This window comes from Leptosomus discolor, chromosome 5 (genome assembly GCF_034619465.1).
Source record: "Leptosomus discolor isolate bLepDis1 chromosome 5, bLepDis1.hap2, whole genome shotgun sequence".
Lineage (NCBI taxonomy): Eukaryota > Metazoa > Chordata > Aves > Leptosomiformes > Leptosomidae > Leptosomus > Leptosomus discolor.
The window spans coordinates 69,414,119-69,470,993 of record NC_141395.1 but is presented as its reverse complement, the minus strand read 5'-3'; the positions used below and the strand labels follow the sequence as shown (position 1 = coordinate 69,470,993).

Here is a 56,875-nt window from a genome sequence, read left to right as displayed (position 1 = left end):
TTGAAGGTTTACCGGAGAAAAAAATACTGTAAACCACTTTTTGCCTTTATCTGTGGTTGTGGTCTCACCTAATAGTACATGCTCAACTTTCATATTTACCATTTCTAAGCCTAATGGTTCTGCTTTGTTATTGGTTTGTTTCCCTATGTATAATGGAAGTATTGCTTTAGGGGGTAAAATGAAAGAAGCAGTTGAAAGGCCATAAAAAAAAGAAATTTGCAGGCTATTAATAGAGAAAGACCTGTTTTTAGGATTCCTTTTCACCTGAGTTGGGAGTTTAATCAAGCATCTAAAATGCTGTCTTGGCCAAGTAGTACCTTCCTTGACAGTGTTAACTCCAATTGATTGAGTGATTGTGGGGAGGAGGGGACGTTTGTTTGTTAGCACATCTTTCCTTGTGACAAGGAAAAAAGGGACTCATAACAATGGAGGGAGTAAGGCTGCTGGAATTTCCAAGCTCAGAAGGGTTTTATCTCATGTAACTTTCTTGTAGGAGTTCGGTGCCAGCGTAACCATGCAGCTTTAAAACAGGTAGGTTCATGCTGTTGTGTTACAGTGTCTTGCAGGACAGAAGGTCGAGACAGAGGCTGTCAAGAAAAGGCTGTACGTAATGTTTGGTTACTGAGCTCTTTGGGTTTTTCCTTGGCTTGGACTATCTCTGCTTGGCATCCAGGAGGATTGCCAAATTGGGATTTTTTTTTTTCTGTTCCATGATCTTTGTGCTGTTTAAAGAGATGACAGGGAAGAATGCTCTCATCACATGGAACTAGGCTTCTGAATTTCCCATTAGCTTGGGTTTCATGATTACCCACTTGTGATGCTAGCTGCAAGCTCAGCAAACCAGTTCAGGTATGTGGCTGACAGATGGAGGCAAGAGGCTGCATCAGTTCTTGAAGGTAACTTTAGTAAGGTCTTTAAAACTTTAGCTTTTTTTTTTAGGATGCCAGCTCCCATGGTAGCAGGCTTTATATAATTTAGCAGACTTTATATAATTTAATTAGCTGTAACAATTTAATGATTATTTACTGATTTTTTACTATTGAAAGCCTTGGGAAATGAATGTCTGGAAAGAGAGATCATCTGATCTGGAAAAAAAAAAAAAGCTGATTTCCATATTAATACAGATGGTGGTCAAAATCTGCAAGAATTAAGAGGAATTATCATTTTAGCATAAAGCGGTAAACCTAGAAATAAAGTTGAGAGGAAAAAAGAAAAAAAAAAGGAGGGAAGAAGCAGACAAAATTGGAAAAAAAAGCTGAAATAGATTTCTTATGGTTATTCCATATGTATAAGCGTATACCATTTCAGATACAACTCAATCTGTTACATATGTACAAATTCATAAATGAATGCTGTATGTATGCTTATTTCATCTGCCCTTAGTAATGAATCAGATCCAGTTGGTGATGGGTCCCAAAATGAACTGTAATGACCAATACAGTTGTTCTCTGCCAGATGATACAGACAGATTATTTTGCTCTAGAGATGCTATACAGATATATATCCTATTACATACATGCTAGCCCTATGTTGGTAATTGTTCACAACGGCTTGTAGTGATTGGACAAGGAGTAATGGTTTTAAGCTAGAAAAGGGTAGATTTAGGTTGACATTAGGAAAACGTTCTTTAATATGAGGGTGGTGGATCACTGGAACAGGTTGCCCAGCGTGGTACTGGAAGCCCCATCCCTGGAGATGTGCAAGGTCAGGCTTGATGGGGCTCTGAGCAACCTGACCTAGTTAGAGATGTCCCTGCTTGTTGTAGGGGCTTGGACTAGATGGCCTTTAGAAGTACCTTCCAACCCAATACATTCTATATTCTATGATAATTCTTACTCGCTTCATTCTGTACCTCCCCAGTCTTTCCCAAACCCACCTGCTCCAGCATTAGCCTGTAACAGACAAGTTAGAAATTTAATTATTTCTATAGTCACAGATTACATTAAGGTTTTAGAATTTTGTTGTATTTGTTTAAAGCTTTTGAATTTTATCTTGCTCAGCATGGTGCATTCTGTGTAAAAGGATGTTCCTCACCAGAACTAGAATGACTCATCTCACAGAATGGTACAAGTTGGAAGGGACCTCTGGAGATCATCTGGTTCAACTCCCCCGCCAAAGCAGGTCAGCCTAGAGCAGGTCACACAGGAACACGTCCAGGCGGGTTTTGAGTATCGCCAGAGAAGGAGACTCCACAACCTCCCTGGGCAGCCTGTTCCAGTGCTCTGCCACCCTCAGAGGGAAGAAGCTCCTCCTCATGTTCAAGCAGAACTTCCTGTGCTCCAGTTTGTGCCCGTTGCCCCTTGTCCTGTCACTGGGCACTGCTGAAAAGAGCCTGGCCCCATCCTCCTGACACTCCCTCTTGAGATATTGGTAAGTGTTGATAAGGTCCCTTCTCAGCCTTCTCCAGGCTAAAGGGCCCCAGGTCTCTCAGCCTTTCATCATAGGAGATGCTCCAGCCCCCTCATCATCTTCCTAGCCCTCCGCTGGACTCTCTCCAGTAGCTCCCTGTCCCTCTTGGACTGGGGGGGCCCAGAACTGGACACAGCACTCCAGATGTGGCCTCACCGGGGCAGAGCAGAGGGGGAGGAGAACCTCCCTCGACCTGCTGACCACACTCTTCTTCATGCACCCATGTCTTTTTTAGTGATTACCAGATGTTGTAGGTATATACAAATGTTGGGGAATACCTGATTCACTTGGTAATAACAAAAGGCATTTTAAGAATAAAAAGGGAGTGTTACAGCCCCTCACCTCTCACGATGAGACTAGGTTCACAGAGAATCTTGGATGTCACGTTGTATCCTCAAATTGCCAGGTGCTAGGCTTTCAGGGGAAGTCGCAGCCCTGAATTAAGCAGCGGGTTCCTTTTTCCGTGCATGAGAACTGGCACCTCAGACTCACAAGAGACAACACGCTGCACAGAGCGCTGCCTACACACATTCACCCTGACACTGCCGTTTCCTGTATCTACCTGTACCCGCGATACACAGGAAATGCCTATTTTATGAATATACCGGAATAAACCAGGACTTCCCTGGGAGCTGTGTTCCCAGCTCCCTAGTATTATCAGACTTCAGTGACCTCATCTGGTACCAGAAGTGAATACACTATTTTTTTTACTTAACTAGCCTTTGGGATTTAGGTCCTAAAGGAAAAAATGGATATTCTATCAATGGCAGTGGTACTCATGTGTTGGAATTTAGTACCTGAATCTCCCCTGTAACAGTAGTTCCAAACTACGGAATAACCATCACTTACCATAGGTAAATTCCAGGGACAGAGACTTATAAGAAATTCAGGTTAATGAGGAGAATGTATCAAATGTCAGCATTAAAACAGAAATATAATTTTAAAGTTTACTATAGTCCCACTGTTGCCTGATAACAACTTCATGAGGTTTCAGCAATAGTATCTCTTGGAACATTGCTTTCTGAAAGGAAAAAAAAAAAATCAAAAATCACATCATTTTATTAATTGAACAAGTTAATCCTGTATTTTTCTCTTTCACACACAGCAAACATCAAAAGACAAAGGTTTTTCTGTAGTGCAATATAAAGTATTTATTACAATATTTACAATATTACATGGTAGGTAAGCTATGAAATATTGTAGCAGAACCCACCTATATTTAAAATGCTTTTCTACTTTATTTTAATGAAAATAAGTCATAATTGATTACATTCATTTACCCCAGAAGAGTCAGAGAAGTTAGTGGAAATGAAGGGCTCTACGATTATCTGTGAAGAGTTTACTCTTAGTCTTCAGAGAACAGCTACCTGTTCTGCTCAAAACCAAAATGCATTTAGGCAGTGCACTTAAAACTCCTAAAGAAGCATGGAATCACAGAATGGTTTGGGTTGGAAGGGACCTTCAAAGATCTTCTAGTCCCACCCTCCTGCCATCGGCAGGGACACCTTCTGCTAGATTAGGCTGCTCCAAGCCCCATCCAACCTGGCCTTCAGCACTGCCAGGGAGGGGGCAGCCACAGCTGCTCTGGGCAACCCTGGTCCAGTGTCTCACCACTCTTACTGTAAAAGCTTTCTCCCTTATGTCCAGTCTAACCCTACCCTCTTTCAGGTTAAACCATTGCCCCTCGTTCTGTCACTACAGGCCTTGGTAAAAAGTCTCTCTCTGTCCTCCTTATTAGGCCCCTTTCAGCATTGAAAGGCTACAATAAGGTCTCCCTGGAGCCTTCTCTTCTCCATGCTGAACAACCCCAGCTCTCTCAGCCTTTCTTCACAGCAGAGGTGTTCTCGCCCTTGGACCATTTTCCCGACCCTGCTCTGGACCTACCCTAACTGCTCCGTGTCTGTCTTGTACTGGGAACCCCAGAGCTGGACGCAGTGCTCCAGGTAGGGTCTCACCAGAGTGGAGCAGAGGGAGAGAATCCCCTCCCTTGACCTGCTGGCCACGGTGCTCGGGATGCAGCCCAGGATACGCTTGGCTTTCTGGGCTGCAAGCACACATTGCCATCTCATGTCCAATTTCTCATCCACCAGAACCCCCAAGTCCTTCTCCGCAGGGCTGCTCTCAATCCCATCATCCCCCTGTCTGTGTTGATACTGGGGGTTGCCCCAACCTGGGTGCAGGACCTGCACTTGGCCTTGTTGAGCCTCATGAGCTTCACATGGGCCCTGAATAGTCTAAACACATCTAAATACATTCAAGTATCGGAATACTGCAGTTTTCTGTAATTTCTTGCAATAATTCAAACAAGGAATATGAATTGACAGTATTCATTGTTCTCACAGTATGGGAGCAAATAGTGGTGTGCCCTTGTCTGGTAAGACTGGAAGGCAAAGGGATTAGATTCTCTTTCCTGTTGGTTTGTCCACAGGAAAGGAGCACCTTATTCCATGCAGTGAATAAAGTGTTTCCCTTTGGCTGGGGCAACTGTCAAATGCCTGTTATATTTTGTTCTCACTCACTGTTATGGCTCAGTTAGGGGACTGATGAGAAGAGCTGTACTTCACCTGGTTAGAACACTTCCATATTCACTGCTCATGTTGTTGGGAGGACTTTGATATTGGAAGACTCTGCAGTGCAGATTTGCGTATGGTTCCATAGGCCTGGGAGTAACTACCCATCGATGCTTTCGGATCACCAGCAGCTCCCGTATTTGCAGTAATCTGGAACATCTTTTTACTGGACTTCAGAAGGGGTCGAACATCTTTGCTGTGAAAGTGAGTATTTCTTGGATTCTGTGTGAGAAGGAAAAGCCAAGATACATTAGTAACCTGTAATCAACTTCCTAAAATACAAATTTTGTTTCAGCTGAGCAGTAGGACAGATCGTGAATGTTACATGAATAATAAACAAAACAGACTGTTTTGTAAGATCAAGAAAAGGCTGGTGAGAATGATGTGAGGGAGAAGGGCTTAAGAATGCGTGTATCAAGAATGAGCTAGTGGCACTGGAGTGAGATACAACAAAGTAATCCTGCACTGGAGCAAAAGTCCAACGGCCTGTTTGGCTAGTATCTTGTTTTCAATAGCAGTGAATGCTTTAAACATATATACAAAAGGTAGAGCATCATCATCATTCCCCTGTATATCCTTCTGGCTTCTGCCAATCAAATGGCTTGGTGACTTTCTCAGTTGGAAGCTGCATGTGGAAACTGTGTGTATCAGCCCCTGCGGTGAAAAGTTAACGATACATTAATACATTGCAGTACGTAACACATGAGAAAACATTTGTGCCTGCAGTTCAAGAGGAGAGCCGTTTCACTAGAGCTTCGGCTTTGTGAACCTCTGTAGTTAACTGAAAGGTGAGAGTTTCCATGCACTACTCTGGCACTGGCTGCTGTCACCTCAGCCATTACAGCAGTCTTTCCTGGTCAAATGTCTGAGAACAAAATGTTTATGAGCCTGACAAGATATTGAAAATTAATGCAGACTGAACACAGAGCAAACTGGAATGTCAGAACTTTTCAGCTCCTGCTGAGGCTGAATGAGAAAGATGGAAAAGTCAACAGTCACTTAACGTAAGATCAGCCACAATGCCGATGACCTTCTCCTGCAATATCCTATCTCTGACACTAGTCAGTATTAGCCTTTCGGGGAACAAATGTAAGCACAGGGCATATGTAGGGTGATCTTCTCCCTATTACGCTCTTCCAGTAACACAAAGGTGGTCACAGTTACCTAAAGATTCTTAAAAATGCATTGTTCATATGTACATCTGCACATGCAGCAATCTCCACAATCTCATCTGAAACCTTCATGTTCAGCAACAGCAATCCATTAGGATGATTCCAAAGGTAGTGCAAATCCTCCAGCTAAATTTGGAATACCCAACAGTCTCAATGTGGTTAAAAAAGAATTTGCTACCTACTTTGGACAGGCCAAGCCATCGCTGAAGACAATGTAAAAGCAACTGATCTGTGATTCTCAAAGGGAGCTTTTGGTGCTGCTGACAATCTGAACAATGCAGTAATCTGAAATAGTGTTCAAATCCTCACTTGTCTGAAGTGATAAAATTGAAAGTAGAATGGAGTCCAAAATTAGCCTGAACTCTAGAAAAAGGGCAGTGGAAAAAAAGTCATATATCTCAGCACATCTCAGAAGACATGGTAAAAACTCAAGATGGGAAAAAGAAGTGGAGGCAGAGAATCTGCAGAGATACTTTTACTTTTTTATTGCAGTTAGCTGACATATATGATACATTATAATTAATCTTTGTGAAAAAAAAAATACTGCTAATGAGGTAGAGATCTAGATTTACAAAAGGGCTGTGTTACTTCATGTTCTCTGAAGTACCTAATTCCCGTACTTACAGTCACTCACAGAACTCCTGCATAAACCTATAGGCACCAAAATACCCTTGCTGCTCAAGTCACAGGTGATAGGGTTTTCTGAAGGACTGTGGTTAGAGAAAGTTAGTTTTTATAAACCCAGACTAGCTGAAGATCAGAATTACATATGCTGGAGATGTAAGGTTTAAGTCACACCTGTGCCCTTAGCACTTCCTGGTGATTACTAAAGATGGTCTTCCTCTCAATGCTCTGTCTCATGCACAGAACTTAACTCAGGGTTGTAAACGTCATTAGTAGACAAATCACCTGAAATGTAGGTATTGCAACACTGAAGACTGCAATATGCAAGTTCCTGTATGAATCTACCCCATCTTAGAGGCAAGTTATGTCTAGTTATTTCTGCTACCAGCAGAAACTCTTCAGTTAGCACACTCCTCAGCTCTCCAGTAAAGGGAACATACTCTATATAAGCCCAGCTGCCTTGTCAAACTACGTTACTGGTACCATTTGACTGACACTACATACAAGCAATGAAAATGCAGTGTATAGATTTGTCATAAGTAATTTTAACTGATTAAAATTTATTCGTTTAGTCACTCACAGAGCAGTGTGCTTCACCTCTCATTTAAGTATCTTTACAAGTTGCAAATTAAGATATTTTTTGTCTATATCATTTTGGTCCATGAAAAGTTCTGGCTTTTTTTTTTTTCCAGTAGGACTGCTACTCACACTATAAAGGTTCTGTACACTTGTAGGAGGTAGCTGAGCGTTTGCATTTGCCCATGTGATTTGTCTCCCCAGTTTCCTATTGTTGGAGACTCTGGCCTGTTGAGAAGGTGGTGCAGAACAGTTCCTGACCACAGCACCAGAATTTGCATTACCTGCAGAAGAAAATACACGAGACAAAGTAGGAAAGTCATGAGGACAGAGAACACACTGACTGAGGCAGGGACAGAACATAAAAACTGTCAGCCCCTGCCACCTTGCTTCATCTCACAAACAGAACAAAAATATTCAGAATAAAATTAGCACGTAGTAGCAAACTAAACCAGTTCAAAAGGGCATGGGAAAAGAGAACAGCAGTAGAGAAGCAAAGAGAAAACAGAACAGAACATAGAGTCAAGAATGAGGCAAGAAAGAGCTGAAGAGAATGTCATGCACTCAAAACTCATTCAACAGTGTTTTGTTCTTATGTCATTTCCCTCCTGCACTTTCACCCTTTTATTTTGCCATGTAAATTCCCCTTATTTCTTCTTCCCCCACTCAATCTCTCTTATTTCTTCCCTATAATAATTCCTCATGGTGGATTACATCCCACTGTAGGAGGGCAGTACCTACTTGGAACAGCAGTGTGTGTTATGGGATTGTATATCACATTGATCTTTGAGCTCTGACATAAAGCTCTTGCTATATCTTCACTCTGGCTGGACACTTCTGGCTGGACACTAGTTGTAGTTCCAGCATGCACATGAGAAGATTTTAGAAGAGGCGGTGTTTGTTCTCTCTGGCCTTTCCTGGTACGTAAAGTCACAGAACTGGAATTTGGAAGAAGTGGCCTGGATTCAGACTGACTTAGCTGAATGTTTTCTCTCCGCACTTGCTCCTTTGGATGGCTATTTAATTTCTTTTCAAGGATCATCTGCAGAAAAGAGGAGTTGGTTAGATGTAGCATGGCTACATAGCAGAGCAGAGGAACAAAACATAGAAACAAAGAGAAATGCTTGCAAATACCTGCAATTTATTTCACAGGCTAGGTTACAAGTACAATTTTAAAATTAATTTAGGGTTGGAAAGAAAGAATACGCTGAAGCATTAAGAAAAATGATTGGGTCAACAGGCAATTTCAGTATATCCTGAGGCAGAACGCCACTAAATAAAATGAGCATTAGCCTTGGAAAAGACAGAATCTGTATGCCTAAAAGGTTAACACTAGGTTGTTTCTTAACATCCCTTTCTAGAATTTTGCAAAGCTGATTTTTTAATGTTCAAAGCAACATTAATTCCAGTTAGTTCATAATTATTTCTCATCTACCTCTACATATTATTATGCAGCAACAGAATTCTTGCCAAGATTTTTGGGTCTTGGTGCAGACAACCTGCTCTCAACTTCCTGTACTCACAGTTGCTACAAATTTGACACGCTATCAGTAAGATTATTCAAAACTATTCACTTGTTTCTTAGCCTTCTACCTAGATTATCTGTGACTAATCTATTGACATTTAGAATATCCTTTCTGCATGTGCTCAGTATTCACTTTACTAATTCATCTGCTCATGACTCCTAACACTCTACCACAGTAGAGTTTATTAATTTCATTCTATTAAAGATCTTAAAAGAAATTTTTCTTTCTTAGATTTTAATTGCTGTTACTAGAAGCAGTAACACTTTTCTTCTCTCTCTCTGGGAAGGTGGACACCCTTATCCATCTTTCTCCATCTTGGATTTTCTGATCTCTAAGCTTCCTTTTCAATCTTCTCTTCCCACTATCATTCTTTCCAATGCTTGTTTTACTACATTTACATTCCAACTCCTGCTCTTCTCACCATCTTCCAGTTCTTTTGCCTCATAATATGGCACTTACAGAATTTCTTCACTGTAAAAAGAAAAAAAACACAGCAAAACTAAGCCAAAACTGATTTCTCCTCCTGAAGTGTTGCTTTACATCCACTTTTGCTGCTCTTCATATTTCATTGTTAGAGCATTCATGCCAGCTAACTGCCCCCTACAGTCTCAACACCACCATCCAGATGAGTTCAGTGTCTCTTACAGTTAGTTCTTACTTATGTTTATCTTTGTTCTTCTTTTACTTCTTTAGACATTACTCGAATGTTCAAGAATGGTTTGGGTTGGAAGGGACCTTCAAAGATCTTCTAGTCCCACCCTCCTGCCATGGGCAGGGACACCTTCTGCTAGATTAGGCTGCTCCAAGCCCCATCCAACCTGGCCTTCAGCACTGCCAGGGAGGGGGCAGCCACAGCTGCTCTGGGCAACCCTGGTCCAGTGTCTCACCACTCTTACTGTAAAAGCTTTCTCCCTTATGTCCAGTCTAACCCTACCCTCTTTCAGGTTAAACCATTGCCCCCTGTTCTGTCACTACAGGCCTTGGTAAAAAGTCTCTCTCTGTCCTCCTTATTAGGCCCCTTTCAGCATAGGGACAAATAAGGTCTCCCTGGAGCCTTCTCTTCTCCATGCTGAACAACCCCAGCTCTCTCAGCCTTTCTTCACAGCAGAGGTGTTCTCGCCCTTGGACCATTTTTCCCTGTCTGTCTTGTACTGGGGACCCCAGAGCTGGATGCAGTGCTCCAGGTGGGTTCTCACCAGAGTGGAGCAGAGGGAGAGAATCCCCTCCCTCGACCTGCTGGCCACAGTGCTCAGGATGCAGCCCAGGATACGCTTGGCTTTCTGGGCTGCAAGCGCACATTGCCATCTCATGTCCAATTTCTCATCCACCAGAACCCCCAAGTCCTTCTCCGCAGGGCTGCTCTCAATCCCATCATCCCCCTGTCTGTGTTGATACTGGGGGTTGCCCCGACCTGGGTGCAGGACCTGCACTTGGCCTTGTTGAGCCTCATGAGGTTCACATGGGCTTACTTCTTGAGCTCGTCCAGGTCCCTCCTGTCTCTCGGGAGTGTCAACCACACCACTCAGCTTGGTGTCATCTGCAGACTTTTTGAGGGGGCACTTGATCCCACTGTCTACAAGGAAAGTGCAGCTTTTTATTTTCGTTTTGATCTTACTGCATATACCAAATGGCATCAAAAGTACTATCTTCCCTTTTTCCTGTTCAACTACAGATTCTGCATCAGCTTTTTTTAATTTATTTGCTTGATTATTGCACCATTTCATGATTTTTCAAGTACTACTACTTCCCCACATTAATGCATTCAAAATATGGCTCCTGAAACATTACTGTCCTTTAGTATTAGCATATCAGCTACACTGATCCTTCACTTGCTCTTCCTCCTCTGCTAATTCTGAAATCTGATAGTTCTGTGTGTGTGGTGCAGCATGCAATGGCACTTGACTACGCTCCAGCAGAAAACCTGCACACCCACAGTGGAGCTCAGAAAGACAATGGCAGGATAGGGAGCCCAAATGATACTCTGCCGAGCTACTCCCTGGCTCTCACAGAAGCCATCAGCCCATCAGAGGCCCATCTTGCTCAGCCACAGAAGGGAGCAGGATGAGGCTGCCAGTGCTGTCTGTGTGAGTGCTCCGAGTGCCTGTTTGTGATCCCTGTGGCCAGCTGTGTATATACACAGTGAGAACGTGTTTTCTGTGTGCGTGTGCCTACTGAGAACATGTCTTCAGCCTTACTACTGGTTGGAGCTGGGGGCACGGAGTGACAGCAGCCTTGCCTCTCTTGGACTGTTGTATCCAGCATGATATATTTTCCTCTAACAGAGTCTCTCAGACATCTTGCTTTACAGACTTTTCCCAGGGGGAATCTAGATTTAAAGACCTCAAAAATTATGACAGTATGGAACTGACTGATAAGAAACACCAAGATGTAACTGCAAGAATGTATGGAAAGCCTAGGGGAATGGAAATAGAAGAAAAAGACAGAATTCATTAAAGTGTGTTCAAGAATGGCAGGTTACCTGGAGGATTAGGATTTTGGAAAATAGGATAAGAGAAAGTACCTCATATAATTTATTTCGATATTCTGCCACAGACAGCTGGATATCATCACCTAAAGGAAGAATCACATCATAATCCAGACAGGGCTCCCTGGCAGGACAGTGAAACCTGAGAAGATGATAACACATAATGTAATTCACCAAGACTAAAAACAGCACCACAAATTAATGTAAAGGTAAAAAGGATTGTTAACATCATCTAGTGCGACCTCTACTGTAAATAGGGTTAGAGAAAATTAAGAACTAGCTTTGTCTATTTTTTAGTATCATGCGTATAAAGAAAACTTGTGCCAAGAGCAGGTCTGTAACACCTCAGAAGACATCAGGGGAAACTGCACATTGGTATTACTCTCACCTTTTCACATAAGGATGCTGCAGAGCTTCCTCTGCTGTAAGTCGTTTAGCAGGGTTAAATACTAAAAGTTTCTTCAGAAGATCCAAGGCAGGCAATGGAGTAGAGGATGGTAAAATCTCCTCAAATGTTACTCGTTGCCTAAAAGTCAGAAAACAATGACATAAGCTCCCAGTGTCTAATTCACAGTGAAGGCATGAATTACAGTTCTGGGAATCACATCAAGGCGACACCTGTCTCCAGAGTTCACTCACAAACAGCGTGTCATAATCCTGGAACACTCTAAAATATAGGCCCGTGAGTATGGTAGAGTCTTTTACCACTCTGATTAGGTTCGAATGCCTCCCTCTTAGCACTAGGAACCTACATGAAGTGCCTAACTAGCAAGTCAAGTCTTTCTCTTGTTTCAGTGGAAAGAGTGAGAGAGATCAGACAGTACCAGACACAAGGGAATACCAAGTTTTCTTTTAAAACTTTACACCCCTTCCCTAGAGGTACGTGAAACTGCACAGAGCAGAAATCATTTCCACTGGTGAACACTGGAAGGTGAACTTCAGGGGAACTTTTTGTCAACATCATACAGTAGATCATTAACTTCTGAGACATACCGAACATACAAGGCTTACCGGGAACTCATGCGGTTAATAACTGAGGCCCTGTAATCTGATTGCATAGCCAAAATATCTGCAAGAATGAAAAGATACTGTTAATGCCAAGATTAGGACTACCAGAGCTACACAGTTTATAAAGGAAAGCAAGTATTTGATATTAACACAGAAAATTATCCTAATAAAACTCTATGGAAGGAAGATGGAATATTTACTTGCAAATTTTCTAAGCTGATTTTCTCAATTCCTATCCATTCTATCATAGATTTCATAAACTTGCACTCTTATACCCACATACGCAGAAGCACCAAGGTATCTGAGGCCAGACCATCCGGCCAGGATCACTTGTGCGGGACACAGAGAACAAGGGATACCAGCTATCTCCTCATCATGTCTGCTGGGGTTCTTTTTGATTGGTGACAATGAACTTTTTTCTGAACATATCTGTCATACTCTCAAAGAGTCAACGGTTGCTATGGAATGTGGTTTTACTTCAGAATCTTGCTTCTTTGGTCTCCATAAATCCTAGGCGAAGTTGCTGCTCATAGGTTTGTTTTCCTTGTTCGCAATAATGTTTTGAACAAGCGCCTGTTTTCACTTGTTTGGGATAAAGAAAAAGAAATTTGGTCCATAATATGCTGCAACCTTGCAGCCATTGTCCTGTGGTATGGACACAGCACCTTCTGCTAATGAGTCATTTGTCCTGTGGTCTTGCCTTAAAGTGCAGACCTTCTGGTTATGGCATTATCAACATATTCCTCAGTTGTATTCCTGAGAATGGAATAGCATTTTTTGTTATTAGTGATGGCTACTCTAACTCCTGCTTTGGTGTTTTCGCGCACACATTTCCATTATATTTAATTCACAGCAACCAAATCTCTAATAAAAACTATAAATAACTTCAAGCTTGAATGGAATTCTCCAAAACTGTGATGTCCTTAAACTGAAGCTAGTTATTTTTCTAAAAACTACTTGCTAGCTCAGTTAGAAGATATCAACATGTTGTAAACGTCCCTAAAGTCTATGGGCTATTAGAGTGGAGCTCATAGAAGACAATCATCATCATCATCATCATAATCATCCCTTTTGCATTTAACATATATTTGCTCCATCTTTCCCTTCTCCATTTAAGACTTCCAGACCAGAAAGTCCAATTTTTACTTCTACTATGCAAGTCCCACTGAAGTATGATACTCTGTTTTAAACTGTGTTATCCTCTTATAAATCCCAAAAATGTTTTGAAGGCCTGGTTCTTGTTTTTCGTCTCATCAAGGATGGGCTTATTCTCCTCTAACACTAACATTTCACAATTAAGTCTTTAATTTCCTTGGAAAGGTGTTAGAACAACTCACAAGAGATACCTTCTTCCCTGATCCACCTAGGCTGCTTTCTTTCACTCTTTTAATCTCTTCTTTAAATACCTTTCCGTCTAGAAAAGTCTTACCTTCTGGGGATGGGGCAGGAATGACCCTCAAGATCTGCTCTATTTGATTCACAGTTGATGTTCCAGGAAAAAGAGGTTTCCCAAGTAGCAGCTCTCCCAGAATACAGCCAATGCTCCACATGTCTACACCTTTAGTGTAACTACAAATAAGAATGGAACAGAGTTAGAACTAAATCAAGCAAGTATTTTTCTGTACCTGGTATTCACATCATCTACATCAGCTTATTTTGCTAGAAAAACAAGCTATTCAAGGAGTCATATGAATGCTTACAGGTTTTAACTATAAAGTGAATGAGATTCAGGAATCATGACACTGGAAAGCATAAAACAGAATGCAGATTTATCCCACTAAAAGTCTATTCTAGGAAATCATAAAAGGAAAGCGTGTCCAGAGGAGGGCAACAAAGCTGGTGAAGGGCCTAGAGCACAAGTCTTATGAGGAGCAGCTGAGGGAACTGGGCTTGTTTAGCCTGGAGAAGAGGAGGCTGAGGCTCCAGAGACCTTATCGCTCTCTACCTGAAAGGAGGGTGTAGCGAGGTCAGTCTTTGCTCCCAAGTAACAAGCAATAGGACGAGAGGAAACGGCCTCAAGTTGTGCCAGGGGAGGTTTGGGAAAAATTTCTTCACCAAAAGGGTTGTCAAGCACTGGAACAGGCTGCCCAGGGAAGTGGTGGAGTCCCCACCCTGGGAGGTGTTTAAAAGACATGCAGATGTGGCACTATAGGGCATGGTTTAGTGGTGGCCTTGGTAGTGTTGGGTTAACGGTTGGACTTGATGATCTTAAAAGGTTTCCAACCTAAATGATTCTATGAACTATATTAAAGGTAAATGTCAGGACAAGGTAATACACACTTTTCATATGGCCAACAGCGATGATACGGGTTGCTGTTTGGAAACAACTGACTTTTCAGAGCCTAATGTATCCAGAAAGTAGTTAAAATTACTTAAGCAAAGTTAATGCTAAACAATGGGTAAATGACAGTTTGAAAAACATCCACTTTTCAGATTTGGGATACTAACCCAACCTATACTTATTTTATTTTCTGATCAATAAGATTTTGTATATTCAAGTCAAAAAAAGGATTAAGCCACACTAATAGGCAGCTGATTTAACATTTGATTACAGAATACTTTCTGAAGGTCTTTCAAAAAAACCTCTCGTTAAATTTGGAAAAGAGGACTAAGATACTCAACCAAATTTTGTAAAGATGCAGATTTAAGGGGAGAAAGAGTAAATATAGTGGGAGAAAGGATGACAAACAGATGAGCTGATAATGTATGTAAATGGACAATCTAAGAAGGCAGGAAGGAAATGTACATAATGCATATTGAGAAAACAGACTGCTGACATGACATTGAATCTGGTGACATCTAAAATGAAAAGATTTAAGACGTTTAGACAATAAATTTTCCCAGTGGTGAAGAAATTACAATATCCCATCCCTTCGCTCATATTAAGTGGTTACCTCCGAGAGGAAAGTAAGATCTCGGGTGCTCGGTACCAGCGTGTTGCCACATATTCTGTTAGGGCAGGGTTGCCTTGGTCCTCATTCATCTGACATAAAGAACGGGCCAGCCCAAAATCACAAAGTTTAACAAAGCAGTCTGCATCCAGCAAGATATTTGAAGGCTGAATTGAACAAAGGCAAATTAATGAGCTTTTTAATGGCAGAAGATTATTATCAAGGTTCTTTTACTAGTCTCATTCTTTTTATACTTTGCCATTTAGTGTTTAACAGAAAACTTGAGTGAAGGATAAAGACTTTGACTGAAATATACCTTCTGATCTCTGTGAATAACATTTCCTGAGTGGATGAATTTAGTTGCCTTCAGGAGTTGGTAGAGAATGTAACACTTGTGGATATCTTTCAGCAAATTCCCCTTCTTAATCACAGCATGTAAATCTGTCTCTGTAATATATTACATCAGTAATATATTTACATCAATAAGATTACCAAGTTGTAAATATAAGCTCCTCAAAGCAAGGCCAAAATAGACCATTGTCCAAGCTGTATTCTTTCAAGTGCATCCTCAACAGAAGTTAACACTGTAATTACTAATAGTACTGCAACCTCTCTGTAGTATCAGTTTGACTTGCAGCTCATGCTACAGTAACCATTCCATTATTGCATACTTTTGTCATAATAAAATTGCACATAGTCTCTTTCACATGCAACTCTTCTGCCTTTACAAGCTTTCTAATTTGTTGCTCACTGCCATCTTTCCTCCACCTCAGCCAAACAGTTCTCATATAATTATTACTCCCTTTACAGTTTCACTCCTATTCCCATCTAATCGCAACCAATATATATAAAAAAACTCTTGTACTGCTCCTACTTATATGTCTACTACATGAATATTCATGTAAATCATCAACACACTACTATCAAAGTAGGGAACAAAGATAACTCGTAAGAGGGGCTATATTTAAATGGCCGATGCAATGCTAAGTCTCACCCATGGACTCGAAGATGAGGTAAATGTCCTTGTCGTTCTGAGCTCGGATAACATCAAGCAGCTTGATGATATTTGGATGTTCTCCAAATTCCTGCAGAGGGAAGAGATCCAACTGTCAAAATCAAGTGTCTTGCTTGTAAATCATAAAAAAGGACAATAACCTTTTTCATTTTGTATTATTGTCTAAATCAAACATTAACATGCTATTTCCTTCATTATGCTTCTATTGAAATAAATAAAAAAAGGAATTAAGCTTGCTCCACAGTATGAAACCAGCCAGTTAATCTACAAAAAAACAACCAACAAACCAACCAACCAACCCTCTGTTGTCTAAGACATTTGTTCTAAAAATCCCTCCATACCATTGTGAATAAAATGCTGTCAACTTTACGCACCTCATATTTCCTACTGAATGCAAAGAATTATTCTGGCAGTGACAACAGAACAAAGTTGCCATCAACATTCATTCTTAAAAAAACCCCATCCAACCAGAAAGTGTCCGTTTGAGGGTAGGCTGATACACTCTACAGGCTGCATTGACTGAATTGACTGTAACAGGAGACGACAGACAGCATACAAAGATAAACCTAAATACAGGTATCTTAAACTGGAGCTGAATTCTATCCTCCTGTTTGCAGACTGACAATACTGTCAAGATCGTTTACTTCACGCACAGTCTTAACAACTTTTATTTCCTAAAACTAACACTTCTGCACAGCCAGGGACACTGCGAACACTTCAGAATATGCCAACATTTTCATGAACTATGCCGAGTATAAAATTATAAATAGCTGCACCATAAAACCTATGCTTATATCTAAAATACATACATTATTTTTCTGTTATTTGAAGCAGTAATATAAACTCTTTATTTCCATCACAAATGCAGTTATAAACAGTATAAAAAAATAATCACCTCCAGCAATCTTACAACAGCATCATCTTCCTAGACTCTAAGGCCAAGAAAAAAAAATGGTTCTAATGCACAACATCTAGAAAAATCCACAAACCACCCCACTCACCTGCAGCAACCCATGAAAATACACTTACAAAAAAGCAATATACAGACAGGCCATCAAATACCCTTGCATTCATTCTGAGGACAAAAAGGTTTTACCCAAAAGAGATTTCTAGAGATGCAGATCAGTCTTGACAATGTTACTGGAGAACTGTTTAAGAACTTACTTCACACTGAAGGAGAACCCCACTGTCTTGCTCTGGAACTGTTAATGGGAAATTATGAAAGAGTTTCAATCTATACTAAAAAAATCCTACCTTGAAAAAAAATCTTGTCAGAGCCAGTCCTACTTATCTTTGCTTAAAGAACAATGTTCTCACTAAAGTAATTACCAAAAATGACATTCTAAAATGTGGCCCAAAATGCACCAAATAGATCTACAACTCCACTGAAGAATAAATATAAAACCTGCAAGCAGCATAATGACCAGCATACTACGAATTACCCAGAATAGAATCATCAAAATGCCCAGATTCTAGATCAACACTTCTCAATTACAATAAACTTCATCCAGTCCATCAAATGCCTTTATAATAAACATACAGATTAAACTAAGCAATCATTACGCACAGGAAGGAATTTGCACAGAGAAGCAAATTAAGACAAACATCCAGTTACCAATGAAAGAATATTTCTTACAGCCTTCCCTTTTTGATCTCTCAGTCCTGAACCTCAAGAAAGAGCTATAAAATACCTTCAAAAATAGGAGAGGGAAACTAAAATTCTTAAGTCTGTTGAGCACCAAAAGCCACAAAAGTAAGGGCATAATGGCACATTAACCTCCCTCCCCCAAAATGAATCATTCCTTCCTTCAGGAGAAATACCCTTCTTTTTCTTCTCCTCCACCCATCTACTCCAGAAGTGCGATACTTTCAGAGATGATCTAACTTACAGGTAATTAACATCTAATGAATTGTTCTCATATGTTTTCAGCTCTTAAGTTTGCAGCTTCTATTTTAGGCTTAAAGAGTGATTAAAAAGTAAAAAACCTCATCTCTTTCCTACTTAAACTTGACAGTCTCAGGACACACCTCTTCCTATAAGCCCTGCCTTGCTTGTGTCCTTAGAAAAATCATAGTTATTACAACATTATCACTATTCCAAAACATTGATGTTTCTACATGATAAGTCTGTGAAGGAATGGACAGATAATTTTAATGCCATTGTCACTGATAAGGTAATTAGGCATAGTGTGTGGTCAGTTATATGAAAACAAGAGCAGCCTTAATTAATTCTATACAGAACTTCCCTTTTAGTTTGGCTTTGATTATTTCAAGTGGTCAAGTTGCTTTCCACGTGATGGCAGAAAAAAATTTTGGCATGTAAATCTCTTCCACACCCCAGCCCCAGCTCTGAATCATGGCATTTAAATTTTAAGAAAAACACTTTCTGTCCACAAAGAAGTTAGAAGTGACAGAAAGCACAAGTCAGTATGAGATCCTAGAGCAGACATACTGCTAAAAGTGGTGAAAGGACAGGGCATGTCTCAAAGGAAAAATAAGACCAGCTCTCCATTTCATTCAGGTGTTTTTGCCCCATCACGATAAGACCGTTTGGCAAGCTGGTGCAGAGAAGAAATGAATAACATTGTCGACACTGATAATTGCCTTGTGAAAAATAATGGGAGGAAAATATGTGAACAACATCAGAGACAATTAAAAATCAGAGAGGAGGGAGGAAAAATGGACGTTACCTGCAGGAACATAATCTCTCGAAATGTCCTCTAGAAATAAACAAAAATAGAGTTTATTATCACCTCAACAGAATGACAGAACAGAGTATGGATTTCCAATGAGAGGGTTAAATCCATTCTAATCTCTAAAGCAGAGGAAACCTTTACATGGTAGACAGGCTAGGAAAAACCCAGTTGCTCACACAGTGCTCTCTGTGCTTAGACACCACAGCACAACAACATATGGGAGAATCAATTGTGCCTGCCTATGAAGGCACTTTTCCTCAGGGACAGCAAACAGTATTTTGTAGATGCCGTGAAATACAAAGCTTGACATTTGTAGCTCCTTTTTATCCTAATATAGCTGTAGACTGTATTATTACATGCATAATTGTCAAATAACTAACATCGTTCAGAGACATAAATCCTGAAAATATCTATGAACTCCCACCACATCTTTCAGGATATGATAGAACAATGATTTCTCACCTGAGCATCTGTTCTGTTCCTGAAAGCATCAAAAATCTTTTTAACAGCAACTATTTCTCCTGTTCTGCGATCAATTGCTTTCCATACAATGCCATAAGCCTGGGGAGAAAAAAAGGACAAATGAGCAGTGTACTCTTAAGCAGAGACCCCCAGTGTGGAAGTAGAATGTACTTAACAGAGGGACTGAAAGAAGAGGTAGTTACCAGCTACCTAGAAGAAAGAGAGACTAGGCCAAAGAGCAATACTTAGTGGAGTCAAGGATGAAGAACATGTATACTGAGTCCAAACGAAGGTCCACAAGGTCAAGCATCCTGGCCCCCAAAGCAGCCAACAGCAGACGTACATGCTTATGAAGTTCAGCAAGGTCAAGCGCAAGGTCCTCCACCTGGGTCGGAGCAACCCCCAGTATCAATACAGACTGGGGAGAGGAACGGATTGAGAGCAGCCCTGTGGAGAGAGAAGGACTGGGGGTACTGGGGGATGAAAAGCTGGACATGAGCCACAAACGTGCACTTGCAGCCCAGAAAGCCAAGTGTATCCTGGGCTGCATCCCAAGAAGCAGGCCAGCAGGTCGAGGGAGGGGATTCTCCCCCTCTACTTCACTCTGGTGAGACCCGACCTGGAGCACTGTGTCCAGCTGCAGGGTCCCCACTAAAAGAAAGACACGGACCAGCAGGCCATGAAAATGGTTGGGGTTGTTCAGCCTGGAGAAGAAAAGGCTCCAGGGAGACCCCATTGTGGCCTCTGAAGACTTAAAGGGGGCTTATAAGAAAGATAGAGACAGATTTTTTTTTTTCTGAGGCCTGTAGGGAGAGTATCACAGAATCATTTAGGTTGCAAAAGACCTTTAAGATCATCGAGTCCAACCGTAACCCAGCACTGCCAAGTCCACCACTAAATCATGTTCTTCAGCAGCACATCTACATGTCTTTTAAATACCTCCAGGAATGGTGACGCAACCACTTCCCTGGGCAGCCTGTTACAAAGCTTGACAACCCTTTTGGTGAAGAAATTTTTCTTAATGTCCAATCTAAACCTCCCCTGGCGCAACTTGAGGCCGTTTCCTCTTGTCCTATCGCTTGTTACTTGGGGAAAAAAAGAAAAGAGACATCCCAATTGCCAACAGTGTAGTATTACAGCACTTATCTGAGATACTTATAGTCCAACTGTTTGTACTTCCTCATGCACGGCAGAGGATCTGCCCCCATACTGCAGGACCACAACGTCATTATTAGAGTATTTAAGCATGAAAATCACTCAATATTACATATTGCAGCTGTTTTACTTTGTATGTGTATTCAAACATTAACTGGGCATTTCTGAGTAAGAAATGACCCCATCGTGCAGATGTAAGGCATCTCCTAGAATGTGGAAAGTTAAGATTCAAATCTATGACCTAAAAATACAAAAACTGGATGTGTACCACAACGGAGGCGGAGTAGTCACCATTTGCAAGTATCACAGTCATCCAGAACAGGGAAAACTCAGGCAGAAGTTTCTGTTCCCTTAGTAGACATCACAGCTTTTAATCAAAATAAATAAATAAAAAATTAAACCAGAACAGTTTGAATTCCCTCACTGCACGGGAACAGCTTATCTCCCTTGCTGCTGCACTTCTCTACTTTCTTTTTTGGGCAGTCCCCACCTGTTCTGGGGACTCCAACAGCCTTTTAAGTGCCCAGGGAAGTACATCAGCTGTGTACTTACACAATCCACACAGAACTTTCTGCATGCAAGAGGCAGAAAACGCAGGTATTTGGGACACTGGAACCACCTGAGTTAAGAGCTCGGCTAGTAGTTTTGGTAACGTCAGTGACGCTTAGATGATGGACCTGAAGCCACTAAAATCCTTGAAAGACCTGAATGTATGTAGTTATGTTTGTGAAAGTCTCCAAATAGAACTCTTAAACAATTTGATACTTCAGGTAAAAGAATAATATCATTCTGTTCGAAGAACCTAGCATGTTAAAAGATGTAGTGACTGGGAAGAGTGGCTGGAAAGCTGCCCAGCAGAAAAGGACCTGGGGTTGGTGGTCGACAGCCGGCTGGACAAGAGCCAGCAGCGTGCCCAGGTGGCCCAGAGGCTAATAGCATCTTGGCTCATATTAGAAACAGTGTGGTCAGCAGGACCAGAGAAGCAGTCGTGCCCCTGTACTCGGCACTGGTGAGGCTGCACCTCATATACCGTGTGCGGTTTTGGGGTCCCTCACTACAAGGCATTGAGGTGCTGGAGCACGAAGACAAGGGAATGAAGCTGGTGAAGGGTCTGAGGTCTTACGGGGAGTGTCTGAGGGAACTAGAGTTTAGCCTTGAAAAAGAGAAGGCTGAGGGGAGACTTTGTCACCCTTTACAACTGCCTGAAAGGAGGGTGCAGCAAGGTGGGGTCAGTCTTTGCTCCCAAGTAACAAGTGACAGGATGAGAGGAAATGGCCTCAAGTTGTGCCAGGGGAGGTTTAGATTGGACATTGGGAAAAATTTCTTCACCAGAAGAAGAAACCTTCACTGTCAGGCACTAGAACAGGCTGCCCAGGGAAGTGGTTGAGTCCTCACCCCAGGAGGCGTTTAAAGGATGCATAGATGAGGTGCTGAGGGACGTGGTTTAGTGGTGGCCTTGGCAGTGCTGGGTTACGGTTGGACTTGATCTTAAATGTCTTTTCCAACCTAAATGATTCTATGATTTTACACCCGGTCAAAGGGAGAAAGCTGATAACTAGTAACAAGATGGCAGCAAACCTCAAGTCAGAGGCAAACTTAGAACGAAATACAGCTGTAAGAAAGATCGGTGTGAATTCAAAGGGTGAAAAAACCCAACATTGTCTTATGAGGATAATGAAGAAAATGAGCCTCTTGCAAATGCTCCCTTGTAACTGCACATGAAATACTTAACTAGTAGTATCAACACAACTAAACAATGACAAAGAGCTGCCAGAATAGAAAAGCAGACAATCGGGAAACGTTTAGAGACTGTCTGAGGAGAAAGATCTCAGAAATGAACGTTGGCTCACATTTAAAGATACGTCATTTTATGAGGAAAAATATTACTTGATGTGGCATAATACTCAAAATAATGTGGTGACTGTAAATGCAAAAGAATGTGGCAGGCACAAACAGAATATATCTTGAGACTCAGATTCATTTCACTATAAGCCAGGTGTACACACAAGGTCGGTGCTTTGTGTGGCAGTTCTCCAGTAAGCTACAGGAAAAAAACCAACCTGACGGGAACGTAAAGGTATTTTCGGTTTCACATGCTACAATATAACGCTTCCCTGCCTCTGAAATTCAGGTGTAAAACAACTACGAGTCACAAAAAGTTATCAGGCTACGATTTATGATTTTCTTCCCCCTCTATTAGGCATAATAAATATTCCAAAGTCCAGGTTTTCTTCACATATATAAACTCTCAGACTTCCAGCACAGCCGCGGCCCGGGTCAGCGGCCTGCAGCAGGGACCGCAGACAAAGACGCCGCCGGGACGGCCCGCAGGGCAACGCCAGGCCCCGCCGCCGGCCCCCCGAGCTCTCAAGGCTCCCCAGGGCACTCACCCCCTTGCCCAGGCGCCTCTTGATCTCGTACTTCTGGGAGACGAGCGCCTCCACCTCCGGCGCGTTCATGGCGGGCGGGGCGGGCGGGGCGGGCCGGGCCGGGCCGGGGCGGCGCGCGGTCGGGCCCTGCACCGCACGGCGCACCAGGCCGCGCGCGGCGCCCCGCCTGTTGATATCTGCTGCTATGGAAACGGCCCCGCCGCACAGCGCAGGCGCCAGGCGGCCCCAGGCCGCGCAGGCGCGTAGCGTGGGCGGGTGGGCCCGGGGTCCGCCCGTGGGCCTGAGGCGCGGGGCGGGCGCTCCCGCCTTCTCCGGCGGGCGCTGCGGACGGAGGTGCTGCCGTGGGCTCGGCCGTGCTCGGTGGCTGAGTGGTGGGTGCTGGGGGAGCCCCGCGCTGCCGGACGACTCCCGCGGCGGCGGTGCCGCCTTGAGCAACCTGGTCTGCACTCACGGCTCAGTCTCCTCTGAGCAGGAGTTTGGACTAGGGACTGTGCGAGGGCCCTTCCAAGCTCAGCTCTTCTATGAGCATATATTCTGATGATGGTGTGTGCAGGTATATCAGGATTTACAGCACGGGTTGAGGATGAAATCTGCTCCCCGTAGCAACGTTGATGTTACTGTGACTGCACCAGTCGTACATCCTCTATGAACTACAACTTACGCGTCTGCAATATGGGAACGATTCTAGTTCCTTATTTCCCTGGGGCATTTGCAAGCGTAGTATAAGATTTTTCAAATTATTCATACAGCAAATAATGTTATACAGTGTCACAGCAATACAGCAGATGCGACATTTCTGTTAGTCCTTGGAGCAATACAAATGTAAACTTTGGGACAGAGCACAGGCAAATTTTAGGCAATGTCTTGCTTAACCTAATTCAACTAACTGAACTTCAAGCTGCTGACCGAATACAGAGGCTGTTAACTAGCTGATCATTTGATCTCTCATATCAGAAGTATATGCTTCGCTGTGGTCCACGGTTCTGCAAAAGTAAACCTGTTTCACATGTTAAAAAATGCCACTCACATAAGAGGACAAACAAACTGCTGCAATTAATACAATTAGCACAAAAAGAGGAGACCTGGCCCACTGTGCAATACATTGCATGTGCAGTCATTTTGCCACTCAGTCCAGTAGCTTTGCAATTCATGCTCAAGTGTTGGCAAAGAGTTGTGTTGAGAAGCAAACGGAGAAGAAAAGCCTGATCTCTTGGCAACAGGAGTATCTTACGTCATGATTGTTAATTCAGGTCTTTCTAAACAGAAGCTGCTCTCCATCTTGGTTAAAAACAAGTTGTGTCAGAGGGGCTGCCTACGTTTAGCCTGTACCAGGGCTAAACTGTAACAGTTGCTCTGTCACCCAACAACCCCTCACCAGCCAGGGAGGGGAATTGGTAAAAGGAGAGGAAATCCATGAGTAGAAGCAAAACAGATTTAGTGAAACACCACCAATATCAACAGAGATGCACAGAGCTATACTTAGCCAAATGAGAGCAGCCCTTAGTAAAAAAACAAAGGAGAAGTAGAAGGAACCCCACACAAGCTCTTTTTCTTTAGTAAACCTCCTCTCTTTATAATGACCATGACATTACGGTATGGGCTACAGCTGTAGCTAACTCAGGTCAGCTGCCCTGGCTGGCTTCAAACTGCTAATGGCTGGGCTGTGATTCTGTCCCAGCCAAACTAGGATGGAGACATAGTAAAGGGCATCATCATTCGTTAGGATTTTTATTTTATTTTCTTTTTTAGGGTTTATGGCTGGTTTAGCACTTGGCTAGTCAGCACAGATGTTCCAGGTGCTAAGGAAAACACACTGGGGACAAGTTCATACCACCTAGTTTAGACATTTGTCACCAGTGGGGTTTCACGCAGCAATCTGAATCAATTTAACAGCTCACTGATGCTGAGAAGGGGTGGGGGCATCACTCACCTTTACCAATCCCCTCTTTGCTCTCAGACATGTTCCTGATGCTTATGTTATGCCAACTATAGCAACACCGCTCTGACCAGTTGAACTCACTAAGCCACCAGAAATGAGTGGACAATTTGGAAGCTACAGGAGGAACCAGGGAGTCTGGAGCTAAAAGGGAAGGATGGAGAGCCATCACACAGTGAGGAGCAAGAGGAAGTGCAGGAGGGAAGATGAAGCCACCAGGTTGGCTCAGATGCTGATCAAACCACAATCTTAAGTACTTGTTCCAGATTCACGGGTTCCCTGTGTGGCCTATGAAGGTACCAGGAGAGTTGTTTCTTCCTTCCTTCACCCAAAGATGTGTTTATCCTGATAAAGTAGTGCTAGCAGCTTTCTGAGGAAGGGCTCTAGGTATATCTAGGTGAGTGCTCATCAGGACAGCAGCTGGAGACAGGAGAGAACCAGAAATAGGGGTGCAAAGGGAGCCATTCTGTGATAGGTAGAGACAAGGACAATTTAAAGTGTCAAAATCCAATGCGAATTTTATTATATTAGCAAGCGAACAAGAGCAAAGGCAGCGCTGGGCAGCCGGGGAGTCTGCGCTCCACCAACGGCTCGCAACTTCCCGCCTCGTGTAAGCACATTATATACAGTCTCATTTCCTGCATTCGTGATGTCGCAATCAGGTCGATACTCTGCGCATGTTCCTTCTGTTGCTGGGGGGTCTTTCTCTGCCTCCTGGTGATCCTAAGGATGAAGGCTGAAGGTCTTCCTCGTTGCCCTGTGGGTGGACTTATGCAAGAATGTGACTACTCAACCCCCTCAGCTATGGGTCCTGTTGACTTATGCAAGAATGTCCTTCGGTTGGGCTATCAAGCCTTGCGGGCACATAAATCTTCCATCCATACCTTCCCATACAGGTTTAATGAACAAAGCACAATATGTTACTTATTACAATTCTGCCTCAAGAGGGGCAATCAGAGCCATCTGTGGTGCCTCAGGACATCTCTCTTGGCCTCTCTTCACTGCTCCAGAAACATGTATGTGTCCTGTGGGTCCTGTGCTATACTTGCCAACCCTTGTGGGTGGCTTAGTTCTCTGGCATTTCTAAGGGCACAAGATGCCTGTGTTTATACAGTTCCCATTTTGCTTGTGATACAGCACATTAGGGGAGCTGAGTGTGACCCACTAGTTTTCGGCAGGTAATGCTGTAGAACTGAGTTCTGAAGACTGATTCAAATAAAACAAAAGATGGAAACCTGATTTTTTTGAAAGTCATTCCAAGCTATTCTGGGTGCAACTCAATCAGACCAGCTCCCATATTCAAGAAAGTTTGCCTTTCACACTGCTGAGCTCTTTCACTTCATAAATATTAGGGGCATTTTTCTGGAGCACAGTTAGCTCAGTGTATATTATAGCTGCCACTGATCATTATGTTACAGAATTGACGTAGTTTCCTTCACATTTAGGATGCTGACCCATCCTGAGGAGGGAGAATCATCTCACACGGTGCCAGACATCCATCGAGGTCCAGCTGCCCTCAATTCAGCACTCCAGGGCACTTCCTAATGTACCCACCCAGAGGAGGCCAGTGGAGCTGTGCTTCGCTGCTCTGTGTGGACTGGAAAGGGACTTTATGAGATTAAGTGACATTAATCTCACCCTAGGTATTTTTATTTCTCTAATTCCCTGGAGGATGCCAGTCTTTTGGCTCTGTGGGAGACTACTGATGGCTCTACTGCACAGGGGGCCCGAGGGAGTTAATCTGAATTAACTTTTAAAGTGTATAAATTCAACTATGTTAATCTCTGTGTAGAGACACATGATCAGAATTACTGTGACAGTAATTTGATTTGGTTTGCATAAGTTTGGAAGTGAAATAAATGAAAGTGAAATGAGGGACACTTGAGTACCCTGGAGGAGGTCACCCAGGAGTTCAAACGAGGTCTGTCTGATCCTCTTGAACACCTCAGGGGCAGAGGGGCTGCAAATTACTAACTGTGAGCTGAAAAACAGTGACTGCTGTGATGGTCTGTTGTCTGCAGGGAGGAAAGGAAGAAGAGAAGTGTATCGATACCAGGCTTTTGCTCTGCCAATGTCTTAGGTTTAATACATACTCATAGATATGGTGGGCTGGTTTTGTAGCACAAATAGACTTTACAGAGAAATTATGATTGACTCTATTGGAAATCCACAGTTGGGCTTCTGCTGTCTTCTGACAGTGGGATTTGGGTTGGTATTAATTGACACTAATACCTCAAGAACAACACATGAATGTTTTTTTTCAAAACAGTTACCCAATAATTAAACATGAAGAACTTCATTGTATTTCAATGGGGGGGTGGGGGGGGGGAAGGCAAAAGCAGGTCTGTCTGGACACATCTCCGGCAACACAATGCTGATCAGATAAAGCTCCCTGGCTGAGGGATTACATGAGTCCAGACACTTTCCTGCTTCCTGGACAGGTGACTTCTAGAAATGTCTCGGTTTGAAAGACAGGTGTCTGCTGAGGAAGGCAGGAGCCTCCCTTGAAATGGAAAATGCAACCCCCTTCCCTCCAAATTATTATAATTTTGAAATTAAGGGGCCTTCAGGCAAAGATATGGGGAATAGGAATAACAGTTCTTTACTAATATATATATATATATATATATATATATATATATATATATATATAAAACACAAGGCAGGGAAAAAAAACCCACAACCCACTGGTTTACACTGACAAAGTCAGAAATACAACCTGACACCCTGTTAGGGTGGCAGTAGCAGTCCGATAAGATGCTGGCTGCAGTCCTCCTGAAGCGATGGGTGTAGTTCTGTTGAAGCAGCGATCTTGTAAAAGGGTCTGGTCTTCCTCCGAAGGTCCAGTGGTAGGTAGGTAGCTCTTGTCCTCTGGAACTCCAGTGGGGGGAAAACTCCTCTGGGAATCCAGTGGAAGAAGGCTGCTAGGGTGTTCCAGATCTCAGTTTTTATTTAGCATGGACTGCTTGGCTCCTTCCCCCCCGGGCGGAGCATCTCACAATGGGATGGGGAGCCGTGAGGCAGTTCCTTGATGGGCCATTAACAGGAGATAGCCCAGGAGCGAGTTATGGATGGGTCAGGCGATAAGGCGTTGTTGTGCCCATTAACAGGAGATAGTCCAGAGGGGGGGGGGAGGCAGGGAGCACCGCCCCACTTGGTCTCAACAGCTCCTGAAGATGGTAATAGAATACCTTTTTTTTCCTTTTGGCACATTTTACACTGTAACCTAGGACAAGAAACCACTGTGATTCATAAGTATTTACCCACTAATATTTCCTCAACCCCTGACAAGGCAAATTGCTTAGAGAGTTTAGGTGAAAGTAGCCAAAGGGTGTGGCTATCTTTCATTGTATGGTTATCATTATTAGTTTGAATAGTGCTATTATACTTGGAAGGGAGGGTTCAATAACATAATGCAGTGTATTGAAATGTTGAGGAGAAGCGTGGTCCGGGTAAAGCACATTGCTGGGCAGAAATGGGAGAACAGGGGATGAGGAAAAGGGCTCCACCCAGGAAGATGCAAAGCTGCAGAGGTTCTCATGCACTTCAGAAGGAAAGGGGAAAGAAAGACAAATGGGGCAGTATATTGTGGAAATTCACTTGGGAATTTCATTACAAGGACGTTTTATTTATGCAGTGGTCATGTCTAAGAGTCCCTTTTGTGGACAAGGCATCCACCATTTCTTTGTTTTGTGACAACAAGTATGATGCCACTCTATATACCTAGTTCTAGTATTCTGTGCAGTCCTCCCAAAAGAAGACAGTAGAAACTGGCAGGGGACAGAGGAGAGTGACTGAGATGACCAAGGGCATGGAATAACTTCCAGACAAGTTACAGTTGCAGAAATTAGGACACTGATGCTTGGAAAAGACAAATGGGTGGGATATATTCAGGGCCTCTAAAATCATTAGTGGAATGGCAGAGATAGCAGGAAATGCTTATTCACAGTTTCTCACTGTAGAAACATTTTGCATAAGATGCATAACTACAGTGTTGAACAGATGAAACAGTTCAGCTGCTGCTACTTAGTGCAGGACCATGTAATGTTGATATACCAGAGCAAATTCTGGGTAAAACTACTCTGTTCAGAGCACAGAAGACAAGGTTCTCAAATACAGTAGCAGAGGGTTTTTTAAATTCACAATAAATAGCTCATCATCTTTGGCTTCTCTAGCAGCTCAGAATTCTCAAAGTTGCTGGGTTTTCGTGAATAAATTCAGTCTTGAAAAGATGGTGATTGATTGGAATCGACATCGTGCAGAGCTGCTATAAAAACATTTTCCGTGCACTGAAATGGAAGAAGAGTTCTTATGTAAATTAACTACAACTTGCCATAAAAATTTGATAGCCTCTTTCTCTCTGCTTTCTGAACAGGACCCCCTGAAGCACACAGATAAGTTCTTATGCTGCCTAACTGAAGCTGGTGTGGAGCCTGGAGAGTAGGGGGGAGGCTGCAGCCCATCTCTGCCCTGCCACAGCCTGGGCAAAGCATAAGCCTGGGCCACTCTCTCCAGGAAAACCTTGTGGTAGAAGTTCTTCAAGCATGAGGTCTCCTGGAAGTCTGAGCCCTCCAGAGAAAGGGAGGTAAGGAGCAGCCCTGTTTCTTTTCTCTGAATTAGTTAGTAGAGATAGCAGTTACAGGGAGAGAAATATCTGCTGGGAAATGATGGCAGGGCACACTCCTGAGAATCCCTGCTAAGGGGGCCAAGCCTCCCAAGAGTTGGATTTTCTCAGTCTGCAGCAGCTGAATCACGAGGGGAGACAAAAGTAAAGCACTTCACCACAGCACCTCTAGCAACCACAGCTCCCCAGTGCCACCTGCTCCACAGCTTGCCTAAGCCTGTTGCCTAAATCAAACATTTCTTTTTGGTTTTGCACTGTCTTTTAGTGCAATTGGTTGGCCTGGAGTTCTTGCATTGGAAGAGGCAGTGATCGTGTTGTCCATCCCTTTCGCAGGCCAGTCTGGGTTTTATAGACCTCTACCATGCCCTCCCTCATCTCTTTTTCTCTTCAAAAAGTCACAAAACTCTGTTCTTCTCAGCTGTTTCCTATCCTTTGGATTATCAAAGACATCCTCTCTGAAGCCTTCCTGCTCCCCAGTAGCCTTTCTGAGGGGGGAACCTTCAGTTTCCACCACCACAAAGGTTTTAGGAGAGGCCACCTCCCTACACTAGCACCAGCACAGCCTGACCACAACGGAAGACATCTCCATTTCCAAATGCACAGCGAAGAGAGAACCAGGCACCTGTCACACAACTGCAGGATGGGAGTCTCAGCTGGTGTGGAAGACAACCACGGTCAGAGAGACCACCACAGTCCTGTCCTCATCTGTGGCTCCACCCTCCAGCACCCACAGCAGCATCTGTCCCAAGCCCCACACCAGCCACACCACCAGGACTCTTGGTTCCTCCATCCACAGGCAGCTATGTGTGAGAGCAGGCGATGTGCCTGCGTACACTGTGGCACCTTCCCCATCTCAGCAGCACGAAGCCGCCTCGTCCGCTGCAGGAAACTGAGCACCACAGTCCAGCACAAGTTATGGCAGGGCCGAGGAGAAGGGCTGTATCGCTGCGAAATCTGTGGGCTGGAGCACGTGGGACTGCTCAGCAAAGTCTGCTCCCGGTGATTGCAGTGGGACTGTGGCTGCTCGGCACCTTGCAGACCTGGATGCTGACCACCACAGACATGGGTGCTATGTAGTTATGATGCTACTTCGGGCATGTTTCTGACTCCCGACATGACAGTCTGAAATGCTCTGGGTTTTTTTTTCCCCCAACTTGCTGTGCTGAAGCATCAGGAAACAAACGTGGCAAAGATCTGTTACCTCTGTAGCCCATGCTGTAATTCCTACAACACTGGTATCTTCTCTCACTGTGATTCTCTCACTCAAACCCACCTACAACATGATTGCCTTTACAGCAGGACTATTTGTAATTCTGCTGAGAGCACACACAGTATTAGACTCCAGAATACTGTCATTTTTGCAGACACAGAGGCTCTCTTCCATTTTACTTCACTTATCAGCTTACCTCCATTTTAAAACAATCCATTTCCCCTCTTACACACAAACCTAACAAAAAAGGCGCAAAATTAAGACAGGCATGCACAGGCGAGCTCTAACATAAAAGGAGGAACTTGAACCTGCTGCCACATTCCCTGTTTTTCTTCTGCTTTTCTCTCCTCTTTCCTCTGAGAAGGGAGTTTTTTTGCAAGCCACACAATTTGCTAGGCCACGATCCACCTAATGTGGAAGACAGGGGTGAGATTCATGTCTCCTAACTTCCGATGTCAGGAGACTAAATGTTCACATGTGAACTAGTCATCTAGAGTCTCTTGGTCAATGGAGGTAAAGAAGCATTTTGAGAGCTTGGCTGACCTAGCACACTTCTTAGAGAGCTTATGCAGGTGTGGACATCTACTAAGGGAACCCCCTGAGGTCTCTTGAAAGGTTTGAGATTGACATTTGTAGCCATGGCACAGGAAAGACAGTGGAATAAAGGACTCAATAGTCCTTCCCAGTCTTGAGGTAGTAAGTTTACATCTAGCGGCATAACAAGAAGACGTATCTAATAACTAACACCACGAAGGGAGCAGTTACTGTTCACATACTCTCATGAAGCTCAAAACATCAGAGCACCATAGTCTTGCTACAAATGCAGTCTCCCTGTGCCATATTAGTTGACACCACCCAAGAGCTCTGTAATGTTTGATTTTCGCATCAAGTAGAAAGGACATCATGCAAATATGCACCACACTGACGCTGACACCTTATCCGCCTGCTCCACAGGCAAAGCTTCGACCACATCCTTCGGCTAGTTTTACTTAACAAAATCAAATGTAGCTTACAAGGGCTTATACCTGGATCCCTCACTGCTGTTACTTCCCAGGGGTTTGAAGGTATCGTACAAAGAGGTGTCTGTGCTTCACATGCACCCCTTTCTTACTTTTACTTACAGTATTGAGAGACTGGAATTTACATGGCCATATTTCTCCCATATGAATCAAATATATTTCTTCTTCTGATTTGCATTCTTACCTCTTCCCATGCAGCTCAGACATAGATGTTTTGGTTTCCCTCTGCGATAAAATTCTGTATAAACCACTCAAACTGTTGTGTCTAAAACTGTAGTGAAAAACACAATAAAGTCAGTTTGCTTTCTTCCTCAGCTGTGTTGCATTAGAAAACGGAAAGAAATTTTTTTAGCAACTGCACTTCTTGGTATCCCATGTAGATATGCTCTGTTGGTCTATTTAATCCACAAAAAGTTTTCATTTAAATTGAATCTGAAATCCTGTGGGTGATTTAAATTGAATCTGAAATCCTGTAGGTGACATTTTTATGCTCATATGTCAGCAGATGCCTATTTTGCTTTGTTTACTTCGTCAGAAACAAGGTTTTACAGAATTTTCTCAGCAGTGTCTATCATAGAAATCCCACCTCTAGGCAAGCTTCCAAGCCTCAGCTGCTTGGTCATATGCATGAGGGAGTGTTTTGTGCTTGAAACCTCACACAGTAATCTTTCATTCTCCTTTCCAAAGTTCATATTATTATCACCCTCTGTTGCCCCTGAACTTAATTTTCTACAAACAAGTTGCTTTAAAGTCAACATTGCCCATAGATTTATTCATATACCTTCTCCCTTTTTCTGTGACCAGGTACTTACTGCATCTATAACACCACGTGCTTCTTCATTTGTTTAGACCTTACTCCATAGTATAAGCTTGATAAGGCAAAGACAGTTATATATTTGAAATGCTTTTGATTTTGGTGTAAGTCAGACTGAGTCCCTGATCATACCAAATGTTTTTCTCCTTTTTCCTAATTTCTGCATTAAACAGACTTAATTCCTTCTATAAGCACTTGTGAAACAATCACTTCTCCTTGTTGAGTTAGGTTGTCATTAGTTCTGATTTTCCCAGCCTCATCTTTTGTTTCTCTGTGCGTGTAGTTATGGAGAATACCTAATGCCAGTGCCTTGCACAGCTCCCCCATTACTGTTCCAGCCTCAGCTTCATGATCATTGCTTGGAATATGCATTTTTATCAATTTATAGACACCTGTCCACAAATTTCCATAATGGACACAGGGCTTCTAAGCACATCCACTGCTAATGGATTTGAAATTGCTCTGTGTATTTTATCTGCACTGTTTTGCTTTCATAATACCTGTGGGATAATTTGTAAAGCAGTTTTTATATTATCTCCTTATATAATTTTCTTCTCTAATGCCTCAAACCAGAATGAGACCAAAATGGTGATGTCTTCATACGGCTTTGCTTCAAAGCTGCATGCACTTCTTGGAATGGGAGACTACAGCAGTAACGGGTAGCAGCCTCTCTTCCTGATGCCCTAACATCATTGCAGACCAGGCCCAGAAACCAAAATACAGCAGAGGGCCAGATGCAGACAGCTTCTTCAGCCTCCAGCATAGGTACTATGGTCCCTAAAATGCCTTGTCCTCCAAAGCCTGTAATTCAGAGCCCCTGAAATAACTCCCAATACGGCTGATAAAAACTTCTCAGGTTGTGGTCCCGCTTACCAATATGAGGTGCCACTTCTCCCCCTCATTTCATTTAACAGGGAGGCAAAAGCTCCCCCCCCCGCCATGAACAGCTCCCTACTCTATATACTGGCTGTGCAGCTGACCCGGGCTAGGAAACACGGACGCTGCCTCTAACTTTTGATTCAGCTGATTCAGGATTGAATTTGTAACCAAACAAGCTTTCCAAATGATCACGTTAACTTTTGGGCATGGCAAAAATCTTCACAAATAGCCACACTGGCACTTCTGAATATCTGATAACTGGCCCAAATTTAGGCATCCCAGATGGTGCTCCGCTCTCATTAGTTCTTGCAAACTACTCAGTCAGTACTAGCTCAAATCAGTTAAAGAAAATGATGGACAAATGTTGAGTTTTCTGATATCAAAGCTGCAAGTTGTAAGGGCTTTTTCCTAGTGGGTAGGGCACAAGGTCACTGCTTTGACAGGATCAATGCTGGAAATTTTTCACAAGTATTTCCATGACCAGGTTTATCGCGATTTTATCATTAGAGGTTTTGCGAGGTATCATTGTCTCCTTTTGTGTGTTTTGTTGTCATTTTTTTTTTTTAAATAGCCTGAGCTGTTGGAACAATATGACCTGAGAATCTCAGCCTTTTCTTAAATACTCCCCTTCATTTGTAGCATGATTTGGCTGCAGAGAAAACCCATCCACACGTGCAGTAAAACCACCTCCAGGCTGAGAAATCAAGGAGTAATTCCAAGTCTTACCTCTTGGGGCACTCCACTCCTGGGAGTTTTGCGGTTTTTAATATTCCCACATATCATGCAAATAAGTCCTAAGAGATCAGTGACTTTGACGCAATTACTGCACATTACCCAGGCATAGCATGGAGAAGGGGAAGGAGATGTGACGCAAACTCCCATCTACAGTTCTGCCAATGAGACTCAGTTTTCCCCCTTGCAATGGCTGTTTTTCCGTTCTTGGATTCCTTTTGATTGTCAGCCCATTGGGGTAATTATGTGGCACCAAATGGTAGGCCAGACACAAGTATAAAATTGGATTGTAAGATGGAGTTTCTGCCAAGTAGGCAGGTGTGTCAACACCCCTGTACACTGTGTGCTCAGACCAGTTTAAGTCAATATTAAACACACAGATAAATTTGAGGAAGTATCTTGTTATTTCAGTGCTGCAGCCACGACAAGTTTCCTTGTGCTTTCGGCAAATGTGTATTTACACAGTCATGATTTCAGGTTCAACTTCAGATCAAAATATGCAAAGCCAGAACGGTGGTTTCTCTGGCTCCACGGACTCACTTCCCTTACCAGGGCATGGAAAACACAGCAAGGCCGGCAAACATCACCCAGCAGTGTCATCTTTGTGGATCTGACCAGCCTTGCCGCGTTGGGTACCTCCTGGCTCCACGTTAGCTCCACTTCACACCTTTTTCCTGTTCACTCAGATCTCTTCCTAGGAAAGATGATGCTGTTGTTGCCCAAACAACATTTTACATCTCCCTGAATGTCCTCAGCAACTGCTGAGTGTTTCTGAGTATCAGACCCCACTCAAAATTGGGTGCCATGCTCTTAGGACTCATTCAGACCTATGCAGAGGGACAGTTCCTGCCCCAAAAATCTTAAAAACCTAAGCAAACAGGCCATGCTTCAGTAAGTGCACTGCCTTATAAATAGACCCTGTGGCACGGCCTTCTCTTCATTGGGTTTTGTTTTTCATATCACTCACGTACAAAACTGACTTACTGACGAGGTGGAAGAAAGAACTCTATTTTACTAAAAAAGTGAGCTCAAGAAAACAGGAGGTGGGTAAGGTCACACAGACTGATCCCAGACCACTCAACTCCCACCTTAGAAACGAGGCAACCCACAGCTCCGTACCACCTCATGGAAGACAGCTGTGCACAACGGAAATAGCAGAAGCACCAGCATGTCCCCACGGCAGGTCACCGCTGAAGCCCTTGGAGATGCCAACAAGGGACAGTCAACCCAGGTTGTGCTCCACAAACGGTGGGACGGAGACTGCCCCTTTGCTTTGCAGCACCCAAAACCTGCCCCAAGGGACCCTGACCCCAACACCCTGACACTTAGTAGGGACAATTGTAATGGCCAGCATCTTGTTCATTCTCACTCTGCACAATTTTATTCTCTCATTTTGAGATGGTAATCTTTGATCGCCTGCACAGAGCTGGCTGAAACGCGGGTCTGAGCTCTCTCTGCGGCAGCAGCTTTTCCCTACTGAGAGCTCAAAGAATGGGCAAGATGATTTTGGCTCCAGGGATTTAATCCGGAGTTTTAAACCCAAGCCAAGGGCTGAAAGAAACTGGTATATGGCATACACTACTCCATCCCTCTCCAAACACCAAATATGCATCCTGGTTGCAGGATGAACTGGTTTCACGGTGTGAGTTTGCCATCTTCATTCTGATCACTGCCTCAAACCATACTAAAAATACAGTAACCACAAAAGGCAAAGCTAAAAGGAAAGAAGATGATTCTTTTTATAAAAGCCACTTCTATGCTCCTTTTATAATACCCTGTGAGGTGTTAAAGCCAACAGCCCACCAAGCTCTGTCCGAACTGTCAGAGAGACAGAAAACCGTAGCTGCTGCCTCTAAGCACCCGCTGTCCAGCAAAAAAAAAGCATATCAGAGATGAAGCATCTTCCTAAGCTGCCTGTGATTTGACTCATTTTTTATTAGGAGGGTTTGATTTGTAAATGGAAGGAAATACGCCTCCATTAAATTGTCTTTCCACACCAAACACATGCTGCGTAAATTATAGCCCTCAGTAAACAAGGAGGTGCACAAAAAGCTGCGTTGCTTCACATGAGTTATTCTACATAAAATGAAGTTAGGGATAATATTTGCTATTCTGAACTGCCATAAGTCACAGCAGAGATGTCTAGTTATTGAACACACCAACATTGCCAGGATCAGCACAGAAACAACCCACCTTCTCACAGCATCAGCACAGGTTAGTGAAGCACAGAAGCCAAATAAATACTCGTCTTCCTGATTTGGAAGCACATTTGTTGGCCTGCAAAGGAATTGCTTTATTTTAAGCAGCAAAAATCCACTGCATTGGGGATTTGAAAGCCAGATAAAACAGTCATCTAGGAATACAAGTAAGAAAAACAGAGAGAGAACACCAAAGTTTTCTGTCAGTTATCTCAAGAAACGTGAATTCAAATCTTTTTTTTCAAGACATCTAGATTAGTTCTGTGAAAGGTACTGTGTAGGCTGCCAGCCAGGCTTTTCATTTTGAATTTAGATAGTAATATAATAAAAAGATACTAACACAAATTTGAGACATGCTAAAACTTAATTAGTACACAACAAATCCAAGCAGCACTGTGATAACCACCGAAATTAGAAATGGAGCTGTCAGTCACCTGTGATATAACTAACTTACATCAGCATTTGAGCACATACAGCCTCTGCTTTTTCCGAAATCGCTGTAAAACGCAGACCTGGATTGCTCTCATGCAGGGTTTCATATCCAGGGCTAGTTTATCAAACCTCTTATACCCAGGAAATGAGATTATCTAAGAAATTCATGGCTGTCCCCAAAAGCCTCTTCTCTTTAAAAATAATTAGCTGATCCTTCATGAAAAGACAGTGGATTTTAAAATACTGTCACATTTACACAAAATTTTCCTCCCCTTTGGAAATGGGAGAAAGATGACTTCAGATGGAATAGAAGAAAACTCAGGATCTGTGAGATTTCTCTCTTGAAACAGCCACTCGTTTCTGCGTGCAAAAATGAGCAACTGATTGTGGGAATCATAGATTTGCAGAACGTGGTATTTGTAGGAGTCTCTGCAAGGAAGTCTGCAGGGAAAACACTAGACTTTATTTTAGCTCCTCTGCCTTCTCCACAGCTAACATGTTTTATGAAAGATTTAACAAAGCTCATTTAACTGTCACTATGTTTCACACAAACACAGAACAGAATTGGAGGGAAGAAACCCTGATGCTTTTTTGTGAAGGATAACCAAAACCCTTTGTCACTTAATTGCTTTCATTCTGAGTAAAGAGTCATTTGGAAGCCGAGCCTGGAGCCCATCTGCTCTCTCCCTTTCCCCCCAAAAGCTGCAGCAGCAGAGCCCCATCCCATTTTTTAGAGATCCATTTCCACCACAGCTATAGAACCCCAGCTGCAGCATCAGGAACACACACAGAGCTCTGACCACGAGCTGCAAATAATGCTCTATCTTGGAGCACAATATATATATTCAGGAACCAAATATACACTTATCAGATGCTGGATAAAGCCAGTTACTAATCTGAAATGACATTTATTTCCAAAAACTCTAGGTGTTTCTCCTAAAGTGACTTGCACAGCAGTTGAAGCTTTCCATGATAACATCTTGACACTTAACGCCTGCTAAGGTATTTCTGTAAAAATATGGGAAATGTCAGCTCAAGCCATTGTTTGATAGAAACCCAACCGGAAGGTGAGCCTTCTGCATCCTGCCTGGATGCACTAATCGTGGCATTTCCTATGAATTTAGGAAAAAATGAAAAGAGAAAGGAAACGTGAGTCTCAGTGTCTCCTGAACTTGTTCTTCTACTCCATACAAATAGCAACATATTCATAGGGCAGGCAGGGAGGGGCTCCCTGAGCCAGCGCAGGCACCGTACAGCCTGCAGCTGCAGAAGCCGCAGGGTCACCGCTCTCGGCCAGGCTGAGTCCGGGCTGGGTCTTGGAGCCAGCAGACAAATGCGTTCTCCAAAGAGAACAAAATGGAAGATAAAAAGGTCTCCGACCCCTGCCAGCCCCATCCCTCAGGTGCAACGCTGCCATGGCACGGGATCGCCCGGCCCTGGGGCAGCCCAGGAAGGCGGTGCGCCAGCAGAGCACGTGAACAGGCCGTCGGGTGCTGAATGCAGGGCAAATGCACCCTGGAAGACTTTGAGGGGTGGTGTCAGTGTTTTCTGTTTTATTTTTAGGTCAGCTACTTCCAAAAGTAGCTTGCCTGCAAGAAAGATACAACCATCTGGCACCCCAGTCTGCTGGAGCTTTCCCATCACACTTTATTCCCTCTTGGGCTGGTTCTTAAGGGCACCTTCAGTACCACAATTCTCCAGATTTATTTAACTGCGGGGTGTTCCCGTAAAGCAAATCCATGGCTTGGGAGACCTTAAACCACTGCCTGCCTATGTCTCTTTCCAGAACCACTGTAGCCTTTATACCTTCAAAAATAGAAAAAATAGTTAGCAATCTCCTTGGCAGAGAAGAGACGACATGTCTGGTTGAAGACTGGTGTTACCTGCTCTCTTGTGTTTTTAAAAGCTCCAGTGGATTTATGATATTGAGATAAATTCAGCCTTGAATAACTCAGGCATGCAAGGGTCCCTATAGATAGAGGTTAGCACTGCTGAAGCTAGCCCTTGCATATATGGATCTGTCCCATCACACAGCAACAACTGCAGCATCAAGTTAAATATCAGTTGTAGGTTTTTGTCCTGATTCAAGTACACATCAGAATAAAATCCCCATTTTGGCTGGCAGTGGGATAAAACTCTCCTGCACCAGCACTCTGGAACAAACCTGTGGATTTTTCCTCCCATCTTTGGAAACATCACACCATTTTGACCTCTAATTTGCAATGGCAAATCCTTAGTGTCAACAACAGCAGAGCAGGACACATTCCTAACATCCTTTTAACCAAATATCTGCCTGAAAGGCAGGCCACGATGTATTTTGTCTGTCTATTTAGAAGTACACTTACTCTCTGCCAAAGAGCCATTTCAAACTATGCAATGGAAACACAGCTGTATTTGAAACAACCAGGCACAGGAATTCACAGGCTATTTTTGGAACTCATCTGGTGCATTGAAAGGCAAGACATTTTGCCGCCTCCATTGTTTCAGGTCACATTACCTGGGTTGCTCCTGGTGAACTCACTATTGTGGTTACCATACTGGCTTTGGAGTGTTTCAGCAATCTTGCATTCAGCACAATTAAGAAATAAACATTTCTTGACTTCAGTGTGATGATAATGGATCTCTGCGCTTTTCCTCTAAAATAAAAGGAATTATTTGACCACCACAATCCCGTACATAAATTGATGTGATGGTGAATCTGATGAATGAGTCAGTCCTAAGAGGCTCGTAGGGACCACTGTAATTAGGACATCCCTTCACTTCTGTCCTTCTATTTTCATCCAGGTCTTTACTCCAAAGTATCATTGGTCCAGGTATCAGCCAGCTGACATGCAGACAGAGCACTGCTTCTCGGCAAGTCAAGAAAATTGAGGAAACACCTAGAGTTAAAACCTTCTTGCCCTTTACATCTCTCCGACAGAAAAACCTACTGACATCAGTGGTTACACCCTCACTTTAGCACGTTGCCTCCCCGACCAGATCCCAGCTATCAGAGTTGCAGCTGCTGCTCCATCAGGTGCAGGCACCACGGGGGTGCCAGTGGCATGGGGCACAGCAGCAGCCCCAGCCGGGCAGCCCTCCCTGCAAGGATGCTCCCATAGTGCAGGCTGAACTTTTCAAATTTAAATGTAGGCAAAATATCTCACTGTGGAATGTATTTAGATTAAATCATCAAATAGTTCAGCAAAAAAAAAAAAGCCTGTTCCATTTGCATTGTTTCAACAGGTAAACTATTTGTCAAAAATACATCATTCAAATAGAGTGTCTCAGCTATGGTCTTCAGCTTTAACTGGCTTGTTTGAATCGGGCATGCAATGGGGTAGTGCTTCAGCCTGAATTTTTAAAAAATATGACGATTCTGTCAGGGATGATCATAAACCAATGTAAATAAGTACTTTGCTATTAGTGTGAGCATCTTTTTTCCTTTCTTGGATAAAATTGCCTCTGTTAATTTTGTTTTATGCCTTGTGTTGAAAAAGATTAACTCCCTTTCTCTAAAAAATACCTCTTTGAAATGAGTGATAAAAACAAATCAGAGCTTGGTGCAGGCATGAATCTTTTTGCCATCCTTCTCTGCGCAAGACTGCAGATTGGCTTGCAAATGCTTTAATCAAGTAAGGGTGAAATCTCTAGATAAATTTGAGCAGCAGAACCCAGATAATTCATTTTTTCCTGCTGTCTACATTCATCCCAAGGCAGAGCTGACAAAAGCAGAGCCCGCGGAGCACACCTGCAAGAGGTACTCAGCACAGCAGAAGATGTGCACAGCACGGCCACTGAATCTCCTCCTCCGTAGCTGGCCATGCAGATGTGAAAACTATTCCAGTTTTCAGAGTTCGAGATGACAGGCTGTGGAAGTGAAATTCTACCAATTTCAGAATAAATAAAATATGATGAAAGACCTTCAAGTGATTTTTATTTCTGAAGAAGGGCTAATGGCTGATACTCCTGGGCACAAACTCTCTTGACCATATTCTCTTGCAAAACCTTCTCAGCCATAATTCCCATAGCAAGTAATTACGAAGGGAGGAAGCACAATTAAAACACAGACTAGAGAATACACACACGTGATGCTGTCTCATCCATGGCTTCTTTCTCACAGGACACTAAAAACATTCCAAGGCCATCTAACACATAACACCAGCAAGAGGCTATGCACGTTTTCACCAATAAAACATTTGTGTTTTGCTCCAGCACCCATCACAGAAGTCAGTTTCTCCTCGGCTTTGCCCAAAGCAGGCAGCAGCCCAGGCTCACTGCGGATTACCCTGCGGTTTGCAGCACATGCAGGCTGGAATCAAGGTCAAAGTGAGAGCCAGGGAGCGGCACACAGCATCCCCGCAGGAAGAACACAAACCAGAATATTACTTCTTACAGTCTCAGTCCCTGTACGGGGGTAAGTGCAAGAACAGCCCCATCCCCACTGGAAACCCTGCCGGCTGCCGTCTCCAACCCCTGCCAGACACCCCATCGCCTCCCATGCCTCTTTTCTGCCGGCATGTGAAATTCGGGATGCAAACAGGGCTGTGTACTTTTCTCTCCGGCCACGACAATGTTGGACCTGAAATACCCTACGTCAGACAGCCTGCTCTGCGTGGGTATGTTTTAATTACCATTTCCCAGGGCTGACACCCCAGTGGGTAAGTGCCCTGTGCTGCTGCAGCTCAGCCCAGGCTGTGAGCAGGGCTTAACGGAGCTGTGATGCCAGCTTTTCTTTCCCACAACATGCTCAAGACCTGAGTAGGTAAATATACTTCAGAAAACCTCCATGCTGAAAACGGCCTTCCTCCCCTCATCACGCAGTGGAAGCAAATATAATAGTATCACTATTGCAAACAGACCTTTGACCGTTACTCAGGTTCCTGAGCAAATGTCTACATTTTCAGCACTAACTATCTGCTACAACCACATAAGAAAGCTGCCTGCACAATTTGCAACTCAGCAAGTTTATAAAGTTGAAAAGTTTTGTGTCTAACTTAAAAACATTATTTGGATTTTTGTTGTTGTTGTTCAAAATACAAAAACTGCGTTATTCTTAATATTTTCATCTCAGGCAGTTGCCTTTTTGGAAGAAGTGAGTGTTACGCTCAAATAATCTGTAAAACTATGAGCAGCTCCTCCAGAGTCTAATTCAGTGACTTTTCAACCTCTTCTGAGCAGATAACTAAAATCCATTTACACAAATGTCAGCACCCCGTGTAGCTCTCGAATACTTTGTAGAGAACTGCAGCACCAGCGTCAGAGCCAAAGCTTTACAGACAGCAGATGTTAGGCAGGGATTAAACACCATGGGGAAGAGTGTCACTTCTGCAGGCAAGTACTGAACCCTCCAATCCTTTCTGCTCTGCTGTTCCCATTCTCAGCAGTGCAACTCCATCCAGAAGCTGCTAACACAGATAATACCAGTTAACATTCCTATGCATAAAATCAAGATAAAACCCACACTAAATCCCTCAGCGTACAACAGTCTAATAGGTTTTTAAGGCATTGTCATGGTTTCAGCTGAGATAGAATTCATTTTCTTCCCTGTAGCTGGTATAGTGCTGTGTTTTGGGTTTCAGATGAGAACAACGCTGCTAACACACCAATGGTTTAGTTGTTGCTAAGCCATGTTTTTACTAAGTCAAGGACTTTTCAGCTTCTCACGCTGCCCTGCCAGAGGAGGCTGGGGATGCACGAGAAGCTGGGAGGGGACACAGTCAGTTCAGCTGACCCCAACGAACCAAAGCGATATTCCATACCATGTGACGTCATGTTCAGCGTATAAACTAGGGGGAAGCTGGCCAAGGGGTCACTGCTTGGGACCAGGCTGGGCATCAGTCTGTTGGTGATGAGTAATTGTTCTTCATTTGCATGACTTGTTTTTCTTGGGGTTTATTTCTCTCCCTTTTTGTTATTTTCCTTTTCATTATTTTTCTAAATTATTATTTCAATGATTAAACCATTGTTATCTCAACCCATGAGTTTCCTTACTTTTACCCTTCTGATTCTCTCCCCCAGCCAACCGCGGAGAACTGACTGTGTGGTGGAGTGGCTATGTGGTGCTTAGCTGCCGGCTGGGGTTAAACCACAACAAGTAAAAATTGTTACAGTATGACTATGCGTGACATATTTGTTTCGGGTTTTAATTCCCATTAGTTCACTGTCAGAGTAGTCTGATGAAAAAATCCACTTGAGTCCAGAGTGGTCAGTTCACAACATCACACTGTGAAGTTAAATATTTACAGCAAAAAAACAAATATTCAAAATGAGAACAAAATGCCATGAAGCTCAACTGGAGTCTAGGGAGACTATGGTAAACTTTCAAATTGCAATGATAAAATATCATTTATGATAATATCTGGCATCCTCAGTCTCACATTCAGACCCGCTTCATGCTTTGAGCACACCCACTGCTGTTCAGCCTGGAGAATTTCAGCTCACTTTTGGTAACCTCCTTGCTGCCTTCCTCAGTGCTTTCAGCCAAATCCATTCAAAATCTCAAAGGTTATCTCCCTGACCTGCCACTTTAAGAACATGAGACAGACATCTTTGCAATTTTTTGCTTGTTTCTTCCTTCATCCTTATTAAAATATAGACATCTCAACTCTGCTGTTCAGGAACTTCACAGGTCTGCCCTTCTTTACCACAACGTAGATGAGGTTAAGTTTGCCACCTGATCCCAAGACAACATCACATGCGAGTTTTGGGCAACCACAAAACCCCAGCACCTTTCTGACAATATCACTGCTACCTCTGTAGTTACTTATCACTGTAGTGGAGCAGCATGTCCCCTATGGTGTTCACAGCACCACTGATGGGGGATCATCTGCTTGCATTTGTCCGAGATGCTCATGTTACACTGTCGGCATGGCCCGGAGCAGACTGTCCCATGGACTGTCACTTCACTGACTGCAATCAAATGCTCTCGGAGCTCTGCTGTGCAGAAAGATGCCTGGTCACAGGCATGCACACTGCCATGCCCAGCGGCACTCTCCCTCAGCCTTGAGCTCTTGGCCCAAAATGACTTTTGAGAAAGGAATAAGACCCTAAATCAAGCAGAAATCAGACCAGCAGCCTTTCACTCACAAGGTTTACATAGAACTGCAGGCAGCCAGCATAATATAGGGAAAGCGTCGCCTGTGCTCAGTGATGCCATCATAAGCTTAAACCCAGCAACGTGGTGAGTCACATGCAGAGAACTTCAAACCAAACATAGGACCATGTTTCATGCCATTACAGTCACACTCGGCAAAACGCCCACTTGTGTGTTTTGCTGCACCAGGCTGAACCATCACAAACTCTTATAATAATAATTTCAATTGACTGTGCAAAGTATTTAAAGAATTTGCAAGAGAAAGTTGGCAGATGTGGGGAAGAAAAGGTTAGCATCTTCTGCAAAATCCAGTTCTCAGTTTCCTTAAGATAATTTGTGTCCTTTGAAATTACGAGAAGGATCTGGACTGTGCATGGGTGTTTTATTGCCTTTGCCCTTTGTGGTACAAATAACCATTTTTTATTGCTGAAAGTGACACAGATTCAGAAAGTTGTCTTGCTGCATAACTGGTGCCACAGATAACAAGAACTTCGGTGTTTCCTCCTGGAGCCACACGACTGCACTCAATTATCACGTTCATGTTTTAGAAAACCTAGTCCTCGCCCATGATCTGAGAATAAACTGCTGATTCTACGATCAAAAGCAAAAATCCCTCAACCATTTCATGACTTTTTTTCAGGTTGGGAAGACTCATGCTGGCTGGACACTTGAATGCTGCATCTCCAATAGCACATGGAACAATGACCACTCTGGCTAATTTTAGTCCTTCATGAGAATTTGGTATCATCTGCCTTGACATGAGGCAGCAGCTAGCACAGAAAGTTGAGCTGTTTTCACAGGATTAACAGATTTAGATTTTAATTAGCTCCAAACTATTCATTAACACCTCTGGTTTCCTTTTTGCTCTTCAGCATTTCAGTACAGGAGTTTTAATCAGCTTACCAGTGAGACAAAGATGAATTTTTGCTATAGAATCACAGAATCATTCAGGTTGGAAAAGACCTTTGAGATCATCAAGTCCAACCATCAACCCTACTCTACCAAGTACCCCCCTAAACCGCATCTCCGAGCACCACATCTAAATGACCGTTAAACACATTAAGGGATGGTGACTCAACCACCTCCCTGGGCAGCCTATTCCAATGCCTGACAACCCTTTCAGTGAAAATTTTTTTCCTAATGTTGAATTTATGTATTTAAGATCTGTCTTTTAAAAGTATCTAACAGAAACGGACGATATGGATCCCCCCCGGAGGATCTCTGACAGGGTGATAAAGTAGGAGGCTTTTCTGCATTTCCCACATAGAGACTCACCAGTCTGAGAGCATTTCCTCCAAAGGCATGTGACAGGGGACACATTTCAGAGCAGGAAAAGAGGGTATAGAAGTAACACCTATGTGACCCTACATGTGCAGGTTATACAGATCCATATACAACTTTCCTACCAGCTTCCTACAAAACTCTCCATTAGACCCCCTAGGTTTCAGCAGCAGGAGCAGGCAGCATTGCATAAGAGCTCTTCACAGCAAAGACGGCTGTCCCTGCCATGCAGGATGCAGAACAACCTTCCAATAGCTTTTTGGGCAATTAAAGTTGTAAGTTCAGTCAAGTTTGCAGATCTATAGCAAATTCATTCCTTTTGGGGATCGGTGCTTTTTAGACACAGCCCAGTACAGAGGCAGCACAAAGCTGGAACATCTCCTGAGGCATTCCCTTCCATTCACCCGCATTTGACCTGCTCCTGACTCAAGCCCTGCCATGAACTCTGGCAGTAACCCAGGAAAGGGATAAGTCACGGGGAAAAGGTCTCCATTGCTTCTAAAGCATCAACACCCTGTTCTGCAGGTGCCACGCAAACATCACCATGCCAGCTGCAAGGCCTTTCTGACCTCATCATAATTCCTTAGAAATGCAGCCTTCAGGGGCGAAGTATCTTTTTTAATTATTTAATTAATTAACAAGGAGGTATATACTGCTTATAGCAAAGTCACTGGTGGCCCACCTGTTTTTATTTACAAATAAAATGGCACAATGCAGCCACAGTCATTCTCTTCTGCCCCACTTTGGACAAAGATAAGCCTGCAGCAAAATGACTTGATACACAGCATGATTCTGTAATTTTCAGAGCTAGGAGCTCTATTTCTAAATATTAATAAGGTGTCCCAAACCTCAGAAGACCTTCATCTATTTTTCACTAGGTTTAAGCATTCTTTCCTTCCCTCAAAACTGCAATCTCTGCCCTGAGCCCGCTTCCCACACCACCCACCCGCAGGCAGCCTCATGCAGCCTGAGAAGCCAGAGCACTGAAGCCTCAAGCCCACATGTGACAGGCACAGCAATACAATATGAATTAAGGCAGGGTGTCTGTGCTGTTATAACAATAAAGCCTAGAACTGCTACCATGATTAAATACAGATCTGCAGCAGAAATAAATTCTTGCTGAGTCTGACCTGTGCCTTAGCAGTGCAGATGAGTTGTTGGCAGACAGGGCTCACCTTTCCCCACAGCTGTAATTAGCACAAAGGATTCATCATTACATGGAAATGTAGCTTTGTTTGGAGAAGAGGAGAAAAAGCCTACTGGGATCCTGGGGACTGTATTCACTACCTACAGAAGTGTCAGCGTCTAGATCAGGGCTGGACACAGACAGCTATAGGTGCTGCTATGAAGTTCAAGAGCACACTCCTTGGTCTGTACATGTGGGACTGAGGGCAGCCCAGCGATAGCCACCAAACCTGCCCCCTTCAGCACCACCAAACCCCTTACATTTCTAAATACCCATAGCCAACCATTCTCTGGTTCTTTTCTTTCACCCCACCGTAGCTCACAGTTAAGACGACAGAGGTGTAGAAAGATTAGGGTAATGAACTGCAGCTCAAACATCCAGACCTCTGCATTGCCTTCCACTGGGAAGTGCACAGCTACATTAAAATACAACATAGCTCGAGGATGGCAAAATGAGAAAGCACCTGCAAAGGGCAGTGTTTGTTACTTCCACAACGCTGTGACGGTTTATCAGTCAGGCAATACAAGAGCAGCTGAACTACAGGGTGCAAGATTGCTGCAGTCACCTGCTGGCTGTCCTCAGGCTGGAGATGTACCTGACCCCAGCTAGTCCCAATGAGCTGTATGTTAAGCATATTAGATTGGCATATTAAATAGGTCAGGGTGCTCAGGCATGCTGCTAAGCCTTCCAGCCCAGCCTCCCTACGTGCTGCCTTGCTGTAGCCCTCTGAAGGAAGGAAACTGAACCTGGTGGGGAAATCACAAAGACCCAAGATAAGCCCAATTTAAGCTAGCAGCTTTCTTGCAGCTTAACCCTGGCAGAAGGGAGCTCAGTGCAGCTGGCCCAAGAACCTGGCAAGCGCCGGCCGTGCTGAAGCGTCCCCAGGAGAGCAAGCACACAGCTCGTTCAGCCGGGCTCCCTCCGCTGCACTAGCAGCGACAGAAATGCTCTTACAGCACCTGTCTCCTCTGAGAGAGGTTTTGCAGAGGTGATGGCAGCAAGTCCTCACGGCCCCTCAGCGAGGCTGGTGATGTTGGATTTCCATCTCACTGACAAGAAAAGAGGCAGAGAACAACTTGCAACAGCCCAGTGAAAGCCAGCAGCAGTGCTAATGTCAGCTGAGCTCCTGCACTCGGTTTAACCTGTTGTTTCTTCACCTGTGAAAGCAGCAGGGAGCAAAGAGGGGCTGAGAAGGATGCCAGCGCCCCCCCCCTTGGCACCCTGAGGACCCAGGCTAAGGACACGGTGCCCAGCTCTGCCTCTCACCCAGGAGCCAGGTCTGACACCCTAACAACATACAGAAGTGCCCCTCCAAGGGAAGGATGTTGCCTGCTCCTAAAGCGCCTCAGTTTGCTGAAATAAAACAAATCACTGGGAGGCCTCAGGGGCATCAGGGAGAAGCTCCACTCTCATACAAGCTATCCAAGCTCACATCAGATGTGTGTCACCCCTCCTTTTTACACACATGTTGCCTATACCCCGCTGTCCACCTTGGCAGAGCTTCTTTACAAAGACCAAGACAAAGAAATTCATGCTACTTTTTGGTGATAAGTTTTCCTCCTGAAAATAACCAGCTTCAGTTTCCACAGCCTTTTCAAACTGCTCTGCTGCAAGGAAATTGGCTTTTGATCATTTCCCACGGTTGCTCCAAAGCAGGATGTTTCCGAAGGCAGCAAGCGGCAGAGCCTGTCCCCCTCCACCTGCTGCTGCTGGTGCTGTCTGAAAAAACAAATCTGCTCTGAGGAGCAAGGCTTTTGTTGTTTTACAAAGCAGTAAGTCTGCAAACGAATCTACTTCACGCCCAGTGCAAAACACCAGTGCCGATCATTCACAGCAGCACAGAAAAGCGCTCCTCAAACTCTGACCATTTTGTCAGTGTAAAAGTCAGAGGCTGTAATTGCTCTATAGCCCTGGATAATTCAGGAAAGCGCTTTCCTGGGACTGGCCTTTGAAACCAGGAGACCATTAGGTACCTGGCTACAGGATTCTGGCAAGGAGACGAAAGGTATATATCCCCACAGCAGACATTTTAAATATATATAAACCATGCTCAGAATGGGGGATTTACATCTTCTGCTGGGATTTCTATGAAATCGAAGAGGAAACCTTTTCATCCCACCGCTGTATGCATGCGTCAGGTGTCTGAGAAGTGAAGACAGCAAACTGGCTCAGTGAGCCACTATAAAAAATACACCCCCCCCATGAAATGTTCCCAAGTGGGAAGTTTATGCAGGCCATTCCCTCCCCTCCCTCTTTACACATGTTTTAAAAGAAAAGATTATAAAACCCAAAGGAACAGGAGCAAAACCACACGGCCCGTGCACATCTCAACTATGGCAGTCAACTGTGGGCATGTCATCCACGAAGCCACCACCACCAAACCCCAGCCGACCACCATTTCAGCCACCCCAATGTTTTGATTTACAACCAGGTGAGCTCAGGAGCTGGAGCCACCTTCTTAATAATCCCTTAAAACAGGTTGAAATCAGCTGGGCTGGACGAGTTTCTGCACAGAGACAAGTCCCTGCAGAGCAGCTTTGCACAGCGAGCAAACTCTGCAGAGTGTCCAACCTCTGCAGAGCTCCCTAGGGCAGAAATTTGCTGAGGAACAGGCAACAGAAGGCAGGAAGGGCTGGTTGCATCCCATCTGTCAATAAGCTTAGCTGAAAAAGTCAAAACTAGTTTGGAAGTAGGAGCCCAGTTCTGCAAAATATTTTTTTCTCAAGCTAAGCCTGACCCCAGAGGATACAGTATTTACTGGACATATATGATGATTTTTAAAAAAAAACCCACACAAAACCCCACCCTTATTTGACAGGTAAGCTCATTTGATGACTTCTTTGAAGCATTTGAAGATTTTTCTGTCATTTTTCCCTTCATGTACATGTAAAGTTTGACTGGCAGTTTGAAGCTTGCTATTAAATTAGCTTCTATTTTTAAACCTCAGGGATCATAATGTATGACAAAGCAAACTTTAAGCGGATGAAACCTGTAAGACCACAGGAGGGTAGAGGAAGGGGCAAGCAGTGCTCCAGCAGAGTGACCGGGCAGCTCAGGTATGCCAGTGTAACTCCCCATGGGGTCACCCAATCCCAGATTAAAAATAACCCTATTCCAGAATCACATCTCTGCTTTGAAGCATAATTACCCTCTTCCGGACGTGCCATTCAATTCCCTGCTCTAGAAAAATTAAACTTGATAGTGATTATGATTGGGAAGATTTATTTCAGTGACACAAATACAACACAACAGTTAAAAGGAGTCCACGGCATTAAAACAAAGCTTGCTGCGTTACCCCCCCCCCCCCCACCACCACCCCCCCCCCCCCCCCCCGGCATGTAACCATTTGTGTTTTTGCAAGGCTTCTGCCAACATCAGTCTTTTAATTTTTATCATGCACAGACCAATCCTTTCAAATATAATAGCTACGTACAGCTTCACAGCTCTGAAAGACTCGGTTATCAGTGCCTACCTTCAGGGGACACAGTTTTGTCTTACAGAGACAGTACAGCTCTGTCAGAGTCCCCTCTGGTGGCTATCAAACACCCAGTGGCCATGGCTGCCCAGTGGCCCAGCTGTCCCTTCCAGCCCCAGGTCCCTGCACAGACCTTTCTCAAGCCATCTGAGATGACAGGACCCTGAGATGTTCAGGAGCAGTTTGGGACTCCTTTCACCTCCATTCCTTCTTGCCCAGCACAGTAAAGGTGCTGTGGGTGGGAAGGAGAGGCGCACAGGCAGGAGCCGCAGCTGACAGACAGAGCGTGGCTCTGTCACGGGGAAAATCTCTTTCCAAAGAGCTCTTAAGTGCTGCACTAGCAACACGGAGCAAGCCGTGGGTTTGACAGCAGAGCCGGAGGAAATGGAGTGGAAAGATCTGTAAAAGCAACCCTGGCCCAGCAGTCCTGGCATGGCAATGCAGCAGCAACAGCAATCAAAACCCCGCGAGTCCCCTCGCATCTATTTCTTCTTTCCCCGCAGCCCTGCTAAGAGCCCAGAGGTACCCCAGTGTCAGACTCCCTCCCTCCAATCATTTCACTGGCGCTGCTAATTGATCTCAGCACAGAATAATTGATCTCAGAAGGGGAGATTTTTTCCATCACAGTTACTTTCCTCAGCGGCAGACCACATAGTGTTTAATGAAACAGAACTTATCACCTAAATATTTTAAGAAATCTACCTGAGCTCTTCTCAAGCAAATGGAAATCTAAGAGATCTATTAAAAACTCCCTTTTTTTTTTCTTAAGGTCCAATAAGATCTACACACTAAGAATCATTTCTTCCTCTCTCTCTGTCCCTCCTCCTACAAAATATTACCTGACTGTACGTCTGACTGTCAGCCCACAAAAAAGCGAAGTATAACCCAGAGCCCCGCAGCTGTAGGCACACTGACGGCAAGCAAGCCCACACAGAGGCTGGCAGCTGGGCTGTTGGACCAGTACAAACTCATCATCCTTGAGAAAAGGCAATGGGCCAGGCGGGGATGCGGCTTGCAGGCTGCCGGGCACACCATACCGACGCCTCCTGGGGTCCTGGGTGGACAGCTAGGGACCACTGCTGCAGGCACCACACCAGCACACAGAGAGAAGCCACTTCTGCTCTGTAAACACTTGCAAAGATGAAGTGAAAGCGAGAAGCCAAGCCAGGGGCTGCAGTCAGAAACTTAACACCTTCACAACAAGCTCATCCAAGCTCTGCAGGTGGAGACTCAGCCAGGAATAGGGATGGGGGGCAGAGGGCCTGTTTAGAAAAACAAAAGTACATTTTTCTAAAATCAAGAGCTTCTGGGTAGCTGCTCTCACTCCTAAGCTAGGAGCAGATGCAAGAGCACTTCTCCACAATACAGTTGTCTCTCGTTTTTTTAAAGGCAAGACTGCTCTCTGTTGGATTGTAGGAGTTCTGCCTGCTCTTTACATCCTATTAAAACCCTGTCGGGCAGCAACAGGTACTTTTCCAGTATCAGCAGGATAGTGGTACCACTGGCTGGGAGTTAAAAATCAGTTTATGAAAAAAGTAATGGCTTGTTCTGCATTCTAAGAAAGCAGTATTTAGAGCTTTCCCTTGATAAACAAAGTAGCTGCTCTGCCCAACTCCGAGTAAGGATGATGAACAATTCTTCTACCTGGGATGCTGATTTTTTTTTTCTAATTGTGGGCTACAGAGTTTCTTTCCATAATATGCAGCTATTTATATGAATTATACTAGTCACAGCAAAGAAGAGCATACCACTTCTGAGTAACGGCACACCTGGTTCAGAGCAGGGACTGGGTGCCCTGCAAAGACATCTCTATGCTGCAGGGAAGGAGGGTCCATCGCACACATACAGGAACCTCAGGACCACGAAGTTCCCTTTCAGCAAGTCAGCACTTTCTATCCAGGACTTCTCACAAAAATTTCCCCGCCAGCTCCAATTTTGCTGGTCTAAAGCACAAATTTACACAGAGTGTGCAGAGAAGGTGTCCACGTGCAGCTTCGCACAGGCGTCTCCTTCGGCACAAGCTGATCGACCTGGGTCTCTCTCACTCACAAGCAGAGGTTGACGCCTGCACCTCGGGTATTTGTGCAGCCTCCTGGGTATATTTTGTAGCCAAGGCCAAGCTCTCCACTGCTGCTGGCGCTGCATGGGGCAGGCTGCCTTTGCCCAACTCACCTCACTTAAAACAAGCTTAGTGATGTCCGCAGGAGCTGCTGGCTCCACCAACTCAATCTGCAGGCATGACATAGATAAATTCATTATTTCAATGCATGAACTCAAGTCAAAAGAGAATCTCTGACCATCTTGTCTACAGGAACCAGCTTCGTTTCATTTTATCTTGCTTCACTCACACCCCATGGCACCTGCACCTCCCTTACAGCTAGCCTGAAGACAAACATACAGAACACTGCCATTCTAGAGCCTGCCATCTGTTTAATAATGGATTTGAGATGCATCCGCTCTGAAGAGTAGAGAGCAGTATCTCCTTCCCCCTTCTGAAACATTACCACAGGTATGTGTTACCCAGGATAAACCTTTAGTTTTATCACTGACATCTAATCAGTCCCCTCAGAACACATTCTGCATAGTTGTAAAATCAGCTCTCTAGGAAAAGCGCAAGAAATGCTGGTCCAACGAAGAACATGAGCCAACATAATCAGATTTGTTAGCCAAAGAGACGAACACTAGAAACTGCCATATGGAAATGCAGCTAATAATACTTTATCAGACTGCCTTGGAGGCAAGTGCCAGGAGAAGAGCTCTCTTCAGTAATTCATGAGGTCAGAAATACAGAGAGAGCCTAGACAAATTGCTAGCCAGGATCAATGCAGAGCAAGAAGTGCAAGGAATGCTACAAAACTGAGCTTCAACAGTCTTCCGAATACAAATGCCAAATCTATTTCTGAATCAAACAACTACACTAGCACTGTCAGACTTGCCAGGCACCTGAGTACCAGGTCTGAGAAAGAGGATGCTCCACACCAATTTTCTATTTATGCATTAAAAAGATGTTTCAAATTCACTCTTCCATCCTCCCAATCACAATTATCAAAAAAACTTATGTAAACATTCCTCCTCCTGCTTCTAAGGTGTCTCAGACCCAGGTTCCCCAGGTTGCTCAGACACTCGAATTCCACGCATTTACTCAGCGCTGAACCACCTCTCCAGAGCTGAACTCCAGTCCTCCAGGAGAGCTGAGTGAGAGGAAGCCTGCCCTTACAGCAGACAAGCATGACTGTGAAGCAGTTGCATGTAAGCAGTAACAAAGTCCTGTGCCCCATCCTTCTCTCAGAGGTTCCTGGCTCTGCTTCAAAAGGCACAACTTGACCAACCTGGAGCTAATGCTTAACCTACGAGACACTGTCATGTATGGCAACGCTTACGGAATCAACAAGTTCATCACAACAGATGAATGTGATTTGTCATATTGATATTTACCAAAGGCTTAGTCCTTTTATTCAGATAGCTTTAGAAACAGCTGTATGGTATTCTGCAAGTAAGCCTCTTTATCTAGTAAGGAGAATGCTGCCTGTTAATTGTATATATAAACTGCCTTACTTCAGTAGCATTCACTAGCAAAGACCATCTACTTGAATAACACTTTGAATTAAAAAAAAAAAAAACAACAGACCAAAACAAAACAAATCCACTCTTTTTTCCTGATGCTGCCTGTTGCTGGAAGTCAAGACAATAACAAAAGAAGTGCTGAAACCTACAGGGCAAGACATTTGCATGTCTAGAAACCTCAACCTGGCAAGTCCTACTGTGTCACTCACGCTGTACGGTGCAGTTAAACAAGTATAAGATTTCAGAGTATGATTGGAGTAATACCTCATCACTCATTTTCAAAATGTGTTTTGCTTTTATACATTGGGTGAAAATACAATCCAGGCCTATTCATGTTGATTGATTGAAGGAGTTCAGAGAGCTGGAAAAATAAGCCACGACAGTACTTTCCAATTCTATCTCTATTCCCTGCTTCCCAGTCTGCTCGCACCCTCAGCAACTCTCATTTGTGTGTCTAACTACTTTCACAAGGGTTTTTTGGGTAGGAATGATCCCTGAGGACCTGTAATTAAGAGGTGTGTTTCCATTTCTCTGTTCTGTAAGACTGAGCTCTAGGGTAAACAGGTCAGATAGACACTTCCCTCCTTCTCCCAGCACTTTTTCTGGACTATTATTCCTTCCCCCTTCTCATCATTAGCTTCTTTTCATTTCCAATTCTGTTCCCCAGTTGAATATATTTCTTCTATTGCAATGGCCATTTTCAGCCAACAACGCTGGGCCAAGACTCTGATCACTAAAACTCGTGGCTCAAATACATGCTATACTTGTCAGAAGCTATACATACTACAGAACAGCTTACAAATCACTGCAAGTTCAGCATCACTGTCACACGGAACATTTTATTCCTGACAACTGACTTAATTCCTCCTATTGTTTCTAAATCTCTCTCTTCCCAGGACTGGCGACCCCACAGTCCTGCAGCTTTTGAAGCAGCGCACTTACAAATTGAAGCAGCAACGAAACAGTGTCTTGACAAGCCAAATCATTCAATCAAAACCTGCGCCTGAATTCAGCAGCTTCCTCTGAGGTAACTCACAGACATCTGGAGCTATCAACGTGTGCAAATGCTGCCCTTCAAGCAGATGACATCAGTGGCAGCCCTGTGGCTAGGGTCAAAGCCCATGTGTATTGCGATGGAAAACAGAGTAACAGAGGTCCTCCTGCCCCCGTAAAGGATTTTGTGCAATAACTTTAATGAAAGACAGCTTTCAGCTTGCCAAAGGCTTTAGAAAAGGAAAAAAAAACCCCAAACGTGAACATTATTAACAACAGGAACGACATAAGCAGAGATTCAAGGTTAGATTTTGCACGTGCCTGACAAGCACAGTGTAAAGTGACTAAGAGGTAAAAAGCTGAGGCTGCAGCACAAAATCCCACAAGAAACAAAACATCGAGATGAAAACGGGTATCGCAGAAAATGTGATAGATTTTCTGTCTATAGGAGGAAAGCAAGCACAAGCTACAGCCCAGGAAAAACAAGTTCAAGTCCTATGATGGTAAAATCATAAAAGAACTGAACCCTTATCACTTACACAATGGCAAACAGGTTGAAACAAAACAAACACAGAAACCACCGTTCTCCAGTGCTATTATCATAGATTGATACAACACAGAAGCAATTCTGAAGACACAACAGAACAACCTATGAAAGCCTGGCAACACATCTCTTCAGTTTCTCACTGTGGTTTTTTTCAGCTGGGATGTTTCCCACAGGCTCATTACATCTAGAAATGAAGGATGCAGACAGTTCATTTGTATTTCCTTCTTTCATATGGGGGGAAAAAACCACCAAACACAATAGGACAGGAAAAGTCAATTAAAAAGCGGCCACCTCGGAGGCTAGGAAATCAGGTTAGCTGCCCAGTAACCACCAAAAAACCTTCTTGCGTTGACCTACAAGACAGAGCCACAAAGGAAAACTCGCTACAGCTAGACAGCCACAGCTGAAGCAGCGCTGTGCATTTCTCAGCAGCAACACTCACACCCAGAGGCTGAGGCCCCAGAAGCCTGAGGCCCCAGAAGCCCTTCAGTGCTGCTGGACAAGGAAAGCAGCCAGTTCCCCCATGCCGGACACCAGCAGGTAAGACAGAACCTGGAAGCACACCAACAACTTCCAAGTTGCTGCGGCCACATGCCTCCTTGCTACCGTTCTCAGCAGCTTCACCCTCCTGCTCTGCAGTGTTTGATCACCCCCATCTCCACCCACCCTTTCCTCCTCCAAGGTCTCAGCCCTCACCACTTTGCTGCTGCCCTGGGCTTTAACTCCAGTCTTCTTGTTGCCATCAAATTTTCTTGTCGCTGGCTCATTTGCTTCCACAAAGCAGCTGGTACCACATAAACACCACACTCAAAGCTGGTCTAATGCTGGTAGTTCAGCAACGATGAACTACGTAGTTTTCTAAAAATGTGTCGTGCTGTATTACTGGCTGTATGTTCTGCTACACTCGTGTTCTCCAAACCCACACTTTGAATTTGCCTAGCGTTTGATCCTGCCCTAGTTAAAAACAAGTGTATAAAATCACTTGATGTATTTTATAACCAGAAGCATGGAATAATGGAGGTTGAAAAGGACCTCAGGTAGTCTGTAGTCCAATCTCTTGCTCAGAGCAAGGTCAGCCATGAGATCAGGAAAAGTTGCTCAGGGATTTATCCAGTCTGGTTTTTTTGAAAACCTCCACAGATGGAGGCAGCACAACACCTCTGTGGAGCTGCTCCAGTCCCCAAGTGTCTTAACTGAAAGGAAAAAAAAAAAAAAAAAACCACACACAACCTTTTCTTTATACCCTTTACAGCGGGGGGTGGGGGGGAACACCCAATAAGTAACTGTAAGAAATTATATTGCTGTAGTACAAAAAAATATTAGGAGAAAACATGGGTCACCTGTGCATCTATTCTGAGGTTCTGCCATAGTTCTGCTTGAATTTGGAATAAGTTTTCTTTGAGTGGTTGGGAGGGTGGAGGGGAAAGCAAAGGATTAAAGGTTTAAACCCAAGAAAGAGGTTATTAGGTTTCTTTCAGCACCTAGGGGTCTATTTTTTTTTTTTTTTTTACATTGTAACCAGTCAGATGAATCCTCAGCCTGGATTTCTTTAAATAAACAAATAAATAACATCTTGATCTCATTTCTGCCAAGTTCCTTGTCAAAAATGTCTTTAATTAGAGAAGATAAGACACCACATGTGCAATTGCCTTCAAACATCCAGAATCAAACACGAGAGGTTTAGGTTGTGGCTGAAGGAGATGGAGTGTACACCACCCTCTTGTACTTTTCCATACTGTATGCTTAACCCCTAAGGAGAGGGGAGAGAGGATGCCAAAATAAGGGGGTCCATACATAAAACTGCATTCCTGCAGAACTGCACGCATATGGGAAAAAGAAACTGATGACATTTGATAGGCTTGAGCACCACAGTGACAGAGTGACATTTCAGTGCTGTGCCCAAGAAGAAAACTATTGCATGTGAAGGATTC

The 56,875-nt window shown here is 43.8% G+C and overlaps 1 protein-coding gene across 1 annotated transcript; it reads right to left on the bottom strand.

The window, feature by feature from the left end:
* Nucleotides 1-4,877: 4,877 nt before the first annotated feature.
* Nucleotides 4,878-23,048, bottom strand: MAPK15 (mitogen-activated protein kinase 15). The gene is made up of 13 exons (XM_086465624.1): nucleotides 22,980-23,048; nucleotides 19,435-19,533; nucleotides 18,967-18,996; nucleotides 16,256-16,346; nucleotides 15,578-15,708; nucleotides 15,265-15,428; nucleotides 13,800-13,939; nucleotides 12,374-12,431; nucleotides 11,751-11,888; nucleotides 11,399-11,504; nucleotides 8,093-8,393; nucleotides 7,484-7,635; nucleotides 4,878-5,201 (listed from the first exon to the last, which is right to left on the bottom strand). Exons 1-13 carry the CDS (start codon nucleotides 23,046-23,048, stop codon nucleotides 4,995-4,997), a joined length of 1,686 nt encoding a protein of 561 aa, XP_086321750.1. The 3' UTR covers nucleotides 4,878-4,994.
* Between the last annotated feature and the right edge of the window lie 33,827 nt (nucleotides 23,049-56,875).

Excerpts from the sequence above, each read along its gene's own strand:
- MAPK15 (XM_086465624.1), bottom strand. The coding sequence starts at position 23,048 with ATGAACGCGCCGGAGGTGGAGGCGCTCGTCTCCCAGAAGTACGAGATC. Across the intron at positions 19,534-22,979 it reads AGAGGCGCCTGGGCAAGGGG|GCTTATGGCATTGTATGGAA; the intron begins GTGAGTGCCCTG and ends TTTTCTCCCCAG. Across the intron at positions 5,202-7,483 it reads GTGTACAGAACCTTTATAGT|AATCCAAGAAATACTCACTT; the intron begins GTGAGTAGCAGT and ends CTTCTCACACAG.